This window comes from Elaeis guineensis, chromosome 2 (genome assembly GCF_000442705.2).
Source record: "Elaeis guineensis isolate ETL-2024a chromosome 2, EG11, whole genome shotgun sequence".
Classification (NCBI taxonomy): Eukaryota; Viridiplantae; Streptophyta; class Magnoliopsida; order Arecales; family Arecaceae; genus Elaeis; species Elaeis guineensis.
This window is the reverse complement of record NC_025994.2, coordinates 100,365,481-100,437,569: the sequence shown is the minus strand read 5'-3', so window position 1 is coordinate 100,437,569 and position 72,089 is coordinate 100,365,481. Positions and strand designations below refer to the sequence as shown.

At 42.9% G+C, this 72,089-nt stretch overlaps 2 protein-coding genes and 1 pseudogene across 2 annotated transcripts in view; 2 read left to right on the top strand and 1 right to left on the bottom strand.

Moving 5' to 3' along the window:
• Window positions 1-17,731: 17,731 nt before the first annotated feature.
• On the bottom strand, window positions 17,732-18,858 carry LOC114914512 (uncharacterized). Its single transcript, XM_073251229.1, has 2 exons — window positions 18,763-18,858; window positions 17,732-18,316 (listed from the first exon to the last, which is right to left on the bottom strand). Exons 1-2 carry the CDS (start codon window positions 18,856-18,858, stop codon window positions 17,732-17,734), a joined length of 681 nt encoding a protein of 226 aa, XP_073107330.1.
• A 776-nt stretch (window positions 18,859-19,634) lies between these two features.
• Window positions 19,635-40,331, top strand: LOC140855745 (G-type lectin S-receptor-like serine/threonine-protein kinase At2g19130; annotated as a pseudogene).
• A 29,299-nt stretch (window positions 40,332-69,630) lies between these two features.
• LOC105036490 (G-type lectin S-receptor-like serine/threonine-protein kinase At2g19130) overlaps window positions 69,631-72,089 on the top strand; it is a 2,594-nt gene continuing 135 nt past the window's right edge. Inside the window, exon 1 of the mRNA XM_010912254.3 lies at window positions 69,631-72,089. This exon is cut by the window's right edge and continues 135 nt beyond it. Coding sequence (XP_010910556.3) covers window positions 69,640-72,078 — 2,439 coding nt within the window. The 5' untranslated portion in view covers window positions 69,631-69,639 and the 3' untranslated portion in view covers window positions 72,079-72,089.

Here is a 72,089-nt window from a genome sequence, read left to right as displayed (position 1 = left end):
ATTCAAGATCAAAGGAAGCTTACAAAGTCAGGCCGAAGCCCAGTTACAAGTGTTCTGAGAAGAAAAAACAAAAAGGGTAAAAGACGATGAGGCCACGGTCATCCTTCCGAGTCAATCTCCTCGACCGATGGAAGGTCGGGGATGACCGACGTGTCCACCACGATCGGCACTGGGTCGACGGTCGAAGCAGGATCGTCGGTCGGCAAGGGACTGGCAGTCGGCAACGGGTCACGAGTCGTGACCATCTCTCCTTCGGCAGCTTGTTTCTGGACGGCCTCTCCCGCCACGGCGATGCCTCCCGACGACGGGTCGGCCATCTCTTCCGTGGCTTCGTCCTCGGCTCCCGACGGGATGATACTGCTGAGGTCCAGCTCCGGGTACAGGGCTTGGACCGCATCCCGACCGTCCTCGTACACCACCCGGTACGATGCGAAGCCGGACTCCAATAGCTCTTCCCGATACCGGTCGGTGGCACGGAAGTCGTCCACCGCCCGACTCGTCGACTCCTTCGCCGACCTTGCTTCCACTTCCACCCGATCAAGGGAGTCCTTCGCCGACTCCGCCTCTGCCTTGGCTATGTCGGCGTCGGCCTGGGCGATTGACAGATCCTCCTCAGCTTTGGCGAGCTTCTCCAGGCTGACCCGGAGCTGCTCGCGCTCGCCCTCGAGTTCGGCGGCAATGCCGTCATGCTCGCACCACAGACGGTGCACGGTCCGACCCTTGCGTTTGACTTCTTTCCGGGCCGACTTTAGCTTGGACCCGAGGCGAGAGACCTCGTCCACCAACTTCGCCTCCCGGTCGGTCGACTGCTTCAGATGGTCGACCAGCATTGCCCGGTCGGCTTCGACCGCCGCCGCTCTGTCTTTCCAAGCCGCCCGGACGTTCCCGAACCTCCGGTACCTGGCTTCAAGTTCGGACATGGTGTAGATCAGCTGCCGACGTGAGCGTTTCGTCAGGAAAGCAAAATAATGAAAACATTAAGGAAAAAGGTGGCGAAGCGGAACTTACCTCGACCATGGTCGGGTAGAACGAGGATAACATCTCGGTCACTTGCCGAGACCTCAGCGCCTCCACATCGGCTGGGAGGAGGATCCCCTGGCACAGCCTCCTGGCCAGGTTGTGGTCGGCCAGCGCCGACGCCCCTTCGGGGAACTGAGCGCTGGGCGGCACAGTGCGACTCCCCGACCTCGTGTCGTCCGCGGGGTCCATCGGGGCTTTCCCCCGATCGGCCACCCCGACCAGCGGATCCGGTAGGGAGGGGATGCTCGAGTTTGACGCGGCACCCCCCGTGGTGGCTGCAGATGCCGTCGGATGATGTTCGGGTTCCCGAACGTCGTCCGATGCCACGCCCGCCGATGAAGCCGCCGATGTCCCTTCCGCCGCTTCCTCTGCTGGTCTCTCCTCCGGTTGCACAGCCGATGCTGCGAGTGCTATCACCGGCTCCGACTGGTCGGTCGCCGACGCCTCGACGGTCGGCGCCGCTGCGGTGGGCTTCTTCGGCGGATGCGAAGGTCCTGCCCCCGATGCCGGCCTCTTCCTCGCCGCATACTGTCGGATTTCGGCGTCGGTCGGCCTCATCCTCGGAGGTGTCCCTGCGATACCGACAGAAATATTAATATAAGAACAAGAACGAAAGCCGAATAAAAAGACAACCGATGGATCGGGCGATACCTAGACGGGGGACCAAGCTCAGGCCAGCGTCATAGAGGGCTCGTTCGGTAACAAGCTCCCTCTGCTTCGGGACCGACATGTCCTTGAGTCGGTGGAAGTCCTCCCGATCGTCCGCCTCCACCCGGCTGTTCTCGTTTGTTTCGGTCCGGGGCACGCCCCAGTGAGAAGGAAAGCCTCAGGGAGAAGAAGATGAGACGAAGAAAAACTGGTTCTTCCACCCGTGGATGGACGATGGAAAACCAGTGATGAAGGAAAGACCCTTCCGGGGGTTGAAGAGCCACCACCCTCGGGCCTTAGGGTGGGGTCGGAGCACAAAAAATGCCCAGAAGAGAGAAATACGAGGGTTGGTCGGCAGAAGCTGACACAACAAGGCGAAGCTGATTATTAGTTGGACAGAGTTCGGCGCCAGTTGTGCCAGACAAAGTCTGTAATAATCCAGCAGATTCTGGACGAACTCCGGAATCGAAAGCCGAAGACCCGCGCGGAGATCTTCGACGTACAGCACCAACTGGCCCGACGAAGGGTTGTTAACCCGACCGCCGACCCCTGGGGCAGAAAGTTGAAACTGCTCCGGGATGCGATACTGATCCCGAAGCCGATCAACGTTCGGCCCCGAAAGCGAGGAAACCTCAACTTTCGGAGTCGATCGAGGGTCATCGGTCGGATTTCCCGACCGAGCCCCCCGAGATGGATTTTCGGCCATCGCACCAGAACCGAGGCAAAGGCGAGGCCAAAGAAGAAGAAGAAGAAGAAGAAAGAAGAGAAGATTTAAACGGAAACCACGGCTGAGGGAAAAGATCACGAACCCGAAACGGACCCTTTAAAAAGCGAAAGGGGAGACGACTGCTGGCGACGACGGAGGGAGTACTCGGACAGAGTCTCTGCAGCAAATTGTTCAGGGTGGGGCTTCGAGCGCAGGTGGTCCTATATATATAGGGCCGTTCAATGGCCAAGATGACCCCGCGCCGACCGAGATCCCCCAGATGGGCGACACGTGGCGGCGTCCGGGCCCTCCTTTTGGCCCGATGGTCCGGCGCGCCCATCCCGGGAAGGCCGCACCGCCCTCATTTAATATGGAGGATGCCGGCCCCAACCACCTCCGACACGTGGCAAGAGGGCCGCGGTTCTGAATTCAATCGCCCGCGGCGATTCGCATTCCCGATGGGACGCCTGACAGCGCCCCGCGCTCCCAGGACCGACGCTTGGCGGCGGTTTGCATTCTCCAAAAGGCACCGGACACCCGACCACCTGACACCAAATCGTCCGGCACCCAATTGCCTGACACCAAATCGTCCGGCACTCGATCACCGACGTAACACCTGACGCCGACGGGACGGGACGTCTGACACCGACGTAACACCTGATGCCAGCGAATCGCTTGGCATTTATGAGACACCTAACGTCATATCAACTCGCGGTACGATCAAAATTTGGCCTGCGGCGAATCCACTCCTTTTCGCTTGGCGTTGCTGTCCAAACGGAGGCATCGGCCAACGCACCATCCGACTCAGGAGTGGAGGGGGGCAACTGTTGGGGGATACCGACCGACCCCGCTCACGACGACTTATGATCGGACATACCCGACCGACCGACCGATCGACCGACAGACCGATCGACCGACCGATCGACCGACGGACCGACCGATCGGACGCCATCACCGGTCGATTAACGGCCCTTTACCGACTAAGGATATATCGGTCGGGCAGGCCTTTCCCACTCTCCTGACCGACTGAACCGGAAAGTCCGATGGTCGACTCTCGCAACATGCCCGGCTGATTATCAGAGGGGCCCGAATCTTCGCCCGACACCGCACAGATGGCCACCGACCTAGGGTCGGTCAACTCCTCCGATCGCCGTACGGCTGCCAGAGACTGTCAGCCCTGACAGCAACATGCGGCACTGCCACTTAAGGGCATTATCCCGCCTAGGGCATTGTCAACCCTAGTGATTTGACAGCCCCACGGTGATGTGACACTTTCACGGCGACTCTGACAGTCTACAGTGAGTTGACAAATCCTCAATTGTCCGCGCCATTAATGACGGCGCCATACCACGCTCCACTATATATATCGGGGAAGGTAACAGTGTAAGGGGCCCTTCGAAACAACAGGCTTGCACCCTCTCTCTCTCTTTCTCTCTCTCGATTGAGCTCTCTGTCTTCATTTCACTGTTGCCCAGTCACCTCTCTGACTTGACCGTCGGAGGGTCCCTGCCGGAGCCGCCTCCGGTCAGTGTGGACTTTTCTTTTTGCAGGCGCTCATTCCCGGCGACCAGGCGACGAGGGGATTGGCCGCAACAATGTTTAATAGAAGGATATCTGAACTAGCCAACACGTGTGAAGCGTGATATTGTGATATCAGTCGTGGATTGAGATATGTTGCCGGCTATGGGCAGAAACATGGTGGCTTACCACGAGCTGGAGCATGAGCGAGTCTAGTCTAGTACCGAAATAATAATATTGTTCAAATTAGAATGGTGTTAACCAAATTATGATAAGTAATTTCTCTAAAAGATCACTGAATAAAATTGCTGATTAGTAACATGTGATGTGTTGAACAGAATTTTCATGATATTATTCAACTATTATATTGATGATGTATGAATCTTATTATTTTTTTATTAGTTATGTATATTTGTTAAAAGATATTTCATATTCATTCTAGTATGAACATAGAGAATTCTTATTGGATTGTAAAGCTCACAACCTTTCCTTCTTTCCTTTTTCAGAATTATAGGACATATAGTTTCGGACAGGTCTGATGGAGTTTAAGCAATTGAGTGATTTTACATACCTTGCATATTCTTTAGGGCTTGCCCAGAGTGTATGCGGCTATCATGTATCCGAATCAGGTGTTAGGCTTGGGACGTGACACTACGTGCTTGTGCACGAAGCCAATTACAATTTCTCATTTCCATGGATCCTATTCATCAAGCATTCATCTCAATACAAGCAATATACAGTATAATTTCTCCCATCATTGGTACGAGCACATGATGAATAAGGCCTATAGCATTTTCATCATGAACAAAAAAAAAAAAAAAATCTTTTATTTATCTTTAGTTTAGCCTTAGGCCATTCTCATGTGATTACTATATGCGCATTTCTTAATATCTTGTCCAAATAGATCTGATTATAACTCATCTATATGAGCTGTCAAGAAAAATTTTAGCAAGCTGGCCAAGCTTAATGCACTGGCGTTAGTGAGACTAAATTTAATTATTGCTAGATTCAGCTGCAGATAGAGCAACAGAACCACATGATTTTTAATTTTTCTGACAAAAATCACTGGTTCTGCACTATCTTTTTCCAACATTATTTGGACCTCATTTGTTTGTTCTTGCATGTCATTTGAGTTTACTTTCCATGAGTGAATCTTCTCATGATTCCAAAAATTATAAATGATTTAAATCCTTCCACGTCTAAGCCATCCATCACGAGAGAGAAGGGCGCCTTGGTTGGATGGTAACATGATCATTGCATAAACTGATTCTTTGACCAAGTGTAATGGTATAACTAGTGAAAGCAGCTATTGATTTTTTCTTTCCATGGGAAGTTTCGACATGGACTTGAAGAGGATACTAGTCCTGCATAACAACTAGATGTTGGTAAGTCACCGTGCTGGACGGTTTTGCATTATCCTTTTCCAACATTAATTGGACTTCATTCGTTGGTTCTTGCATGTCATTTAGGTTAATTTTCCATCAGTGAATCCTCTCATGATTCCTGAAATTATAAATGACTTAAATCCTCCAAAATGTCTAGGCCATCCATCACGAGGGAGAAGGCTTGGTGGGAGGGTAAAATGATCATTGCATGAACTGATTCTTTGACCAAGTATAATGGTCTGACCAGTGAAAGCAGCAATTGATTTTTTTCATAGGAAGTTTCGACATGGACTTGAGGAGGGTATTAGTCCTTCATAACAACTATATGTTGATAATTCACCGTGCTTGATGGTGTTTCACTATCTTTTTCCAACATTAATTACTTGAACTTCATTTGTTTGTTCTTGCATGTCTTTTTTGAATGGAGTTTGTTCTTGCACGTCGTTTGGGTAGAAACATTCCATCAGTGGCGTAGAAAGGGGTTTTGACTCTTCCTGGACTCTGTTGGTTTATCACGTGTTCATCCCTGTTATGTCACCTGCCATGTTTTTTTGTCACCTGTTTTTCCTGTAGAACTCTGCAGATCTCTCTGAACTTCTTTATGTAAGTTTCCTCCTTTTCTAATTAAAGCCGGCTGGTCTCACCTCCCTTCGCCTCCCAAAACCCCCAAAAAAAATCCATTAGCCAATCTTCTCATGAACCCTAAAATTATAAATGACTTAAATCTTCTAATGTCTAGGCCATCCATCACGAGAGAGGGGTCTGGTTGGAGGGTAGAACGCATCGTTGCATAAACTGACTCTTTGACCAAGTGTAATGGTATAACTAGTAAACATTGAAAAGAGCAGCAGGGGGCAAAATAAAGGACATGCACCGACTGGAATCTCTCCAATACCTAAAACCTTTCATGAAAGGAATGGCACGCCACAAGCTGAAAAAGATATCCAAAGCTTTATCTCCTTCATAAGAGGCCATCAATTGATCGATCCACCGCTCAAATGTCAGAATTACACTTGGAGCAACTATCATGAATCACCGATAATGGCAAAATTGGACAAATTTTTGGTACTACCTAACCCATGCTCGGATCATGCCTCGGTCAAGCTTATCTTTTGGTGGGATGCCTTCATCCAGAGTTCCTTTCAAATTTGATGGATGTTGGTTTACTCATGAGGATCTCTCCACATTGTGGGTCGTGCCTGACTTTTGGTTGGCGCCTCGGAAAATGCGATTTTTAATATGGTTCGAAAAATCAAAAAAAGCCACTGGGAATGCTCTTAAAGTCTGGTCATCTTCTGTCAGAGCAGCCGCCAAAAAAGACAAAATCAGACTCCCTCCAATTCAAGAGCTGGACAAAAAAAGAAGAAAGAATTGGGCTCAACTTTGGAAAGAAATCGTAGAGACCGACGCGGTAGGATCTATCGAGATTTATTAGAAGCAAAGATCAAAGGTCAAGTGGCCCGCAGAAGGGGACCACGACACCGTTTTCTTCCACAAGACTGTCAACATGAGGAGGACATTCAACTGGATCACTATCACTAACATGGTATGGAATGGCTCCGAGGCGACATCCATTTCCCATATCTTGAATGTCTTCAAAGAATTTTTTAGAGATATATTTGATGAACCTTTCCTACCCCAATTGGACCTCAACTGGGCTGAAATTTATCCCTCCTCTGAGTTGAATCTTAGCTACCTTGAAGCCCCATTTACCATTGATGAAATCTGATTTACTACCTTTAGCTTCAAGGGTGACATAGAGCCCAGGTCCAGATACAATGTGCTTTTTCCAGCATTTTAGGAGCTTGATTTGCAATGATCTTGGAGCTTTCTCTGCAAAAATGCACGAATTCATTGTTGATCTTGCTCAGATAAACAATGCCACTCTAACCCTCATCCCTAAAAAGAAGCCGCTACTTCCCGTTTAGATTCTCCCCCGACAAGTCTGGTTCACAATTGTTTAAAGATCTTGGATAATTTTTTACATGCCAATAAGATCATTCATCACTCAAAATTGGCATCGGTCCTCTATAGATGCAGAGGACCAATGCTTTGGAACCAACTTGATCCAATTCGATAAAAAAAATTTTTTTTTTCAATCCGTTCAACTCGAATCTTATTAAAAAAAAAAATAGAAGAAGAAATTTTTTTTTAAAAGAGTTGGACTCAAATTTCTTTTTTTTTTCTTTATTTTTTTTATTGATTAAAATAAGATATATTTTTTCTATTTAAACCAGCAAGATCTATTCTTACATAATTTGGATCGGATTTCTCTTTCTAACTTCTAGATAAATGTTGGCCCTTGAATAATTTGGGTTGGATTAACTTTCTCAATCTAATGAAAATCTTTTGTCTAAAATAGACATGTCTAATAGACATAATCTACAAAAAACTAAAACTCTTCGAAAGATAAATCTCAACTTTTACATCAACTTTAATTTCTATTACTTCATTAGATTTTTTTTGAATTGAAAGTTATGATTGATCAATATCTTATTCGAAAGAAAATTTTTTCGATTGATCGATCCATGTTAGATCCTAGACGAAAGAATTTTGGTTTGATCACTTGGAGTGTCGCCTCTTTAATGGAAAATATCACATGTAGAGCTTGAATAATATCTATTTTTTTTAAAAAAAATCAAATCAAATATCATATGATCACGTTGTTATCTTAAATTTAAAAATTTGATTCACGAATTGACTTCCCAATACGACGGATCTCCAATGTGATGGATCTTTTGTCCAACCATATCCGTAGTTGCCATCGAGTCCAATGATCCTTCTAAATTATAAAGAGACCAAATGGTGTGAAAAGAGGGACCCACAAAATAATGGGTTCATAAAGAAAGAATACTTGGATGTAATACTTGTACTATCTAGGGTGTTGGATGAAATTAGATCTTTTATTTATCTTTAGGTTAGGTCCAACTGATGTGATCACACACACATACACACGTACATATATTCATATATTTGATGAAGTGCATCTAAATATCATGGCCGATAGACTTGACTATAACCCGTCTATACAAGCCGTCAAGATAAGCCAAACTTAATGCACTGGTGTTTTTTTCTTTTTTCTTTAATGAAAATAGGAGCTGGGCCCACCCAGCGTTTATCATCTTACAAAGGATGCGTTCATAGCAGCATGCGCTTTTGGGGCGATTGCATCACTTTCGTGCATTTACTGGGGCCTTTCATCGAGTAGTCTGTGGACAGAAATATGAGCGACTTTCAGGGGTAGTCCATGGACGGGTCATCCGAGGGGAGGCTAGCCGGGATCACCGGCGACGAGTGGGAAGGAGCGGTCATGGGCTAGGGTGGCCCAGGGCCCCCCTTGGAGGAGCACTTGGACTTCCCATAAGATCTCACCCGAGGAATTGGAAAGCATCCAAGGGTACTTCACCAAGGTTTTGGAGTTGCCAGAGGAGCGAATCAAGGCCTCTCGGCAGGCCTGGGAGACGACGGCAGTCATCAGTCATCACCAGAAGTCTCAGCCGCCGGGTTCCAACGGATTGGGTGGCTCGGGAACTAAAGGTGAGAGGGAAGCTTGGCCGTGATGTGGTTGTCTTCCTGTTGGCAGAGGAACACTGTATCTTCCAATTCAAGGAGGAAGACAAGGAGGCGGCCATGGATGGCGAGCCATGGCTAATCGCTGACCAACTACTGGCGATGGAAAGGTGGACGCCTGATTTCCCATTGGGAATGGACCCGAGCAACACCGCTGTGGCTTGGTTGAGGCTACCCAACCTCCCAATGGAGTATTGGGACAGAGTCGATCCTGAGTGTTGTGGCAGCGGCCGGTGGCCCTCGATGGGTTCACAGACCAACTGCAGAAGCTTGGGTTTGCTCGGATTAAGGTAGCTATCAACGCCTCGCTGCCCCTTAAACCATGAATCCGCATTAGGGGCCAGAAAAAGCTCCTTTGGCAACCATTCCTCTATGAAAACATCCTGACCATCTGCTATCGATACGGTCGGAACGGGCATAGGGATAAGGATTGCAGCCACCCTGTGCCAATGGTGGAGGAAGGGGACCGGCAGCTGCATGAGGAGAACTTTATTCGGCCGGAATCCAAGTAGGATACCCCTATCCCGATGGTGGTGGAGCGTCCCGCCAAGGCTCAGGCCTTGGATCGTCACGGAGAAGATCTGGCAGCCGAAGATGCCGAAGGGAAGACCGTGGCCAAGGAAGGAGACCGAGTCGATGCCCGAGTCCTCCGGCCTCGGGTGATCCCCCAGCCTTCCGAGTTCCCCATCGAACTGGCCAAGTCCACTGGCCTCCCCGCTCGACTCAGACGGGTGGTAGAAGCCATCAAAAGTGGCTTGGCGCCGGTCTCCTGAATAAGAGGGTCGGATCATCATCCATCGGGTCCGGATCCGGATCCGCATTCGAACCACTAACTGATATGGAAAGGATCTGCCAATGAGTGAAGTGGGTCAGAGTTCGAGCCTTCTCAGGCGGCCTCGGAGCGCTTCATCCTCGAGGGCTATGGTGGGCCAACCCAACAGTGATGGGCCCAGGATGGATACTGAATGGGCTGGATCTAAATCGGACTAGTGCCCTTCGAAGAGGCCTTCATCTCCCCCAGTCAAGCCGCCATCTGCATCTGAGGAGCGATGGAACCTCGATGGCGACCCAACAATGCCCCACGACCATCGGAATGCGGCGATGGCGAGCTAGCCAGAAGGAGAGGTGGTGTTGGCTCACAATCAGGTTTGCTCGACTGGAGGGGATAACTCGGCTTCCACCAACCATCATTCACCCGGTGCTGATAGTGGGTTGGATTGCAGCCGGTTGGCTGGGACGATGGTGATCTAGGATGAGAGGGCGGGGCGATGTCAAGAGGAGGGTAGGGACGGGGGAGGGTTGATCGCCTACCCTTGTGACCCGATCGAAGCACTTGGGCCACTCGGACCCAGTTGAGAGGCGAGAGGGGGGCCAGCCCACTGTGGGTGTTCTTTTGGGGTTTTCATTGAATCGGGATGAGCTGGGCCACGACACTATCATGAGACGTGTCAATAAAACCCTGTGTGGGGTGTGGTGATGTGGAGGCTGGAGGCTCTACTGAGGAGGTAGACTGGACGATGTTGGAGCACCCAGAGCCAAGTGGGGAGCCGATCAAACTTCCCTCGCAGCCCTCTCTCTCATGAAGATCCTTGTTTGGAACACCAAGGTGGTGAGAAAACCATCATTCTCATCTACCTATAAAAGAATCTTGATGCAGCTCTTCATAGCCATGATTTGCATGTGCTTCTGGGGACACAATTGAGCAGGAGTAGCCTTGATCATGCCCGATCTCATTTCTCAGCGTGTTGGGAATTCTATGCAATTGAGCCCCAAGGTCTCGCTGGAGGAATTATTGTTGTTTGGAAATTGGGTGGGGCTAGCATTATTGTGTTCCATCAATGTAACCAGCAGATTGCATTTGTAATTTCCGTACCTAATGGATCTTTTTGGATTTTATTTGATATTTATGCTAGCATAGAGTACATGCAGACACCTTGGTATGAAGTTTTCAAGTTGATCGAGCAGGCTATCCCAACCCATATAGTCGGTGACTTCAATTGCATTGATAGCCCTCAAAGAGAAAAGAGGAGGCAAACCCTTCACTGATAAAATTGAAGTAAGAGAGTTCCGAGATTTCATTGCAGCGAATGGTTTGGTTGACCTAGGCTTCTCCAAGCCCCGATTTAGCTGATGCAACAACCAACAAGGTAAAGCCAGAGTATGGGAGTGGATTGATAGAGCTATTATCTCGACTAGCAGGTCCAGTTGTTCCCGAGTTACCAAGTATTGTATCTCCCCCACATCTCGTTTGACCATTGCCCACCCTTAATCTCTAGACACTAGGGGGACCTACAGGAGCCCATTTCGGTTAAAGAAGTTTTGGCTCAGCTATCTGCAATCTTAGAACATTGTGAGGGAGGTATGGAGGCTATCAGTGCATGGGGATGCCATGTATCGGATGACTTATAGATTGGAGTTGGCTAAACATAGGCTCTATCGGTGGAACAGATTAAAGGTGGGTGACATCTTCAGATGCTTGGAAGATATTGAAGCGATGATCTTGGACCTCAAGTTATGGTAGGAGAGGGATGGTGGGCTCTCTAAGGCTGATCTTGTGGAGCTACAGAGGAGCCGATCCCCACACCATTCCTTGCACCAGTAGTAAGAGGTTTTGTGGAGATAAAAATCCAGCATATAGTGGATTAAAGAGAGAGATAGGAATACTAGTTTTTTTCATCAGTCCACTATCATCAAGAGGAATAGGAATCAGATCCGGACTCTACATGACTCTAGTGGGCAGTGGGCGGAGGACAAGGACACCATTAGCTAGAAAATGTTTCACTTCTTCAAGACTCAATGGACCGTCGACCAGCGGACTTCTGGGTCCTTCTCGAGCCCGCCACCCACCACTCGTGTCTCTGCTATGGACAATGATTAGTTGATCAAAGAGGTGTTTAGTGAGAAGGTGCGGAGGGGGGTGTTCTGGGCTAGGTAAGAGGATAAAGCACCTGGGCTGGACGGTTTTCCCCCACTCTTCTTTAGAAGATATTGGAGCATCATTCAACATAAAGTGGTAGAGGCAGTGCAGCAGTTCTTCACTACTGGGAGGATGCCAGTGGCCTAGAAGTAAACCTTTATCACCTTGATCCCGAAGTGATAGGATGCCTTCAAATTGAGGCACTACAAGCCCATTAGTTGGTCCACAACCCATACAGGGCTTGCGCCAGAGTCATAGTTAGTAGGATGAAGCACTTGCTTCTATATCTCATCAATCCTAAGCAGCATATTTTTGTAGGGGGTCATAGTATCACTAACAATGTCCTCATGCCCAGAAGTTCATGTATGACCTCCAACATGCCCCATCCCATCATAGCTTGATGGCTATAAAACTGGACATAGAGAGAGCTTCTGACCATATGTCTGTTGGGTTTTGAGGTGTCAGGCATGCAGATTTTTCAAAACTATTTTTGAAATTCGCAACGGAAGACTAGATTAAAACTACCTTTTAACCTATGCATGCAAAGATCTAATCTTACACCTATGGATCTAGTTCATACAATGAAAGTAAGATGAGTATATATATCTAATTTCAAAAATAAAATTTAATCTGATGATCAGATCACCTATCTATAGCGCTAAAATTCTTCTTCAAATTGGATTTTTGGATGTCCACAAGTTCTGATGAAGCCGCATACGTATTCGACCTCTACGGATATCTACATAGGGCTAATGCAGATCAAAAACTTTCGAAACTATCGAGGTGCTAGCTCTCTTGTATATCTCACTCTTTCTAGACTGGATCTGATCTCCTTCTTCGACTATCATAGAAGAAGATCTGAGGATGGATCTATGCACAAACTGCTTTCTTGCAGGATTGGAGGATGCTAAGAGATGATGGAAGAACACCTTCTCCCTTTCTTTTTCTCTCTCTTTCTGATCTCTCTCTTTGTTGGTGCACCGAGGGGTGGGCATCAGAAATGGGGTGCATAAAGAAAGAAAGGGGTGCCACAACCTGATTTCTTCGATGAAAAACTCACGTAAAAATCTTCTCTCATATGTGTGGTGCCCCAAAAATACCCCTATTTAAAACAAACACCCCAACCTCCTTATCCCTTTATCCTTGTCTATCTAGATGTTTAAATTTAAGTTTAAATCAAATTTAAATTTGAATTTAAATGGATAAGGATAAGGTGATAGAGAGATAAGACTAAGGAGGTGGGCATCCCTTCTTATTTTTTTACACACCAAAGAAGGGGGTGCGCATCCCCATGTGCATCCCTCCCTTCTTACGTGAAAGAGGAGAGAGTCCCCCAGTAAATTGGGACTTTGACATCTAGTTTGATTTAGTTCAGATCAGGGTTCAATTCGAATCCAATTCGAATCTAATTTGAGCCCAACTCAATCTAGACTCAACCCTACTCCAATTAGGATTCAATTCTGAAACTAAAAAGCCCAATTAAACTTAATTAGATCAAGTTTAATTAAATTAAATCTGATTTAATTCCATTAGAACTTGATCCATAATTTGATCTCATCAAATTGCATTGCAACAATTAAGTCCTCCTTGCTAACTATTAGCAGATCCTTTACTTATAACTTTTATAAATTGATCCAAATTATCAATTATATTGATAATTTGATCATGATCCAACCATGTAATCTAATCAAACCTCTTTTGTATGTGATTCCATAGGTTCTGCTCTGTCCTGTAGTGAGACATACCATGATCTCCATCATAGTATCATCGAAACATCTTTTAGTAAGTTGGAATATTTTTAAATCTCATCCATCAAGGATCATCGATCTAGAACGATCCTAGTAAGTTCTCACAATCTACTAGTGACGTTGAACAGCATGTAGTGGCAATCTAGTAGAATAAAATAAATAGAACCCCTAGGTATAGTTACAGTATGATTCATTTTCTCTATTGTGAGTCCCGATAAGATAAAAATTATGAAAACTCGTCAAACCTCGATATCTATCATATGAAAAATTTGATTAGCTCAAGTCCAAATCATGATACTTATGAAAATTTTTTTCCATCAATCAACTTATTGTGGCCACAGACTTAAGAATTCAGCTTTTCAAATTCTATAGGACTATTCCTTATCTACAAAGATCGATGGATCCTATATAGGTACACACCTTACTCCTACAATGAACCTACTGTAGCCAACATACACTATAAAAACTTAAGTGGTTAAAAGGCCATATTTTTATGCAATCAAACTACAGCAACCCCACTGTGAACAGCAGAAGCACCGTAGATCAGAGGACCACTCACACCACACAATATTGTTAAGATCACTGATGAGTGAGTAGACATCTATGTGATCTTTCGTTTGATCATGCTCAGTACTGATGTTCTCTAACAACCACCTATACTCTCGCTCAGTATCCTTACGTTATAGACTCGAGACTCATCTACCTTGAAAGAAATGATCCATGTGCTGATCTAATCAGATCAATCACCATCTCTATGATGATCCATTGATCGAGAGTAATTTAAGAATTAATCACATATGTCTCAAATTCTTAATTTCTGAGAATATGTATCTTTAAGTTATCAATTTCTTAGATGATTCTTGGACATATTACACAAGAATGGATAAAATAAATCCATTATATTGATAAATCAATAGTATAAATATAAATATATATTCTAAAATAATTACAATGTGTCTGCCATATTGGCTTCTAGGACATACATCTAACAATATCCTAGGACTTTCTTTGCTTTGCCTTAGAGAGTTTTGGCCCACAATTGATGGATCAACTGGATTCTGGGGTGTATGTTTTCTTTCTTTTGTCATTTTGATGAACAGCACCCCAACCACCTTCTTCTAGTCCACTATGGGGCTTTGTCAAGATTTTTCTCTCTCTTTATCTCTTTATTTTTTATGCTGATGCCCTTTCTCGTGCTCTCCATGTTGCATCATAGAGTTAGGATGTTGATGCATACACTCCAACTCTGGAGGTCTAGCTGATTTCTTATTTGTTTTTTGTCGATGATTGTCTCCTACTAGGTAGAGCATCAGTGCAGATTGCAGCAACTTTCACCAGGATCTTGACAGACTACTATTAGCTTTTGAGTAGAAGGTGAACCTTTCAAAGTCAGCCATCTGCTTCGGCCCTAAAGCTAGGCCTTGACTGAGATAGGCAATTAGAGATTATTTAGGGATTACAAAGCAAACTAGATAATGGCGTTATCTGGGGGTTCCAATTATCGATCAAAGACTGTGAAGATTAGACTACACTGAAATGGAGTAGAGGATTAGGGAGCCGCTAGAGGGATGGTGGGCCAGATCGCTATCTATGATAGGTAGAGTAATGCTGATCAGATCAGTTCTATGCTCGATGCCGATCTACCTTATGTCTAGTGTCATTCTGTCAAAGGGTGTCCTAGTACAGTTGGAGAGCTTGTTTCGAGGGTTCCTCTAGCGATCATCGACACATGGAGGGAGAGGGGTTCATCTTATTGTGTGGGATGTGCTATGCTAGCCGACTGGTGAGATGGTGAGGGAGGGTTGGGTATCTAGCCGTTAGTGGTCTGGCATGATATTTTGATTGCCAGACATGCGGAATGTTTCCTATTGGAGCTTTAAGGCCTTTGGACCTCGATGATGAGAGTTATGTATGGGTCTTGGACCACCATAGTAGACATCAGTGCCCTAAGGAGTTGCTCTTTTGCAGGGATATTTGTGCATGTCTTAGAGATTTTTTCCCACACCAAATAGTTGATTGGAGATGGACAGTCGGTGGATATTCTGCCTGATGCGTGGGTGTCTAATCTTCCTCTCACTTTGTGGCCTACCCAGCTCTGTATGGTGGACTGGTTGGACGGTCAAGTTTGGGAGCTGTTTCATGCTAGGGAGAGAAGGTGGGATACTGACCTGATTATTTGACTGTTTGGAGCCTAACTGATGAAGCAGATTCTTGGCTTGCCAATCCCAGTCTAGAGTGTCTAGGTGCGAGGTTTTGGAGGTCCACTTGTGGTTCTAGGGTTCCTTCTAAAGACCTTTATGAGCTCTATAAAGGGGAGCCATCGAGGAGTCCACCAGCGGCTTGGATCTGGAGATTGCGTGTGCATCCGAGAGTCAGCCTCTTTCTTTGGAAGATGGCATGGGGTTAACTGCCTATACAAGAGGAGTTATGAGGGAGCGGGGGATGGATCTCCCTTCGAAGTGTCCTTACTGTTGAGGAGACACTGAGATGCTGGTGCATCTCTTATTCTAGTGTCAGAGGGCTCGATAGGTTTGGAGCCTTGCCTGTGTGGCTCTAGAGGTTGCTTGGGGTATGAGCCAATTCAGTTCTTCCTTCAGTTTCTTCATGGGAGTATGCGAGGTGACTCTTCCCGTTCGGGGTGGGGGGGGCATCAGTGCAGCATATATGGTGTATTGGATCTAGCTGGCTAGGAACAGTCAGGCATTTTATGGGTACATGACAGAACGAGATTCATTATGTAGAGAGCTCTACTCCAAGCTACAGAGATTACTAGCTTTTCCTTCGAGAGAGTGACTTTGATATATCGGGACACTTGGGACTTCCCACTGCTCATGGACTGAGATGTTTGGTCTTCATCCCATGAGAGCTCCCATGCTCGACTTTCCTCAAGATCCACTTCGATGGTAGCTCGACTGGTGGTAGTGGCAGCATTGGGTTTGTGATTCCTGGCCTGTTCGTGGGCCTTGTGGTAGCTGGAGGTAGTAATCTCTTTGATGCATCAATTGTTGATGCAAAACTGAGGGCAACATAGGTAGGCATCATCTATACCAAGTGAGTCCTTCGAGCTAATTGGTTGCTTGTGGAGGGGGACTCAGCCATAATGAGAGCATGGATCCAGCACCGAGTGGAGCCTTACAGCCATCCACTCTTTCATGACATCCGATGGGTTTTGCTGGGGTGCACTTCACTAATAGTATGGCATATTTATCGTGAGGCGAATAGTGCAATGAATTAGATTGCCTTGTTTGTTGCGTAGCACTCGAGCAACGTCTTTGGGACCGATTTGATGGTGACTTTCAATGTATTTAGAGATATTTTATTTTTTGACTTTATTAGATATACTTGTACCCTTTTTTGAAAGAAAATGGAGACTAGCAATGCATACCATTAGTCACCAAGATGTACTTATACTCGATTTATATGAACTATCCGTCTTAATCAAAAAAAAAAAATATAGTTTTGCAGCTTTTGCCTGTTAGAATACCAACAGTATAGTCCTTGCCGGCAGGATATCATAGGCTATAGGTCCACAAATATAATGGACCACTGCATCGTTACAGTCCTGACAAAGCTTGATTCACCCGTTGGAAGGATTCCACTACGCTCATGCAACATGATTGTCAGGAGAAATTTTTGGAAAGACCTAGTCTAGCTACCAGAAATATTATAGACGAAGTCAATATATATATATATATAACTGGTCACTACAGGATTACAATCCTCACAAAGTTTGATTGACCCCCGTGAAGTAGGGCTATCAGTCTAGCTCGTTGTTTGGTTCATTCGAAATATTTGAATCATTTTTTAGTCGTATTCAGCTTGCTCGTTAAACTGTAAAACCAAACACAAACAAGATTTTTAAAGTCGATACCTTAAAGATCCAAACTAGAATAAGCCTTTGTTTGATCGTGTTCGGATTGATAAAAGCCCAATAAAATAAATAAATATATTATATATTATATATATATTTATATACATATTATACTAATATATTTATTTTTTTAATATATTTTTTTAGTATATATAATTTATACTGTACATTATAGCATTATATACAGAAGCCTTAATAATCACCGTCGGATCATTGATCCAGCGGCTGAAGAAGGCTTTGTTTATCACCATTGGATCAATGATCCGACGGTGGTTATCAATTGATCAATTAACCCTAGCCTATATATACTCTCTTACACTCAAACCCTAACTGTCAGACAGCCTCATTTCATTTCATCCCTCGACCTCTTCGCCTCTCTTCACGATAGGAGGCACGAAGGAGCTTCGGCTGCTCGATCCGGACCTTTGTAAGCATGATCCGACTGTCCTCCCGCACCACATGCATGAACCGGCTCCACCATCCATCCCACCCCACCAGCCACAGTAGTGGTAGCAGGAACTTCGCCTCCACCCTCCACCATCGTGGCCTCCTCCTCCCCCACGGCTGTGCCTCCAGTCTCCGATCATCCTCCTCTGGCATCCTTCCCCCGATCTCTTTGATCCTGATCCTACTATCGTTGCAGCTCTCGGAGCTGAGGTTTTTAGTGCAGAGGCGGAGGTTGCTGTGGTCGAGGTCATAGAGGTCACGGGTGCCGAGGTCAGTCCGGTGTGGTAGCTTCCCTGCGGGGCCAACAGCGGAGGACTTGACGATGTTCGGCAGCTTGGAGGTGTCTTCGATGAGGAGGCGCAGGCCATCGACGTCGGGGGATGGGATATTCCGACAGTCGTAGGGAGGATTCTGGCATTCGGTGGAGTGGTTAGAAAAGCCCAGCAAGGTATGGATGGTCGTCTTGCATAGAGTCAGCACGGTTTCCTTCTTTATTTTTTTTCATTGTTTCCTTTGAATATTTATTTTTTATGTTACTCTAGACGAGTCAAACTCAAGACTAATTCGAACATAACGAGCTTAACGAAATTGATCTCAAACAAAATTTTTTCGAATACATTAGAATCCAAACCAAACATGAACTAAACAGTAGTTTGAAACAGTCAATCCCGAACAGCATGTCCGATCGTGTCCGATTTATTAACAGCCCTACTGTGAAGGATTCTGGTACAGTCATGCAACGTGATCGTCACTGGGCGGGTGTTAAGCCATCCGAGTGGTGTACCTATCGGCAGAGCACGAAGGGAGAAGAAAAGGATAGAACATCGGCGTGGTTGGCACAGTTTTGGATTTTGTGGCTTTCGTTTACTGCGATGCTAGGACGAACTCTCCCTCTGTTCCGGCGCCGATGCGGGTGCAACCTGCAGACTTACTGGTGCTAAGTTATAGCAGGTTTCATAGCATCTTCTCCCACAGATACAGTTGCAGAGGTTTCTTACGGCCATTTTAAACTTCCCGTCGCAGCTCATTGTCTATAGCTGTAATAGGCTGAGAGGTTGTAGAAGTGCTTCATTGGGAGATATGGCTTCAAAGTTGAAAATTCTTTTGTTTTGCTCTTTCCACAGGCTCCAACAGTCCCGTGCCATCTAATTTTTCCTGACTTCTAATTCTTGCTTGGTTCAGCAGCAAAGCAACGGAACCACTAGATTTTTTTTTGGACAAAAGAACTATCAATTTGATTGAAATTGGCTTTTATCACTTGACTCTTGATTGCCGGAAACGTAAGGCAATCTATTAGATTTTCCAACAGGACTGATTACCCGATCTTGACGGCTGGCTATTTAGCCTTGAAGGGAGGACAAGGCAGCTGTCGATTTTTCCCATTTGTTTGTTCTTTCGTGTCATTTGGGTTAACTTTCCATCAGTGAATCTTCGAATGAACCCTAAAATTATAAATGACTTAAATCCTCTCATTTCTACATCATCCATCACGAGACAGAATGGTTTGGTTGGAGGGTAAAAGGATCATTGCATAAACTGATTCTTTGAGCAAGTTGATGGTATGACTGGTACACGTTAAAAAGAGAGGGGAAAACAAGACATGCAATAAGTGGCATCTCTACCATACAACATTCCATAGACAAAGAATCAACAGGCAAGTATAAGAAATTTAATCCTCCCTTTTAATATATAACTTGAAATTTGAATGACTTTAAAATAACCTATAAAGAGGCTGCAGCTACTTCCTCTTATTTATATATATTTTACATAAGCAGGCTGGTTTCTGTTGCATGTTTCTGCCCCCATGGATACTGAGATAAGGCCATGCTCCTCTGTTTCCATATTTCTTCTCTTCTTTCTCTTCTCCTCTCAACATCCAACACTATGTAGCAACCGATATCATCTCTTTGGGCCAGTCTATCTCTGGAAACCAGACCATAGTGTCCAAAGGAGGCAACTTTGAGCTTGGGTTCTTCAAACCAGGTAACTCGCATAACTATTACATAGGCATCTGGTACAAAACAATTCCAGGCCAAACTGTATTCTGGGTGGCGAACAGAGCAACACCCATCTCCAACACCTCCTCTGCCGAGTTCAAAATCTCAGAAGATGGCAACCTAGTCCTCCTCAACAGTTCCAAAATCCCAGTTTGGTCATCCAATTCAACTCCATCAACATCGGATTCCACAGTTGCAGCTCTTCTCGACACCGGAAAACTTGTTATAAGAAATGGGTCAAACACTACAATTTGGCAGAGTTTTGATCACCCAACTGACACATGGATGCCAGGAGGATGGCTTGGAGTTAACAAGGTCACAGGCGAGTATCAGAGCATCACTTCATGGAAGAATCCCGAGAACCCTGCCCCCGGGCTTTTCGCTGAAAGTATGGATCCCGATGGATCCAATCAGTTTGTATTGCTGTGGAATGGTTCTGAAGTTTATTGGAGCAGTGGGCTTTGGAATGGCCAGTACTTCACTGCAGTCCCTACGACCAGTGAAAGTACTCCCTTCAACTTCACCTTCACCGACAACAAGCAGCGGAAGTATGCCATGTGTTGGGGAATACCGACCGACCCCGCTCGTGCCGACTTATAATCGGACATACCCGACCGACTGACCGACCGACCGACCGACTGACCGGCCGACCGACCGATCGATCGGACGCCATTACCGGCCGATTAACGGCTCTCTACCTACTGAGGATATGTCGGTCGGGCAGACCTTTTCCACTCTCCCGACCGACTGAACCAAGAAGTCTGAGGGCCGACTCTCGCAACATGCTCGGCCGACCATCAAAGGGATTCGAATCTCCACCCGACGCCACACAGCTGGCCACCGACCTAGGTCGGTCGATTCCTCCGATCGCCGTACAGCTGCCAGAGACTGTCAGCCCTGATAGCAGCATGCGGCACTGCCGTCTAAGGGCATTATCCCACCTAGGGCATTGTCAACCCTAGTGATTTGACAGCCCACGGCGACGTGACACTTTCACGGTGACTCTGACAGTCTATAGTGAGCTGACAATTCCTCAATTGTCTGCGCCATTAATGACAGCGCCATACTACGCTCCACTATATATATCGGGGAAGGCTACAGTGCAAGGGGCCCTTCGAAACAACAGGCTTGCACCCTCTCCCTCTCTCTCGATTGAGCTCTCTGTCTCCATTTCACTGTTGCCCAGTCACCTCTCTGACTTGACCGTCGGAGGGTCCCCACCGGAGCCGCCTCCGGTCAGTGTGGACTTCTTTTTTTGCAGGCGCTCGTTTCCGGCGACCAGACGACGAGAGGATTGGCCGCAACAGATTGGCGCGCCAGGTAGGGGGGGACGCAAGCATTCTCAAGCAGTAGATACTAATGACAAAGACAAGAGCCCAACGATCGAGGGTCACCGGGTCGGCGAGGTGCTCTTCCCGTCGGAAAGAGGCCTCTCCGCCACCCTCCGTGGCGGAACCCAGCTCAACGCACCCCACGGTGGCCACGGAGGCGCAGATCGTAGCAATCGTACGGCAGATGACTGTGCTGACGGACGCGGTCAAGAGCCTTCAGCAACAACCGGCGGCACGTCCGATGCCCTCCAGGAGCAACCGCCGACGCCCGCATCGATCTCTTTCGTCTCCGTGCGAGCGCCTGCCACAGTGCTCCCACGGAGAGGAGGAGGGACGGCTGCGGCGCGATGTCCGTCAGTCCCAGCAGCTCTCTCCCTCCCAGCTGGAGCGAGCGAGGAAGGAGAAGCGACCGCGAACGCCGTCCGCCTCCCTCTCAGAATCTTTCGGAGACTCCACTCCTGGGGTCTCCCAGCACCGGCGGACAGACGACTACGAACGCAGGTTCGAGGAAATCGACCGTCGGCTTGCACAGTTGCAGGTGGACGGACAGAAGTCTTCGAACGACGCCGACTTCCAGACTGCCCAACCTCTTTCCCGACTCATTCTCGACGAACCGATCCTCAGTCGGTTCAAGATGCCACACGTGGAGCCCTACGACGGCTCCACTGACCCAATCGACCACCTGGAGAGCTATAAAGCTCTCATGACGATTCAGGGGGCAACCGACGCTCTCTTTTGCATCGGCTTCCCCGCCACACTTCGAAAAGCTGCCAGAGCCTGGTACTCCGATCTTCGATCAGGAAGTATCCACTCCTTCGGACAGCTCGGGCACTCCTTCGTGGCTCACTTCAGCACCAGCCGGAAGCCGCTGCGAACGTCGGACTGCCTTTTCTCCCTCAAGCAGGGAGAAAATGAGATGCTCCGACACTTCGTGGCACGATTCAATACGGCCACGCTTGAGGTCCGGGACCTCAACGAAGATATGGCTATCTCAGCCATGAAACGAGGGCTGAGGGCGTCCCGATTCACCTACTCCCTGGACAAGACCCTCCCCCATACATATGTCGAATTGCTGGAGCGCGCGTACAAGTATATGCGCGCGGACGAAGGAGCCTCCGACCGGCGCTCAACCGAGTTCAAGGGTCCGAAGGAAAAGCGAAGGAAGGGTCGGGACCCAGCCGAACCTAGCAGGCCCCCGACTGATGGTCGAGTCTCGCCCCCGCGACGAAACCAAAAGTCGCCCCGACGGCGGACTCCAAGGCCGACGCGCCCCAGGTGTGACTCTTACACTCCCCTCTCCGCTCCCCGTGCACAGATTTTGATGGAGATCGAGGGGGAAGAATACCTGCGATGGCCTCCGCCTCTGAAGGCAAAAGGCCTCGACCGATGGAAGTACTGCCGATTCCATCGGGGCCACAGCCACAATACCGAGCAATGCATCCAGCTTAAGGATGAGATCGAAGCTCTCATCCGCCGAGGGTATCTCGATAAATTTTGGAGGAACCCGCCGACTCGACCTGTGGCTGACCGACGACCCCAGCCGACTAAGGAAGCAACCACTAATCAGCCGATGGTCGGGGTCATCAATATGATTTCCAAACGACTCAGCCCGGGGACGTCTGCTGAAGGAGAGCCCATGAAGAAGCCGCGCCCGAACGACGTGATTACTTTTACAGAGGAGGACGTTCGGGGCATCCAAACTCCCCACGACGATGCTGTTGTTGTTTCGGCAACAATAGCAAACTATGATGTAAAAAAAAATTTTATAGGTAATGGAAGTTCGACAAATATTTTGTTTTACTCGACCTTCTCCCGGATGCGACTGTCTACCGACCGACTCAAGAGGGTCTCTACGCCCTTGATAGGATTTGCCGGGGATGCCGTCTCAACGGAAGGTGAAGTTACCCTGCCCGTGATGGCCGGCATCGAACCACGACAAAGCACGGTTCATTTGACTTTTGCGGTCGTCCAAGTGCCTTCGGCCTACAACGCCATACTCAGAAGACCCAGACTTAACGTCCTCAAGACGATCGTCTCAACGTACCACCTCCTAGTTCGGTTTTCGACTAGGAACGAAGTCGAAGAGATGCGCGGAGACCAACAACTCGCTCGTCGATGCTTCCAGATCTTCGCTCAGAATGACGAGTTGAGGGGCTCCCTGATGATCGACAAACTAGACCAATGGGAGGAGGAAGAATGGGGCTCGCCGGCTGAACAACTCGTGTCAATCCCGATTGCGGGAGACCCTGACCGAAAGGTATGGGTCGGGTCTCAACTACCCGACCCAGAACGGCGACGATTGACAGAGCTACTAACGGACAACGCCGACATATTTGCTTGGTCGGCAGCAGATATGTCGAGCATCCCCTCAAAGACAATAACCCACCGACTCAACATCGACCCGACGATGAGGCCGGTGAGGCAGAAGAAAAGGTCCTTTGCTCCCGAAAGACAGAGGGCCATCGACGAAGAAGTGGATAAGCTGCTCGAGACGGGCTTCATCAGAGAAGCCGTGTATCCTGATTGGCTTGCCAATGTTATCATGGTCAAGAAAGCCAACGAAAAGTGGAGGATTTGCATCGATTATACCGACCTGAATCAGGTCTGTCCAAAAGATAGCTTTCCACTTCCAAAGATCGACCAGCTGGTGGATGCGACGTCTGGATTTCGACTGCTCAGCTTCATGGACGCCTTTGTCGGGTACAACCAGATCCAGATGACGCCCGAAGACGAGGAGCACACTGCCTTCGTGACCCCCAAGGGCCTCTACTGTTATCGAGTGATGCCCTTCGGGCTGAAGAACGCCGGTGCCACCTACCAACAACTTGTCAATAAGATCTTTAAAGACCAGATCGGGTGCAACATGGAGGTATACGTGGACGACATGCTGGTGAAAAGTATGCAGATTTCAGATCATGTTCAGAATCTCGAAGAGACCTTCCGCACTCTACGACAACATCGAATGAAGCTGAATCCGACTAAGTGCACTTTTGGGGTGACCTCGGGGAAGTTTCTCGGATTCCTCATTTCTCAGTGAGGGATTGAGGCCAACCCTGAGAAGATAAAGGCGATCATCAACATGCATCATCCAAACACCAAGAAGGAGGTCCAACAGCTGAACGAAAAAATCATCGCTCTCAGTCGGTTCATTTCTCGATCAGCTAAAAGGTGCCTCCCATTTTTCAAAACTTTGCGGCAGGCGAAGGGTTTCTCTTGGTCGGATGAGTGCCAACGGGCCTTCGAAGATCTGAAGAAGTACTTGGCTTCCCCGCCGCTACTTGTGAAGCCGTAGGTCGGGGAGACCTTGTATCTCTATTTGGCCACCTCCTCTGAGGCGGTCAGTTTGGTGCTCGTCCGAGAAAATGAGAGCCGAACCCATCAGCCTATCTACTACACCAGCAAAGTGCTCCGCGGTGCTGAAGTTCGATATTCGAAGATGAAAAAGATGATTTTCGCCTTGACCGTCTCCGCACAACGACTCCGCCCATACTTCCAAGCTCATGCCATATTGGTTCTCACCAACCAGCCCCTGAGGGCGATATTGCACCGATCGGATACGTCGGGACGACTGGCGAAGTGGGCAATGAAGCTCAACGAGTTCGACATACAGTACCGACCACGGCCTGCCTTAAAGGCTCAGGTCCTGGCCGACTTCATCGCCGAGTGCCCGACCACCGACCAAGGGTCGGGAGCTGCGGACCCGGGATGAGATGCGATCTCCCAGCCAGACCCGGTCTCCACCTGGGTACTGCACATCGATGGAGCTTCAAACACTCAAGGGAGCGGGGCTGGGTTCCTGCTCACCAACTTAGATGGGGTAGTCACCGAGTACGCCCTCCGATTCGACTTCAAAGCCTCCAATAACCAAGCCGAGTACGAAGCACTCCTCGCCGGCTTGAGGATGGCGAGGGAGCTGAGTGTCGACAGCCTCCGGGCATTCTCTGATTCTCAGCTGATCGTGGGGCAGGTCAAAGGTGAATTCGAGGTGCGAGATCCGACCATGGCCAAATATCTCCAGAAAGTGAAGGACCTCGTAGCGCGCCTCAGGTATTTTGAAATTTCCCACATCCCTAGGTCAGAGAATGCCCGGGCCGACGCACTCTCCAGACTGGCGACTTCGGCTTTCGACTCTTTGGGCCGGACGTTCGTGGAGAACCTCGAGTAGCCGAGTATCGATCGGGTCGAAGAAGTACTACAACTAGCAGCTGAACCAAGCTGGATGGATCCGATTGTTCGGTTCCTGACTGACGGAATCAGTCCTGAAGATCCCACGGAGGCCAGGCGGCTCCGATGGTCGGCCTCCCAATATGTGATCATGGATGGCCGACTCTACAAAAGGTCGTTCTCCCTTCCCTTGCTCAGGTGCTTGGGACCGACCGACGCAGACTATGCTCTCCGAGAAGTGCACGAAGGAATCTGCGGGAATCACTTAGGGGACAAATCTCTAGCCTACAAAGTCCTGCGACAGGATTACTACTGGCCCACCATGAGGAAGGACGCGGCTGAGTTGGTTCGGAGGTGCGAGCCTTGCCAGAAGTACGCTAACGTGCAGCACCGACCGGCCAGCCAAATCGCTCCTATCGTCGCTCCATGGCCCTTCGCTCAGTGGGGGGTCGACATTCTCAGTCCTTTCCCTCCAGCATCGGGTCAAAGAAAGTTCATAGTTGTCGCCATCGACTACTTCACCAAGTGGGTGGAGGCCGAGCCCCTGGCGCAGATTACCGAGCGAAAGATGGAGGACTTTGTCCAAAAATCCATCATCTTCAGGTTCGGATTGCCGCATACCATTATCACCGACAATGGGCGGCAATTCGACAACCAAGATTTTAGAGATTTCTGCGCAAGGTTTCACATCACGCACCGACTGACTTCGGTCGGGCACCCACAGTCCAATGGCGAAGTCGAGGTGACCAACCAGACCATACTACACGGGCTCAAAACCCGACTAAACGAAGCCAAAGGCCTCTGGATTGACGAGCTGGGCTCCGTTCTGTGGGCTTACCGAACGACCCCCTGCGTTCCGACCGGAGAGTCGCCTTTCGGTTTGGCCTATGGGACGGAGGCGATGATCCCACTCGAGATTGGGCTGCCATCTACCAGGGTCGAGCGGTATCGAGAGCCAGACAACTCTGATTGTCGGAGGGCCGACCTAGACCTCCTCCCCGAATTACGAAACGAGGCCCAACTTCGCATGGCTTCATACCGACAGAAGGTAGTCCGGTATTACAAAGTCAAAATCAGACCAAAGCTTTTCAGGTCTGGTGACTTAGTCCTGAGAAAGGCAGAGGTCTCGAAGCCCCTGGACCAAGGGAAGCTGGCTCCGAACTGGGAAGGGCCCTACACGATAGCAGACACCTATGGTCCGAGGGCCTACCGACTGGAGACTCTGGAAGGAAAACCCATTCCCCGGACATAGAATGCCGACAACCTGAAGTTGTATCACCAATGAACTTTGTACTTGTTCATTCAGAATACAAATCCAGTTTGAAATTTCGGAGTTTTAACTCTTCGACTGACGATCGGCACTCATCGAGAAGATCGGGTCCCGACGTCCCGACTCGAATTTTGTATCCGTGTAGAACCGACGGCCCTACCGCCGATGACGTATCAGTCGCTCACAAGGGCCATCCACGGCGATGGGAGTTGACACTCCTTCTACAGTCGAATTTTCAGGCCAGACTATCGGCTAACTTACCGATTGAGCCCCGACCGAGGAAAGGTGAAATGCCTATGCGACCACCGTCGCAACTTGCCGACCGAGCTACGGCCAGTCGAAGGATATTCGGCTTGCCACCGTCTATCACACGATGTGACTACAGTCGCATTCATGACTCACCGACCGAGCTACGGCCGACCGAAAGATATTCGGCTTACCACCGTATATCATGAGGTGCAGTATAGATACCCGACACAAGGGTATCGGGATCCGACTTATCAGCGTTCCCCTGACTAAATGCACCGGACGACATTCGACTGAATGCGTCGAAAGAGACCTGACTACCGAACCTTTATCCGGCGGTTGGTCGGCTTCCGACTCAACGAACGCGCCCGACACGCGGCTGGGGAAAGGATGCCCGACTTACGACCTCGACCATTGAAGGCCGAGCCAAAGTCGGAACTTGTTCTACCTTCGTGGTGGCACGGGTTGCCGAACGTCCTAACCGACCTATATGAGTTAGCGACTTGCGGATGCATTCTACAACACATGAGAAAAACAGGCAGAGAAAAAAAAAGTTTAAGTCCAAGACTCTGATTTCATTAAAGATCAAAATAAGCTTTACAAAGATGGGCCGAAGCCCGGATACAAGCTGGAGCAAAAGCAAAAAGGAAAAACAAAACCGACTAATCGTCGAAGTCGGCCTCTTCCACTGGGTAGCGATGGGGGATCGTCGGTGGATCCGATCTGGCTTCGACAGTCGGGGCCGACTGATCTTCGGTAGCCGGCTCTGCATCTTCTTCGACTTCCACCCTGGTGGAAAGGCCTTCCGATACTGGTTCGGCCGTCTCCTCCGCAGCTGGGGCCTCCGGCTCTGGCAGAACTATACTGCTGAGATCAAGTTTCAGGTACAGGCCTCGAATGGCTTCCTGAGCATCCTCGTACCCGACCCGGTATGAAAGGAAGCCGCTCTCCAGAAGCTCTCCTCGGTACTCTTCTGAGTCCCGGAAGTCTTCGACGGCCCGACCCAAGGCCTCCTTCGCTGACTCTGCTTCGGCCTTCGCGATGTCTGCGTCGGCCTGGGCATGGATAAGCCTTCCTCGGCCTTGGCGAGATTTTCGAGACTTACTCAGAGCTGCTCGCGGTCGGCCTCCAGCTCCTTAGCAAAGCTGTCTCGCTCGTGCCGAAGCCGGCGGACGGTCTGGGACTTCTTCTTCGTGTCATCCCTGGCCGACTGCAACTCCGACTCCGACGACGCCAAGGCTCCCTTGAGTCGGGAGACCTCCTCCGTAAGTTGGGAGACCTCCCCCTTAAGTCGGCCCTCCCGATCGGTCGACTGCTGCAGCTGGTCGACCAGGATGACCTTGTCGGCTTCAAGGCCCGCGACCTTGTCCCTCCAGGCCGCGTGCATGTCGTCAAACTTCCTGTATCCGGCCTCTAGCTCGGATATATTGAAGACCAGCTGCACAAAACAAAGCCGACCGTTAAGGGACCAAACTTACGGGAGCTACATTAAAGGCAAAGAAAAAGAGAAACTTACCCGGATCATCATCGGATAAAATGAAGACAGCATGTCGGAGACACGCTGGTTCTTCATTGCATCGATGTCGGCAGGAAGGAGGAGCGCCTGGCACAGTCTTCTGGACAAGTCGTGGTTGGCCAGGCCCGACGCACCTTCGGAGAGCGGGAAGTCGGTCGATCCTCCGTCGGCCGACCGTCCTTCGTCGCCCGACGCCATGGGGGCCTTCCCTCGGTCGGACGCCCAGGCCCTAACGTCGGAGATCGATGGTAGGCTTGAGCCCGACCGAGTCTCCGCCGACTGCGCGGCGGCAGCAGGCGCCGACCTCTCGGGTCCGCGGGCCTCCTCCCGGTCTTCCTCCGCCTGCTGGGCGGTCGGTGCGCCGTCTACGGACTCAGCAGCCCGTCTTTCGGGCGAAGCGGTGCCCTCGCTCGATGATCCCTCGGACGGCACTTCAATGAGCACTGTCGGCGCCGACAGCGCGATGACCGGCTCCGCCCCCGACCCAGTCGGTTCGCTCGACGGAGCCGCATGGGGCCTCTTGGGAGGCTGCGATGGTCCGGCACCTTGCGCCGGCCTCTTCCTCACGGCGTACTGACGTACGTCGGCTGCCGTCAGTCATGTTCTCGGTGGCATGTCTGAAAAAGACGACAGATGGTCAGTACCGAAAAGGGAAAACAAAAAGAAAAAAAAGGGGCAAGAAAAATGAAAAACCGACCTAGGCGGGGGACCGGGCTAAGGCCGGCGTCGTACAGGGCCTGCTCGGTGACGAGCTCACTCTGCTTCGGCATCGAGATGTCCTTCAGCCGGTAGAAGTCCTCCCGATCTTCAGCCTCCACCCGACTGTTCTCGTTTGGCTCAGTTCGGGGGTTCCACCAACGGACAGGGAACCCCCAAGGAACAGAGGACGATGCAAAAAAGAACTGGTTCTTCCATCCGTGAATGGACGATGGAAGACCAGTAATGAAGGAGAGCCCTTTTCGAGGAACGAAGTACCACCACCCTCGGACTTTAGGGTGGGGTCGGAGGATGAAGAAAGCTCGAAAAAGGGAGATCCGAGGTTCGGTCTGCAAGAGCCGACACAGAAGTGCGAAGCTGACTATCAACCGAACTGAGTTCGGCGCAAGTTGTGCCGGGCACAGCCCGTAATAGTCGAGGATGTTTCGGACGAACTCCGGAATCGAAAAACGAAGGCCGGCCCGGAGGTCCTCCAAGTAGAAGGCCACCTGGCCCTCAGGTGGGCTGTTAACCCGACCGTCGGCACCAGGGGCGAACAGCCGAAATTGCTCCGAAATGCGGTACTGCTCCCGGAGCCGATCGACATTCGGCCCCGAAAGTGAAGAAACCTCCACCTCTGGGGTCGACCGAGTGTCGTCGGTCGGCTCTCCCGACTGACCACCTCGTGGGGACGTCCTAGCCATGGATTCAGACGAATGGCAGGGAAGAAGAAGAAGGAGATGGTGAAGACGACAATGGCCCTTAGGAGAAGAAGGAGGAACTACAAAGGAAAGGAGAAGCGGGAGAGTACCTGGAACGAGGACTCACGCGGGCAGAGTCTCGACAGTAAAATGAGGAGGGTAAAAAACTGAATGGGGGCGACTCTGTATATATAGTACCCCCCGATGGTCGAGATGGAGGCACGACCAACGAGGACTCCCCAGATCCTACTGTGTGGCATCATCCGGGCCGTCCGTCGGTCCGACGGTTCGACGCACCTGCCTCCAGATCAAGCCACGTCACCTCCATCTGCTCCAACGAACCCGTCCCAATGGCCGCACGCCACATGGCGTAAAGGCCGCGACGTTTCGTATCCCCGAAGGGACGGCAGGAACGGCGGTTCCCCTTCCCGATGGGATGAGACGTCTGACACCGACATGACACTTGACGCCGATGGGACGGGACATCTGACTCTGACTGGACACCTGACGCCAGCGAATCGCTCGGCATTCATGAGATACCTGACATCGTATCAACCCGCGGTACGGTCGAAACTTGGCACACGGTGAATCCACTCCTTTTCGCCCAACGTTGCTGCCCAAACGAAGGCATCGGTCAGCGCACCGTCCGACTCAGGAGTGGAGGGGGCAACTGTTGGGGAATACCGACCGACCCCGCTCGTGCCGACTTATAATCGGACATATCCGACCGACCGACCGACCGACCGACCGACCGATCGATCGGCCGACCGATCGATTGATCGGATGCCATTACCGATCGATTAACGGCTCTCTACCGACTGAGGATATGTCGGTCGGGCAGACCTTTTCCACTCTCCCGATCGACTGAACCAAGAAGTCTGAGGGCCGACTCTCGCAAAATGCCCGGCCGACCGTCAAAAGGACCTGAATCTCCACCCGACGACACACAGCTGGCCACCGACCTAGGATCGATCGATTCCTCCGATCGCCGTACAGCTGCCAAAGACTGTCAGCCCTGACAGCAGCATGCGGCACTGCCGTCTAAGGGCATTATCCCACCTAGGGCATTGTCAACCCTAGTGATTTGACAGCCCCATGACGACGTGACACTTTCACGGCGACTCTGACAGTCTACAGTGAGCTGACAATTCCTCAATTGTTTGCGCCATTAATGACAGCGCCATACTACGCTCCACTATATATATCGGGGAAGGCTACAGTGCAAGGGACCCTTCGAAACAACAGGTTTGCACCCTCTCCCTCTCTCTCCCTCTCTCTCGATTGAGCTCTCTGTCTCCATTTCACTGTTGCCCAGTCACCTCTCTGACTTGACCGTCGGAGGGTCCCCGTCGGAGCTGCCTCTGGTCAGTGTGGACTTCCTTTTTTGCAGGCACACGTTCCCGACGACCAGGCGACGAGGGGATTGGCCGCAACACCATGTATACCATCCTCGACAGTTCTTTCATCACTCGGTGTGTGATTGATTCATCTGGGCAATTAAAGCAATGGTATTGGCTGAACAGCTCCCAGGAGTGGCAGACAGTCTTTACTCAACCTGTGGCCCAATGTGATGTCTACTCTCTGTAATATCCCAGCCTATAATCAAGCCCAAAACCCAAAACCATATAAAAAAAGGAGAAAACAGAGGAATCGGGAGGAAGAAGACTCCCATTGAGAGTCTTCTTCCCACCGTGAAAAGGAGAGGGAAATCCGAGTAAAAAATAGATTCTTCCTCTATAAAACCCAAGCCCCTCACCTCCTCCTTCGAGAATCATCCTAAAATCTCTCTTTCTCCCGATTTTCCTTGTTCTCGGATTGAAGGTTTTGGCCGGCGATTTAGTGGCCCAAAAACACCACAAAGAGCAAGGTAATGAATCGAAGACTCCTTTCTTCAATTTCTTTTGATTATAAATCAGGATTTCTATCGATTTATTGCTTTTTTTTTTTGAGGAAAACTTCAAGATTTTGAAACCTCTATTTTGGCCGTCTGTGTATGTGTGTTTTCCGACGCCGTTCGCTACCGGCGAGCACCCGGATCGAGTGTCACGATTGCGCCGCCTCAGCTAGATCTCCCCTCCCGTCGTTTCGACAAGATCCCGTGGGGGATTTGGATGGAAAAGAAGGGGGGATCGCATCTCCTGTTTCAGCCAAGGGAGGCCGCGGGAAGAAAAGAAGAAGGAAGAAGAAGAAGAAAAGAAAAGAAAAGAAAAAGGAAAAAGAAAAAGAAAAGAAAAAGAAAAAAGAAAAAGAAAAGAAAAAGGAAAAAGAAAAAGAAAAAAAAAGGGAAAAAGAGAAAGAGAAAAATAAAAAATAAAATAAAATAAAAAGAAAAAGAATAGAAAAAAATTTTCTCTCTCCTCTCTCTACCTTCTCTCTCCAATTTCTCTCTCTAGATTTTCTCTCTATTTTCTCTCTCTAGATTTTTCTCTCTTTTTGTGGATTTTATCTCTCTAGAATCTTTCTACTCTCTCTCTGATTGCATCACAGACCCTAGGATATATTTGAATTAAAAATATGATGAATTGAGATTGCTCCGAAATTCGTGCAGTAGATCTGATCCCAGTTCGATTCTATTCAAAATTTGTAACACTTGATTCATATTGAGTCACCCTGATAGGACCTCGGATGGTCTCGACCATGATTGCCTCATCTGAAGGATACGAAAATTTCTCTCTCCACTTTTTCTCTCTACTTTCTCTCTCTAGAATTTTCTCTCTCTTCATGGAATTTCTCTCTCTAAAAGTATTATGGATCAGTGGAGGATCTAGATACTTAGATAAATTCTAATTTTGATTAATCCTAAGAAAGATCCTCGATCTGTGTTATTAGGATCGATTATCGGTAATTTTCTCCATATATGATCTTTATATTTGATCAGGGTTATGAAGAGATGATTATCTACAAATGATATCGAGTGGAATATTTTGTTAAAGAATTTATAAATCAAAGAAGAACATTGATTTTTGTGCTTGGATCAGTCACCGATAAAGGTAAGAATCCCTATACATGATCACTATTATATATTGCTATTTTATTGTTGGTTTTGCATTATTGGTTTTGCGTTGTCGGATTTGAGATCGATGAATTTATTATATCTGAGATACTGTTATTTGATTTTGAGCATGAGTATGTTATGTCAATATATATGTATCAGAGATTGATGGCATGATTATATAGATATGACATATCTGAGTTGATCATAATGCAAGACAGAATTGATTTGATGAAATCAACACAAAATGATTAAATGAAAAGAAAGAGATATATGGTATGGACTAGTCTTGTCATGTGGAACAGTCCGTCAGGAGCTTATGCCAGGGACAGCCCCCACTGGCTTACAGGTGGATCAGCCGGCCAGGAGCTCATGCCTGGGACAGCCCGCCAGGAGCTTATGCCTGGGACAGCCTCTCACGGGCTTTCGTACGTGGGACAGCCGGCCAGGAGCTCATCCTGGGACAGTCTTGAAAGATTTTTTAAATGGATTCGATCCGGATGATGACTGAGGTATAGAATTGGATAGTCCAGAACCAGAAAGAAAAGGTTAAAAATCATGTGATTATGAAAGAAGAAATGAAAGATAAAACATGAAATAATTGTTGAACAAAAGTGTTTTACCTGTTAACATATGATGATGCATCTATTTTGACAAGACAGAAAATTTATAAATATTTGCATTATTCTGGACATTGAACATGAGATTTTATATTTTATTGCTTATCCTTATTTTCAGACTATATTACTATATCAGTGTGATATGGAAATTCTTATTGGACTGTAAAGCTCACACCCCTTCATCTTTCTTTTTCTTCTCAGAGTTACAGGATGACTTAGATTGGCTATGGCTTGGATTTACGGGTGAGCAGAAGGATAAATAGAGTGTCATAGTATCTAATCAGAGAATTGATGAAATTTAAATTATAATTATGCAAGATTTTATGAATTATATTTGAAATTAATTGTTATGGATGTTAAGGTTGTAATATTTATTTTGGCCTTGCATATTCTTTAGGGCTTGCTCTAAGGAGTGTGTGGCCATCACGTATCCGACCCGGGTGTTGGGTTCGGAGCGTGACAGAATGGTATCAAAGCCTAGGTTGAGATCACCAGAGATTATAAAGAGATATTAAAACTTTATGTAAGATCAGTAGGATGTGACAGAGTGACATTTGAGCTTAGAGCTTAGGTTACGTTTATTCGGAGACAATGATACAAGTGATTAGGATATGACAGAACAGTACTAGAACCCAAGTTTAAGGTCACTAGGGATTGTCATATAAGTGATATCAAAACTTTGAGATTATAATCACTAGAGTATGATTGATAATATCGGAGTTTAAGATTTTGATCATTAAAGGTATGATAGAATGATATTAGAGTTTAGGTTATGATCATTAGAAAATATGATTTAAGTGGTATTTGAGTTTAAGGTTATAATTATTCAGAATTGTAATTCTAGTGATATCTGAACTTAGGTTATGATCATGAGGAACATGATAGACATAAAAGAGAAGATTCAATATTTAGATTTTGAATCAATAGATATTAAGATGAAATTTAGGTATAAGTGGCATATTATATCTATAATAGAATTGATGAGTTATATCTTAGATTTCAATTAGTAAGGTTGACCTTAGTATGAAAAGAGTTGATCCTTGGAATGAAGTGGGAGGTATTGATAAGTTATGTTAAGTATACTAGATGATTTTGGAATGTTAAACTTATATGATTGAAGATCATGATACTTTTCTAATTTCGATGATAATTGTCTGATGCGTTATGAATTTTGGATTTATCAAAAAAAAATTAATTAGGGTATGGTCTAAGAAGAAATTCCATCATATGAGAGAAAAATATTTTTGAATATTGAACCTACAAGAGGATCATAAATGAAACTTAATTTTAAATAAAAAATATACTTGAATTTTATTATGAGAATATGAGATACACATCTTGGTGAAATCTTTGGTTACTCAAAATATCATATTCTGAATATGATTCTTCGATCTTTCAAGTTGCATTGAATTTCAAGTCAAAAGCTTACTTTTCTAAGTGGATCAAAAGTATTTTGATATTGTTGTTAAAAAAAAAAAATTATTTTATCAGAGTATGATATATAGGTTATGATAAAATTCTTAATAATTTATATTTTCATCTTTGGATTAGATTCTTTAATTGTTGAAGATAGTGGAGTGTATTAATTATTCAAGTCAGAGTTTGGATTTCTGAATTGAAATAAGATATCTTGCTAGTATTAAATTTTGAATGACTTATACAAGGGATAAGATTTTTTTATGAATTTATCAATTAATATTAAGGGTTGTAATGAAGAGAGCTCTACAAGAAATAATCAAGTTAATTTTACTTACAAGGATGTTGGCTTGAGTTCTTCTAGTTTGTTCAAGTTGGAGTTAATTCTTTTACAAAGAAAGATTGGTTTGAAAAAAAAAAAAAATTAAATGATTGTAAGGTAAATCTAAGGTTAACTCCAATTGATTCTAGATATGTTGGATTCTTGAAGAGTGATGAAACTTATACAATAATTTCAAATATAGGAAGTAGATCAAGATTTAATTTTTATATGCTATGCCCAAAGGTAGTAAAGATGAAGAAACTTAAAATTTTATCCTAAGTCTTATATGAAATTTGAAGGTTGGATCTATCCTGGATCGATCTAACATATAAGGATATTTTTATCTTTGATATAATTATATAATTTGATAAATTAAGGTCAGAGTGCGCAGCAAAAGCATAGTGGGTTAAATTGATTAGAAATATTAATTCTTTGATTCCGAAGATATTATGGAATACATTAGTTGTAAACAAAGAATGATTTTAATCTGATCATAGTTGGATAATTTTTGTTAGTAGGTTGCTTCATTAATAGCTTGATAGTTCTGATATTAGTTCAAACTTAGAATGTCCTGATATAGATCTCATATTTTTTATCTAATATTGTTACTTGGACTGATATAGAAGATTGAGGTTTTCTTAAGATGAGAGTCTATATATAAAATTTGTTGGAAGGTCAAGAGAAGAAAGAAATCAATGATTGTGAAGAGTGACCGATGTTTGACCTTTATTTATTTTCTATCAAGGGTAGTCTGAGATAATTATGAATTTTGAGTGAAATGTATTAGACAAATAATGGTGGTATATTAATACAAGTCCAAAATGTTACGGTTCTTCAAAAAGTTGAGAAATCAATAAGAAGGGATGAGTTTGAGATTTCAAATAATTTTGCTATAACAAGATTATGAGAAATAAAAGACATTATTGTAAGCTTGAGAATGACACGAAGAATGTATACTTTGAAATATATCTCGAATAACATAACTTAATTTCGAGGACAAAATTATTTGAAGGGGGGAGAATGTAATATCCCGGCCTATAATCAAGCCCAAAACCCAAAACCATACAAAAAAAAAAGGAGAAAACAGAGGAATCGGGAGGAAGAAGACTCCCGTTGAGAGTCTTCTTCCCACCGTGAAAAGGAAAGGGGAATCCGAGTAAAAAATAGATTTTTCCTCTATAAAACTCAAGCCCCTCGCCTCCTCCTTCGTGAATCATCCTAAAATCTCTCTTTCTCCCGATTTTCTTTGTTCTCGGATTGAAGGTTTTGGTCGGCGATTTAGTGGCCCAAAAATACCACAAAGAGCAAGGTAATGAATCAAAGACTCCTTTCTTCAATTTCTTTTGATTATAAATCAGGATTTCTATCGATTTATTGCTGTTTTTTTTTTAAGAAAACTTCAAGATTTTGAAACCTCTGTTTTGGCCGTCTGTGTATGTGTGTTTTCCGACGCCGTTCGCTGTCGGTGAGCACCCGGACCGAGTGTCATGGTTGCGCCGCCTCAGCTAGATCTCCCCTCCCGTCGTTTCGACAAGATCCCGTGGGGGATTTGGATGGAAAAGAAGGGGGGATCGCATCCCCTGTTTCAGCCAAGGGAGGCCGCAGGAAGAAAAGAAGAAGGAAGAAGAAGAAGAAGAAAAGAAAAGAAAAGAAAAAGGAAAAAGAAAAAGAAAAGAAAAAGAAAAAAGAAAAAGAAAAGAAAAAGGAAAAAGAAAAAGAAAAAAAAAGGGAAAAAGAGAAAGAGAAAAATAAAAAATAAAATAAAATAAAAAGAAGAAGAAGAGAGAAAATTTTCTCTCTCCTCTTTCTACCTTCTCTCTCCAGTTTCTCTCTCTAGATTCTCTCTCTATTTTCTCTCTCTAGATTTTTTTCTCTTTTTGTGGATTTTATCTCTCTAGAATCTTTCTACTCTCTCTCTCTGATTGCATCACAGACCCTAGGATATATTTGTATTAAAAATATGATGAATTGAGATTGCTCCAAAATTCGTGCAGTAGATCTGATCCCAGTTCGATCTTATTCAAAATTTGTAACACTTGATTCATATTGAGTCACCCTGATAGGACCTCGGATGGTCTCGACCATGATTGCCTCATCTGAAGGATACGAAAATTTCTCTCTCCACTTTCTCTCTTTACTTTCTCTCTCTAGAATTTTCTCTCTCTTCATGGAATTTCTCTCTCTAAAAGTATTATGGATCAGTGGAGGATCTAGATGCTTAGATAAATCCTAATTTTGATTAATCCTAAGAAAGATCCTCGATCTGTGTTATTAGGATCGATTATCGGTAATTTTCTCCATATATGATCTTTATATTTGATCAGGGTTATGAAGAGATGATTGTCTGCAAATGATATCGAGTGAAATATTTTGTTAAAAAATTCATAAATCAAAGAAGAGCATTGATTTTTGTGCTTGGATCAGTCACCGATAAAGGTAAGAATCCCTATACATGATCACTATTATATATTGCTATTTTATTATTGGTTTTGCATTATTGGTTTTGTATTATCGGATTTGAGATCGATGAATTTATTATATCTGAGATACTGTTATTTGATTTTGAGCATGAGTATGTTATGTCAATATATATGTATCAGAGATTGATGGCATGATTATATAGATATGACATATCTGAGTTGATCATAATGCAAGACAGAATTGATTTGATGAAATCAACACAAAATGATTAAATGAAAAGAAAGAGATATATGGTATGGACTAGTCTTGTTATGTGGAACAGCCTGCCAGGAGCTTATGCTTGGGACAGCCCCCACTGGCTTACAGGTGGATCAGCCGGCCAGGAGCTCATGCCTGGGACAGCCCGCCAGGAGCTTATGCCTGGGACAGCCTCTCACGGGCTTTCGTACGTGGGACAGCCGGCCAGGAGCTCATCCTGGGACAGTCTTGAAAGACTTTTTAAATGGATTCGATCCGGATGATGACTGAGGTATAGAATTGGATAGTCCAGAACCAAAAAGAAAAGGTTAAAAATCATGTGATTATGAAAGAAGAAATGAAAGATAAGACATGAAATAATTGTTGAACAAAAGTGTTTTACCTGTTAACATATGATGATGCATCTATTTTGACAAGACAGAAAATTTATGAATGTTTGCATTATTCTGGATATTGAACATGAGATTTTATATTTTATTGCTTATCCTTATTTTCAGACTATATTACTATATCAGTGTGATATGGGAATTCTTACTGGGCTGTAAAACTCACACCCCTTCATCTTTCTTTTTCTTCTCAGAGTTACAGGATGACTTAGATTGGCTATGGCTTGGATTTACGGGTGAGCAGAAGGATAAATAGAGTGTCATAGTATCTGATCAGAGAATTGAAGAAATTTAAATTATAATTATGCAAGATTTTATGAATTATATTTGAAATTAATTGTTATGGATGTTAAGGTTGTAATATTTATTTTGGCCTTGCATATTCTTTAGGGCTTGTTCTAAGGAGTGTGCGGCCATCACGTATCCGACTTGGGTGTTGGGTTCGGGACGTGACACTCTCTATGTGGCACTTTTGGTATTTGCGACGAGAAAAGCTCGGATAATATTTGCAGCTGCTCCCCTGGTTTCGAACCAGCTTCAATGGAAGAATGGGAGCTCAACATTTGGAGCTCAGGGTGCGTGCGGAAAACCAGTTTGCGATGCAGTAATAAAAGCTCGGCTGGTGGAGAAGAGGATAGATTCCTTGAGATGACCAATATGAGATTGCCTGCCAGTCCACAGAACTTGACTGTTGGGAGTGCTGAAGACTGCGAACAAGCTTGCTTGAACAACTGCTCTTGTAACGCGTATGCTTATGTGAGTGGATGCTTAATTTGGACTGGAGACCTTCGGAACCTTCAACAACTCTATGTTGGTGATAGTGGAGCTGGTACTCTTCATCTCCGGCTCGCTGCCTCTGACTTCCCCGGTTCAAGTAGCTCGCATAAAATTGTAATTGATCTAACTCTTAGTGTCATCGGTGGAGTTCTTGGGATCTTGTGCGTTCTTGTAGGACTAATTTGGACATTTCAAAGGAGGAAACGAATTAGAATGTCAAAACAAGTTGAGGGTTCTTTGATTCTGTTTACTTATGGCGATCTGCAGCGTGCGACCAAGAACTTCTCTGAAAGGTTGGGCAGTGGTGGCTTTGGCTCTGTTTTTAAAGGGACATTAGTTGACTCAACTGATGTAGCTGTGAAGAAGCTTGAAGGCTTGAGACAAGGTGAGAAGCAATTCCGAACGGAAGTGAGCACATTGGCTGCTATTCAACATGTCAATCTGGTTCGTCTTCGCGGTTTCTGCACCGGGGGCAGCAAAAGGCTTCTAGTTTATGAGTACATGTCAGGAGGTTCCTTGGACTCCCTTCTCTTTCAAAACAATTCCACAGTTCTAGAGTGGAAGATGAGGTATCGAATTATTCTTGGGATTGCGAGAGGATTAACCTACCTCCATGAGAAGTGCAGGGAGTGCATCGTACACTGCGACATAAAGCCAGACAACATACTTCTAGACAAGGATTTCTGCGCAAAAGTTGCAGACTTTGGCATGGCAAAGCTCATCGGTCGTGACTTCAGCAGGGTATTGACAACCATGAGGGGAACCATTGGCTATCTCGCGCCTGAGTGGATCTCAGGCCTACCAATCACCTCCAAAGTGGATGTCTACAGCTTTGGGATGATGCTCTTTGAGTTGATATCAGGCAAGCGAAACACAGCGCACTCTGAGGATGGGAATGAAATCTTTTATCCTTCCTGGGCTGCAAAAAAGATCATTGAAGGCGACATATTTAGCTTATTGGACCACAGATTGAATGGTGCTGCAGACATTGAAGAGCTAACCAGAGTCTGTAGAGTTGCTTGCTGGTGCATTCAAGACTCTGAAGGTCACAGGCCAACAATGGGGCAGGTGGTGCAGATCCTAGAGGGAGTCCTGGAGGTGAGCATGCCACCACTTCCTAAGGCTCTTCAGCTTCTTACCGGAGATCAGAGCTAAATTAGTAATCAATTGCCATCCACTGAATACGAAGATCCACTTGATCAATCTCAGGATTTCTGTCGGTAAAGTCAATGATATGTAATGGGTTATAAAGTTGGGCTTGTCGGTGTCATTATCCTTAAGATGGATGTTTATATGAGCGGGTGACGTTCAATAGTGCTGTACCCTCTATTTAGTGGCATAAATGAGTTTCCAACTCATTAGTTATAAAGATATCTATTTATCGTCAAGGCATCTATTTCACAATTTCTCAGTGTTACTGAATCGCCTCAACAATCAAACCACATATTCACGTATATATGTTTATGAAGTTCGAGGACCCGCCACCAGAGTTGATCATACCATGGATGTTTTCTTCATTGCAGAAATTGTTAATTAGAGGTGGAGGAGGCCTTTTCCTCCCTCCCACTTCTTTGAAAGAAGAAACAAACGACATATGAACTTGAAATTGAGAACTAAGAAATCCATAATTTTTTTGTTTAATCACGTACAATCTAGTTCTATTTTGTGCTTGCCCACATAACAAATGAAGGAGTGTTAAATCTGTTCGAGCATGTAGATAAACTATTTGGAGACAGCGGGTGGCTGGCATTCCTTTGTAGGCTCTGTAGTACATGGTATGCATCTGATCCATATTCTTTTTTAAACTAACTATACTTGTGGTATTAACTCTTCACCGAATAAATAAAGGAATCAGAGGTCAACAAATGATTATGTCAGCTCCAAAGAAAATAACGCTTGTCAACTCAATTAGTAAAAAGAAAAGCAATCAGTGGCCATGTATATAGGCCAGAAAACTGACTATAAATGTTAAAAAATATGAACCATGCCTTACTTTTTGGAGAAATTCTTTGTGCACCGCACGCGTGCAGTGATTGGCTCATATGCGGGGCTGGGCAGCAGTACGGAATTTTTTTTTTTTTTTTTTTGCCCGGTTTCGTGCGTGAGCCAATAACACACGGTGAGCGCATTCATGCACCACACGTGGTGCACAAAGAATTTCTCACTGTCTTAACCTTGGTGAGATTGCTGAACTTCTTTCCATTAATAGCCCATTCACCCTGCCATGGCCCAGTCCATCGGACTGGCTCATCATCTAATAGGCCCATGTCCCACCCAAAGAAAAAGAAAAGCCTGGAAGACACTCCCGTTCGGAGTCTTCCTCCTCAAAGACTCTCGATGGCTATTCTCAACTCTTATTTAAAGACCCCTCTCGTCCCTAAATCCTCCACTCCTCGAAGCATTGATGATCACCGACCATCGCCGCCTCTCTCCTCCCCTTCTTCATCTTGGAAGCCCCCATTGGGTTCGCTGTGCTAGCCACAAAAACTCACTGAAGATAAGGCGAGAGGCCCCAATTCCTCTCTATTCTTCGTCGCTGACCTTTTCCCTTCTTTTTCAAACCATCATCGCTCAGATTCCGACAAAGAATCAATGGAAAAAATGCCACCCCTATTTCATGAATAACCGGCCTTGTTTCTTTTATTTTCCTTTTCTTCTAGCCATGTCCGCTGCTAATGCCCATAGCCGAAGCCCTCGATCTCTCCTCTGCATTGGCCACTCTCCGCTGCCCACCACCACCACCTGCTACCACCTTGCTAGATCACCATGACCACAACCATCGACTACCCTCTTTTTCTCCTATTTTGCCGAGAAGAAGAAGTAAGAGGAAAGAAAGAAACAAAAGAAAGCAGACCTATCCCTCTCTTTCTCTCTCTAGTGTTTCTTTCTCCTCTCTTTTTCCCTCCCAGAAGATTATTAGATCCCAGTATCGGATCCCATTTTCATATCCTATAGATCTAAGTAGACCCCCGTAAAGATGTCCTAAACCGCCCCAGTACCCAGACAGTCTATCAGTTCGATCATTTGATCAACAGCCTCATCTTCTTATTATTTCATTCCATTAATTAAATTTATCACATAGAAGTTGATTACGCTTTTAATGTTTTAAATAGGATTAGTAGATTTGCTTAATGAAATTTGAAGATCTAAGATGGACATAAAATAGATTTTACACTCTTTATTAATTTTTAAATTAGCATATCTTCTATATATATATATATATGATCTACTATCGATGATATTTTATTTTTTGTAGACTAAAAAATTAATATATATGATACGAAAAATTATGCTTTATTATAAAAAATGGTTCCATAAATATTTTTCAAAAAAATAGTATATTTATGAAGTATAAATCTTATCATGTCATTTAGTGCTTTCCATCTATTTATGTGTATATTTTTAGAAAAAATATAAATATTTTAAAAGTTCTCAGATAGCTACGTATGACTCCTAGAATTAGGAAAGATCAACATCCGGAGCAGCATCAATTTGAAAACAGGTCCTGCTAGCAGGTATAAAATTAGCATATGAAATACGAACTCTATCGATTAAGAATATGAACCCTATCACGAGTATAAAGTGACCATATCACAAATATCTATGAGTAATATTTTAAACTATAATAAGAATGCATGGTCAAGAATGACTTATATTTTTTTATCAATCAGGTTTATGAAATATTAATTATGATTTATGAATGCATTATTGGCTTCATGACTTGTCTTTTTATATTGTATTATGAAATGCTTAAGTTTGCAATATCTATTATTTCTTAAATGATGTACTATTCATAAGTGTTAGGATTTGACGCCTCGAGATTCAGCCCACATTGAGCCCACAGCGAGGTTCGCGGTGAAAAACGGAGTCCAACGAGACTAAGATCACCTGAAACGGAGCTCGGATGGAGGAGATACGAGCTTTTGAAGTCGGCACAAGAATCGAGGCGGCGGAGGACCGCCGGTGACCGGCAGCGGGCGGCAGCGGCGCGGCCGCAGGCGGCGGAGCGCGGGACGCGCGACCCAGGCCGGCGCGGGACGGGCGACCCAGGCCCGCGCAGTGGGGGCCCGCGGCCCAGCCAGGCGCGCGGCCTAGCCAGGCGCGCGGCCCAGGCCGGCGCGCGGCCCAGGCGCGCGCAGGCACGGCCCAGGCCCGCGCGCGCTGGCCGGCCCAGGCCAGCGGCCTGCTGGCCCCTTGCCCCGGTCCACCGTGGATCGGGCGGTCCACGGCGCACCCTGTGGACCGCGTGGGCGTTTCCCACGTGTTTCTCACGGTCCACGGAACTATTCCGTGGACCGGAGCGCGATCTAAGGGCCCAGAGGGCTCCCGGTATTGATCCGATGATCCAGGGGATTTTTTGGCTTTGTTTAGGACTCCTAATCCCTCTCTAATCAAGTTTAAACCTACGTTTAAGCCTTTAAAAAGGCCTGAGACGAACAGAGAAGGAGGGGTGCTCGGGTTTCTCGCCGTATGAAGGCCGTACGAACCAGAGGAGAGAGAGAGGCGTGAGGTTGCTGTGAGAGAAGGAGCAGGAGGCTCCTGGACAGCGGTCGCCAGGCTCTTCAGGGGTTCAGGGGGGTCTCCAAGAGAGAGAGAGCTTTTGTGAGGGGAACTTCAGGTGAGAGAAAATTGGGTGTACAAGGGTTGAGGGTGAGGTCTCTTCTTGTAAAATTTTCTTTTCATAGTGAAGTTTACATGCCCCGTGGAGGCGAGCCCTTTTGTGGCTGATCCACGTATTTTGATTATTTTTTCTTTTGTTTTGTTTCTTCTTTCTTCCTGCTGCATCGCGTAGTACTGAAAGGATCTTGGGAGGTGATGTCCTGACCAGACATCCACCTAACAATAAGAATAACTTATGCTTGATCGAATAATAAATTGTAAGTTTTACTTACTGAACTATATAGCTCATACCTTTTTATTCTTTTTTTCTTTCAGATGAATAAGATCACTTGAATTAAAGGATGATTCAGACTTAGAGTTCGTGCTAGCAAGCTTGGAGATTCTATAGAAAGTTTTAGTTTTTAAATTGATTAAGAATTTATTGTTAGCGACTTTTTAAAATCTAAGACCATGAGTTTTGATATTTAAATTTAGATTTAGTACACTCTGAACTAGTATTTATTTAATTATTTTAAAAATATTAGATTTGGATCCTTGTGTTATATTTTATTTGAAATAAATTTATATATAGATCATAAATGTTGGCTTTGTGTTATTGCGGGCGGTTTCTCTCGATAGCATGCTAGTATTAAGTCCCAGATTTTGGGCATGAAACACCCAAGCAATTTTAGCATCTATTGCCTCTTGTCTTAATCTTAGTGGCCGGTCTCCCAAACTAAATGCTTTTTGATTTTCCTGGGGGCATAGGAAAATTTTCAACCAATTAGGCTGGTACTATTAGCTCTTCAATAAATAAATAAATAAAGTAATCAGAGGTCAACAAATGATTATATCAAGAAACAAGATAAAGGCTGATTGACCTAGTTAGTAGAGATGGAAGCGGGGAAAGGATTTTCCCCAGATATTATATTAATTAAAAACATAGTTTATATGTACCACGGTGTCTTGGAGTGATTTAAATGAGATATGAGATGTGGTGAAGGAAGGATGTTACTCTGAAGAGTGAGCGGTAAGCTAGATTAGTAGAAATATAGAAGCGATTTGGAGCAAACTATCTTTGAGCTAGGGTATTCTCCATTGAATGTATCATACAGTTCCAGAATTTCAGAATATTTTCTCTCTTGGCCACAGATGTCCAATTAGCCAGGAGAAACAAAACTGTCTTTTTTGTTTCAGCCGTCGAGAGGGCTTCAAATCTGAAGACTCGACTATTCTGCTCGTTCCAAATGCTCCAACATGCCGTTGCAATCAGCAAACCAGCTGAGCGTCTTTCGTAATTTGTTGGAATGTTTTACCTCCATGAGCTCCAAAATTGGTGATAGTTGTCTAGGAATGGTGTGGCCCTCGACCAGCTGAGCTTTCCCAAGAGTGGAGTCCAGAAATCTTCAGTGTATCTACGTTGTGTTATTAGGTGTCCACATTCTCATTGCCTTCCCCCACATAAAGGACATGGTGCAGTAGCATTAGGATTTAGAAGCTATACAATACTTATTTATTTAATGGATGATAGATTGGTGGCCCTTTTTATTATATTATATTTGAGATGGATATGTATTCAGGATTATTATTATTGTTAGCACAAGATTATCATTGTTAGCTTCATATTATCGTAGATAGTACCTTATGATAGCATAGCCATATTATGTTCTGATGTGGCAGCTGCTGTACTGATATGAAAACCTTGTTGGCATCAGATGTACTGTATAAACTAATACTATAAGTTCATTAATTGTGGTGGTATCCGCTGCCAGTTTTATAACACAATTTGGAAGTCTGCGGTGTTTGAGAAGGTCCGAGTATTGTGGCTAGCCGTCAAAAATAAGTTACATGTAGCTGAAGTCCTAGCATGGAAAGGACGGAGGAGAGTGCTGTACGCCCCTTGTTTGGTTCCCGTTCCAAGACTGCGACTCATCTTTTATTTTAGATATCTGTTTGCTCAAGCACCAGAGACTTCTCTCTATTCGTGCTAGAGCCACGAAAATTTTATGATTTCATACATATAATTTTTTTTTAAAATAAATATATAATAAAATTTAAAATTTTCAGATTAAATATAATTTAATCTAAACATACCTAAGATCAAATTTTAAAACCATAAACAGGATCTACATATGTGAGATAGAATTTAGATATAGAAATCAAATAAAAAAAATAAATAGAGAAGATCTAATTTTCATACCTTAGCACGGATCGATCTACACCACGAACTGATGATCATGGATATTTTCCGAAGGTCCCTTGAAGCCGCACAAGTGTCCGATCTCTACGGATATCCACACGAGACTTCGATTTGATCAGAAGCTTCTTGATCTCACCGGGGTGCTAGCTTCTTTGCAGAGACCGCATCTTGATGGTTTAAAATCTTCTTTTCTCTCAAGACACTCTTAGAAAAAAAGAAATATGAGAATATTGATCTCTACGCTAGAGATCATGAGAAGAACTATTTCTTCTCTTTTTTTTCTAAAATTCATGCATCAAATCTCTACGCTAGAGATATAGAAATTTTTATCCAACTCTTGGACAAAAAGGAGAGAAAAAACTTATATCCAAACAAGGACAAAAGAGAGAGAAGAGTCCCCAACAACCAACCTTTGATTGTTTGTGAGAAAGAAGGGATAGAAGCCAATATACCTCACACCTTGGACCATCATCCTGCGCCCTCTCCCTTGGAAATTTTCCACACACACATCTTTGGTTTTTAGCATTAAAGCTTGATCCTCATCAGCCCCTCCGACGCCCCATATGATGCTGGGTTTAAATAGGAATTGGAGATAGAGTTTAGATAGGAGATAAGAGTCTAAACAACTTTAGACTCTTGAATTTTTTGTGCCGCCTAACACCAACCTTTTGTGCCTAGGTTATCTCATGCAAAGAAGGTTTTTTTCTTTGGATTCTTACATGCTAAAAAGAGAAGAAGGTGTGGCGTCAAATCTGGTTGGGCGTGGCCTTGTTATGTGGTGCATGGAGAGGAGAGTTTAATCCACTTAGGACTCTTCTTTAGATGACTGATTTAAACCAATTTAAACTCTAATCAATTCTAATCATATTAAAAATTGATTAGACCTAAATAGATAGAAATTCAAATTTGATTAGGAGCCCAAACTATTTAGATTAGATATTACCTAATGAGAGAAGGAATTCTAGTCCTTTAGGACTTTCTTGGTGCTTGAGTCAAACTCAATTTAATCCCAATCTAATTAAGATTTAGTGCACCCACGAAGAGGAAAATTCTTAGTCTAAATAGGAACTCAAATTCTCTTTATTAGATCCTAGTCTACTTAGGAATTAAGTCAAATCCAAATCTTAATTCAATAAGAAATTATTCTCCCATGCAATTTGGTTATCTCATACCAATTAGGTTTGATCAAATCAAATCCATGTTAAGTCAAATTAAATCTAATTTAATTAGATTTGATGTAAGCCCCATAACTCAATCAAATTGAGCCAATTAGCAATTCAATTGCTAATTAATCCTTCTATAACTCATTAACTTTTTAACGAGTTACTTAATTACAACTTTTATATTAGATTAATCATTAACCAAATTGATAATCAAATCCTATTATGATTTATAATCGTAATTCAACCATCTGATCAGTCAAAAGCCTCTTTGTGTGTAACCCCATAGGTTGTATTCTGTCTGATAGTGAGATATATTATGATCTCTATCACAATATCATCAAAACCCCCTTTCAATAGGTTGAAACCATTCCAACTCTGCCCATCAAAGATCATCGATCATCAAGATGATGTTCGTAGATCTCACAATCCATCAGTGACACCTAACACACTACAAAAAAAAATTTAGCGATGAATTTATTTACGATGAAAAATATTTTCATCATAAATAACCATATCAATGATGAAAATAATTTTTCACCATAAATAAAGAAATATTTATGATGATTACATAATTTTGTCGTAAAAAAAACTATTACCGATGAATAAAATAATTTCATCATAATTAATTGATTATTTTTTATGAATATTTTTATCATAAATAATTTTTTTTAAAATTATAAATATCCAATTATTAGCGATGATATGCATTTCGTCAGTAATAGTTAAGTTTTTTGCAATGAAAATAATGTTTCCATCGCCAAATAGCTTTAATTTATGACTAAAAATTTTTGTCACTAATATTTGAAGAAAAATAAAAAATTAAATATTTTTGATTATTTGTGACATAAATATCAGTCACAAATAATTTAATTATTTATGATGAAATATGACTTGTGTCACAAATAAAGGTTATTAACGATAAAAATTTTCATTGTTAATACTTTAAAAAGTTAGATAATTTCAAATTTTAAAATATAAAGATTATTTATGATGAAAAGTTAAACATCATAGATAATTAAAATATTTGTGATGAAAAATTATTTTTCATCGTTAATAAATGATATTAACGATGAAAATTTTCATCGCTAATACTTGAGAAATTTATAAAAAATTTAAAATTTTAAAAGTAAGATATTTGTGACTAAGAAAAAGTTTGCATCCTCAATAAGATATTTTTTACGACCAAATTATTTTGGTCACAAATAATTAAAAAAAGTAAAAGTTTAAAATTATAGAATATTTATGATGAAATCATTTTCAGCATGAATAATAGTTATTTGAGATAAAAAATATAATTTTTATCATAAATAAATATATTTTAAAAATTTAAAAATAAAAGATAATTTATGATGGATATATTTTATCATAAATAATCAACTATTTATGATGATAAAATGAATTATCGTTGTAAAATCGTTACTTATTTATGATGTATTTTGATCGTCATCAATATTTAAAAAATAAAAAAAAATTAAATTTTAAAAACTAAACTATTAGCGATGGTAGATGAATTTTCCATCGTTAACATGATTTTTAACGATGAAAAATTTCATCGCTAATGATTTAAAAATTTTAAAAATTTAAAAAAATTATTGAAATCATACTTAAAATGTCAGATGTAATTTAAAAAAAAGAATAATAAAAATTTTTATCATAAAAAAATTATAAATAACTTATAAAAAAATAGTAAATATTAAAATTAAAAATTTACAAAAATGATGGATAGAGTGGGCCAACATATTTTAGAATACATGAGTGTATTTTATCTAGTTTTATCCTTAGTTAGTTCATAATTATCATACATACTAAATTTTATGTTTATTATATTTATAATGATATATTTAAAGATAAATCTTGATTTTGTTGCTTGTGATCTTTGAAAACCTTATTTTATTTTTTTTAGTTATACACATAAGTAATGAATAAAAATTTAGAAAGGTTGATGAGCTGATATGGATGAAGAAAAAGTATATATGGGGTATGGGTCAAACCTACTTCAACCTGCATGTAAACCAAATACAATTTGACCCATTGACACCCCTAGTTTGAATCATGTTTTTGCCCGATTTTGGTTGGTCTTCCATCCATTTTACTTAATAAATAAAAGAAAATAAAATGATATAGCAGTAGATCAAGAAAAAATTTTGAACCCCATATCTGGGCTCTGGTGCTAAAGAGGTCTAGTTCTATTTTTTGACCTCTCAAATATCATTATTTTTTGTAGGAAGTCCTGAGTTAAAAAATTTACAATCAAATCCTTAAACTCACTTTCAGTGAATTAATGTGGTCCTACCATCTATCTTGTCAGTTGGATCTGAACAAATTTTATCATGCGAGCATCATATAATTACTTATTAAAAATTTATAAATGAGAAAATCTTTTTTAGTAATTATTAGCGATGGAAGAAAATTTTCATCGCTAATAACATAATTAGCGATGAAAATAATTATCATAAATAAAACTTTGAGATTATTAGCGACTAAATAAATATTTTCATCGTAAATAATATATTTGAAAAAAAAAATTTCAGTGAGAATTTTTTTTTGACGGAAAATATTAGCGACGAAAAGTTATTCATCGCTAGTTAGTTATTAGCGATGAAAACTTATTTTCATCATAATTTTTTTTTCATTTAAATTATTTATGATAAAAATAAATTATTAGTGATAAAAATTTTTGAAATTTTTTTTTTAGCAAAAAATTTTTTTTTTGGCAAAAAATGTGAGCGATGAAAAGTTATTTGTCGCTAGTTAGGTTATTAGTGACGAAAAGCTTGTTTTCGTCACAAAATAAAGCTTTTCATCATAAATTTTTTTTTGTTTAAATTATTTGTGATGAAAATAAATTATTAGCGATAAAAATTTTGTTGCTAATACCTCGCATCCCATCATATCCCATCTAAAACCTATTTTCTTCTCCCCCCCGCCCTCACTCGGCATTCTCTCTCTCGTGTTCCCTCCCCCCGACGTCCTGCGTCTCTCCCCATGTCCGGCCGCTGTCGTCATTCACTCTGCCATCACCATCACCGTCCGCAAAGCCGTCGCCAGTGCCGCCATCGAGGTGAGCTTATTCCTTTTTTTGGGGGGGGGGCTTTGGGCTGGGGTCGAGGATGGGGACGGTGATGGGGTCGGCTGGTCGGGGCCTGCATGTCGGGGTCAGGGATGGCGATTCAGGGCCGGTGCCTGCGGGCCAAGGCTGCAGGGCCTGCTGGCTAGGGCTGCGGGGCCTGCGGATCGGGTCCCGCGGGCTGGGGCTGGGGACGAGGACGGCGGTCCGGCGTCGGTGGATCAGAGATGGGGTTCTGCGAGGCCAGGCCATGGCCATGGCCGTGGCTGTGTCCGAGTCTGGGTCTGGGTCTGGGGTGGGGCGGGGCCGAGTCGGGTCTGTGACTGGGTCGAGCAGGGTCTGTGATGGGGTCGGGCCGGGCCGGGCCATTTTCGGGTCGTGCCGGGCCAGGCCGGGTTGGTGCGGGTCGGGCCGGGTTGGGTCGGGCTAGGGTGGGTCGCGTCCGTGACTGGGCCGAGTCAGGTTGGGTCCAGTCGGGTTAGGGTCAGGTTGGGGCAGGGCGGGACGGGCTGAGTCAGGTCGAGTTCGGGCCGGGTCAGGTACAGGCCGGGTCAGGTCAGGTCGGGCTGGGGCGGGTCGAGTCCGTGACTGGGTCGGGGCAGGTCGGGTCCAGTCCGGGTTGGGTTGGGGCCAGGGCGGGGTGGGGCGGGGCGGGGTGGGGCGGGCTGGGCTGGGCCAGGTCGGGTACTGGCTGGGTCGGGTACGGGCTGGGTCCGGGCCCAGCCAGGTTGGGTCGGGTCCAAGTCGGGTCCATGATGGGGTCAAGCTAGGCCTAGTCGTTTTCGGATCGGGTTGGGCCAGGCTGAGTTAGGGCAGGTCGAGTCGGGTCGGGTCTGAGCCGGGTCGGGCTGGGACGGGTCGGGTCGAGTTGGATCTGAGTCGGGGTGGGTCGGGTCGGGATAGGGCGGGTCGGGTCTAGTAGGGTTCGGGCCGGGTCGGTTCGGGTCGAGGCTGGGCCTTCGGGGATGTGTCCGGGGACAGGGCCCAGATCGGGTAGGTCAGGTTGGGGCTGGGCCGAGTCGGGTCCGTGACTGGGTCGGGCTAGGTCCGCGATGGGGTCGGGCCGGGCCTGGTCATTTTTGGGTCGTGCTGGGCTGGGCCGGGTTGGTGCGGGTCGGGCCTGGTCGGGTCTGGCTGGGGCGGGCTGGGTCCGTGACTGGGCCGGGTCGGGTCGGGTCCAGTCCGAGTCGGGTTGGGGTCGGGTCGGGTCGGGGCGGGCCGAGTCGGGTCGGGTCCGATTCGGGTCAGGGTCGGGTTCTGATCGGGTCGGTTCTGGGTCGGGTTGGGGCCTTCAGGGTTGGGTTCGGGGACGGGGATGGGGCAGTCCGACAGGTCAGGTGGGGCCGGGATTGGTTGGGTCAGGTCGGGGTGGGTCGGGGTCGGTTTCGGGTCAGGGCGGGTCGGGTCGGGGTCGGGTCGGATCGGACTGAAATTATTATAATTGTTGCATATTATTTTTTAGTGTTACTGCTGAAATTATTTAATTATTTGACTAATTATTTTTTCACCAACACAATGCACATTGCTGTTACTTGTTATAATTAAATTATTTTATGTGCTATTTTGTATGCTGCTGAAATTATAACTAAAAATATATTTTTATTTAAAAAAAAATTATTAAAGTTTTTAATGAAAAAATTTCAATACGAAGTTATTCTTTTTTGATAAATTAGAAATCCATCTTCGAATGCACGTTCAAAGATGGTACTTAAATTATATTGAGCCGTAGATTCTCGTTTAAGTTTCGATCTTCATCGAGATCGAAACTTGGATGTCCCGTATTCGGGCTTTTTGAAAAAATAATAATATTATTATTGTTAATAGTTGATATTTTATTTCATTATATGGTATTCAGTAGTTATCTATCAATTGTTCTCTTGGTATATAGTGGATAGGGTGCGTAGGCACCATATCTACATTGTATACTTGGAGAACCATGGAGAGATGCTGTCGAAATTTTTATGAAAACGAGATGAAATATCTACTAATAACAATATGAGATTATTATTTTTCTGAAAGGGATAGGGCCACACTTATTAGTAATGATTTGAAAAGGATAGGATTATGCATTTTGTATCAAGTGATAAAGATCTAGATCTGGATCAGGATTTTAGTTGGAATTCGAAATGCGATTCAGTCTAAAATTCAAATCGAGATCCAGAATACCACTAAACTTTATTTTGATTGTTAATGATTTTGTATTTGTTGTTAGATGAATATCAATAAAAGTTGGATGAATGCTAGAGGTATTTTTTTGGTTGAATATCGAAAAGGAGTTCGAGATTTTATTGACTTTGCATGGCATAACGCTGACAGCGCTAGTCGGATAAAGTGTCCATGCAAGAGATGTGTCAATTTGATATATCATCACATAATACTTATTGAGGAATATCTACTACAATATGGTATGGACAAGAAGTATACTTATTGGATATGGCATGGAGAGGGTGATCCGAACGAAGTGGTGCGTGATGATAACGATACTGAAGATGATAGTACTGATGGTGCCGGACCTGTCGAACATAGTAGTATTGAAGAATTGTTAGATGATTTACATCAAAGTGCTTGTTTAAATGTACGCATGAATACTGCTGTATCTGAAAGCAATTCTAATCATGAGCAAAAATCCAACTTGAGGTAGAAGGAACTTCTGAACAGTTTGCAAAGCTTGTAAGGGATTCACGAGAGTCATTCTATCCAAACTATACAAAGTTTTTCAAGTTAGAATTTTTGATAAAATTACTTCATATTAAAATCATGAACCGTTGGAGTCAGAAGTCATTTGATCAAATTTTAATATTGATTAAAGCAGCTCTGCCCGATGGAGAGAGACTTTCGAAATCATATTCTGAAGCAAAAATATACATGCAGAAAATGGGACTTGGCTATACTCCTATACATGCTTGCAAAAATAACTGTATATTATTTTAAAAAGATAACGAACAAGCAACTGAATGTTCGAAATGCGGTGAGCCTAGATACAAAATCGATAATAGGAAAGTAAAGAAGATATCTCAAAAGATTTTGAGATATTTTTTATTGATTTCAAGACTTCAAAGGTTGTATATGTCCACAAAGACAGCTGAAGAAATGAGATGGCATTATAAGCAGCGGGTTCCAGAAGAGAACATACTTAGCCATCTGACTGACTCTTTAGTGTGGAAAGACTTCGATGCAAAGCATCCGCACTTTGCGAGTGACCCGCGCAATATCCGGCTTGGTCTAGCGACAGATGGATTTAATCCCTTTGGCAATCTGAGTACCTCTTACAGCATATGGCCTGTGATGTTAGTTGTATATAATGTGTCATCTTGAAAGTGCGTGAAAAAATTATTTATTTTTATGTCATTGTTGATTCTGGATCCGAAAGCATCAGGTAATGAAATTGATGTATATCTACGACCTTTAATTGATGATCTGAAGGAGTTATGGAAAAATAAGATACAGACATATAATTTTGTGAGTTGAAGTAATTTTAAATTGCATGCTTTGATTCTATGGATCATAAATAATTTTTTGGTATATAAAAATTTATCTGGATGGAGCACCAAAGGATATCTTGCATGTCCAATATGCAATAGAGATGCATCCTCTTTACATTTAAAGCACGGATGGAAAATATGTTTCATGGGTCATCGACAGTTTCTTCCTGCTAATCATTCTTGGAGGATCCATTATAATCAATATTTTGATGGTAAGTCCGATCGATGTCCGCCACCTAAGGAGTTAAGTGGAGCAGAAATTTTAGAACAACTTGAAGTCATTGAAAACATCTAATTTGAAAAAATATTGGGTACTCACAAGCGAAAGTATACTGAAGCTGAGTTGAATTAGACGAAACGAAGCATTTTTTCAAACTACCATATTGGAAGCAGCTACTACTTCGTTATAATCTGTGTGTAATGTACATTGAAAAGAATATTTATGATAATATCATCGGTACTGTATTGAATATTTCAGAAAAAATAAAAGATGGTACAAAAGCTCATCTTGATTTACAAAAAATGGAAATCCGGTCGGAGTTGCATTTAGTTCGTCGAGGTGAGAGATTTTTTATGCCACCCGCATGTTATTCATCGTTTGGAGAGGAAAAGAAGAATTTCTGTGGATGGTTCAAAATCGTAAAGTTTTCTGATGCATATGCTTCAAATGTATCGCGGTGTGTTAGGAACAACAACGGCAATATCTCCGGTATGAAAAGTCATGATTCCCATGTGATGATGCAATGTTTGCTTTCTGTGGTCATGCATAGTTATTTAGGTAGTGATGGTCAAACTGCAATCATTGAGCTGGGAGTGTTCTTTCGAGAACTGTGTTGTCGAAAATTAAAGATTAACTTACTTGAGAGATCAGAGAAGGATATTGTACTCATTTTTTGAAAGTTAGAAAAAAAATTTTCACCATCATTTTTTGATGTTATAATGCATCTGGCTATTCATCTTCCAAAGAAAGCTCTTTTGGCCAGACCAGTACATTATCGATGGATGTATCCTATTGAAAGATAAAAATATTATACATACTTTATCATACAATTATAAGATGTAAATGTATTTCTAAAATTTAAATTTATTTTTGTTTGTAGATTCTTGTGCATCTTAAAAAAATATGTGTGCAATAAAGCAAGGCATGAAGGGTCTATAGCGGAAGAATATGTAGTTACTGAGTGTGTCATGTTCTGCTCGATGTACTTTGACGATATCAAAATAAGATTCAATCGTGCAGATCGTAATGCAGACCGTGAATGGAGTGACAATGAACCGACGTTGTCTATATTTAAATAAATAGTTCGACCTACTGGTGCAAGGAGATATGAATTTTTGGATGTGAACGAGATATCCAAAATATATTTTTATGTTCTAAATAATTATGAAGAAATTAAAAATTTTATTGAGTAAGTATCATCTTACCATACTATTTAATTTTTAAAAAAAAATTTATATCGATATAAAATTAAAAATCATAACTTCTTATTGTGAGCACAAGAGTATACTATGTAGAGAGAATAATACGGATGCCGATGATCGACATAGAAGAAAATTTACAAAATAGTTTAGTGATCTTGTAAGTTGCGTTAGTGATATATTATTTATTTACTTATAAATAATATTATTTAAACTAACATAATTTTTTATTTTATGATGTAGATGAAACATAAGTATTTCAATAAAAAAGTGAGTGCGATCAATGAGTTGCACGATCTAGCATGTGATCCCGATCGAAGGGTTAATCACTACACATCCTGTATCATTGGAGGAATGAGATTTCACACAAGGGAGCTTGAGATGCAACGACGGATCCAGAATAGTGAAATTGCTACAATAGAATATGAAGGAGAAGAAGAGATTGATTATTATGGTGTACTGGTAGATATCATAGAACTGAAGTATGGGTCCAGTAATTCTGTATTTTTATTTCAATGTGAATGGTGGGATATTAATAATAAAAAGATCAATATTCATATTGATTTATAATTTATCAGTATAAATCTTTCACGAATATGGTACCAAAATGAGCTGTATATATTAGCAACTCAAGCGAGACAAGTAATATATTTGAAGGATCTAAAGTATTGAGGTAATTGGTATATTGTACAAAAAATAACACCTAGAGGTATATATGACATACCAACTCGATTAGAGATTGATGAAAATTTGAATTTACATGAAGAAAAAGTTTTTCAGCAAGAAGAACAAACATTAGCCAAGCTTTTGGTTGATGAAGAACTTATAACGACATCTTTGAATAGGGCTGATCTTCCATCCAACGAAGTTGAAGCTGATTTTATATTTAAACTTGATGAGTCGGAGGGCGACGATCAGTTCATAAATGACAATAAGATAGAAGACGATACATATATCGATTACTGTGATTCGGATGAGGATCTACACATCGAGGAAGAAACGAATATTGATGAGTAGATCTATATTCTTCGTTCAATTTTGTCTTCCAATAATGATATGCCATATAATTGTATTCATTAGAATATTATTTGATTTTTACTATTATTATTCAATATTATATTTATTTATATCTCAATTCCTGCAGATATGGCATCAGGAGACAGACGACGACATTCGCGTTCACAGCTCTCTGCAGATACCTCAGAGGTTGAGGCACCTCCACCGATTTCTATTGCCGCACCAGCTTCACTATTAGAGGGTCCTGCACTGGCATGTCCCAGTGAGGTGGGTCCCAGTGGTATTAACTATTACACTTTATATATAATAAAATTTGATTCTTTTATTTGTATCATACTAATGATTTATTTATTATTATTTCAGGTGAGTCCTCATCGATGGTGAGGCAAGGGTGAGGTCCATCGAAGAACCTCGCTCTAGAGCATTGGAGATGCGAGCACCCAGGACAGCATCTCCGGATCGAGATACCGACCGGCTACACCAGACCCATTAAGGGATGGTGTGACCCATGGCAGACTGAGCTGGGCATCATATGCCGCAGTTATGCCTCCGTGACTCTCTTCGATTGGCGTCATGTTCTACCGGCTCAAAGAGAGATTTTCTACACCCACTTACAAGTAAAATAAATTATATTATAAATAATTAATTTGCATAGTATTCTTCTAATATTTATTATTGACAAGGTGTATTTGATATTGCTGATTTTGAGGAGGATCGTGTGAGGCGAGCCATCAACATTTAGTTATCGTTGCATTTCAAGAACTATCGCCATCATATGCATCAGCATTGGTATCGGATGGTGCAGGATCATGAGGAGGAGACAGTGTGGCAGCAGCCAGATGACAGCATCACTATAGATGATTGGACTACTATATGCTGGAAGTACGAAGATCCGACATATCAGGTTACACATCTAATTTTTTTTTATAGTTTAATGACTTAATTATTTATTGTTAAATTAAATTTTTTATCTTCTAATTTTACTAATAATTTTACAGAGACGATGTGCCCAAAATACGGTGAATCGGGCGAGATAGACTGTGCCGCATTGTGGGGGTTCGAGATCGTTTGCTCGTCATATGAAGCACATGGTAGGTAATTTTTAATTTCTAATTAGCATATAATTCTATAGTTATTTAATTTTTTTAATTAATTTTTAAATTACAGAGAGATACTGAGAGTGGTGAGCTTCCTGGTAGAATCGATATCTACCAGTCAACCCCCCAGCGACAGTCGGGGGAGTGGATGACGGAGAGCCAGGAGCTCTTTATAAGTTTTTTCAATTATTTTTTATTCACAATCTAATTTTTATTATAAAATTAAAATAACTATAATTTTAATTTTCAAGATCGTATGACAGAGATTAGATCCTAGCCTACCCCTGAGGGCTTGACCGCACCCACAGATGATGAGATCTGTGATCGGGTGCTCGGTATGAGACCCTATTATGTTAGGGGTTTAGGGTATACGATCACTGCTCCCTCATCCATACACACATTTAGGATGGACATCCATTCTACGTGCGAGGCTCGACTGATGGAGGTACAGAGGCAGGCTGTCGAGGATCGACAGCGAGCTCAGGAGTTGGCTGCACGCATCGATGACTATCAGCGCTTTCAGATCCAGATGATGGAGCGGAAGGTGCAGATGGAGCTGATGATATAGCTGATGAGGTAGCAGCAGGCCGATTCGATTTCCATCGTCGGTTCGAGCTTCGTTGAGTGCTCCTCGTCCCCAGCTCATTCTCCAGATGTCGATATTTGACGGTTTACTGATATATTTTTTTTTAAATTTCAAATATCTTATAATTTTAATTTAATATAATAAAATAATAAAATTTATTTATCAATTTATTATGTAAATTTTTTTAATTTATAAAAAATATTATACATATAAATTTAAAATATATATTCATAATTTTTTTTAAAAAATATGACTAAATTATTAGCGATGAAATTATTTTCGATAAAATATTCATCGCTAAAAATATTTTACTAACATAATTTAATTTATCAATAAATATATAATTAACAGTGATGAAAAAATATTCATCATAAATAATTAAGTTATTTATGATGAATTTTTTCGTTGCTAATATTATTAAAAAATTTTTCTAAATAATTTTTTTATTAAATTAATAGCAATGAATTATTTTTGTTGCAAAAATAATTTTTTGCGACGGAAATTTTCATCGCTAAAACTTTAGCAAATAATAGTGATGAAAATTTTTCATCGTAAATATCTTTTTTTAGATTAAATTTTTTCATCCATTTTTTTAATGATAAAAAATATTCATCGTAAATATCTTTTATTAGCAATGAATTTTTTTTCATCGTAAAATATTATCAACGATGAAATTATTTGCGATGAAATATTAGCGACCAAAATTTCGTCGCTAATATTATTAGCGACCAAAATTTTATCGCTAATATTGTTAGCCACGACAATCAGTTATTAGCGATGAAAATTTTTCATCGCTAATAATCTGTTTTGTTGTAGTGACAGTATGTAGTGGCAATCCAGCAAAATAAAATGTGATAAACTTTTAGGTGTAGTTAATGCATGATATAGTTCCTCTATTGTGAGTTCCGACCAGATGACAGATTATGGATGAATCATCAAACCTCATCATCGATCATATGATAGATTCAATCAGCTCGAGTCCATATGTGATTCTCATGGAAACTCTTTTTCATTAATTACACTGCTATGGCTATAGACTTAAACACTCAGCTTCTTAAATTTTATAAGATTACTCCCTTCTGCTAGGATCGATAAATTTTATCTAGGTGTATATCCTATTCCTACAGTGGACTAACTATCGCCAACATTCACTACAAGGACTTATTGAGTCAATGTTTATGTGTAGTCAAACTCCAGCAGTCACACTGCGAGCAGCTGCAGCACCGCAGGTCAAAGGACCAGTCACACAACTACAGCATCGATAAAGTCACTAACAAGTGAGCAGACATCCATGTAACTTCTCGTGTTGGTCACGCTCAGTGTTAGTTGTTCTGTAACAATCATCTGCACTCTCGTTCTAGTGCCACTACACTGCAAACTCGAGACTCATCTGTTCGAAGGAAGCGATCCATGCACTGGTCTATCTGGATCAATCACCGTCCTCATGATGATCCTATGATCAGGAGTAATTTAAGAATTAATCATCAATAACACATGTCTCAAATTTTTAACTTTTTGAGAATATGTGTCATCATCTTGTTAATCTCTTGGATGATTCATGGATATATAAAACATGAATGATAATATAAATGCCCATTAAGTACAAAATCATATTCTAATAATATGATATATGTCAGTCAAAATTAGCTTCTAGAACATATATACAACAAGAGTTTTAGAGGTGTGCCCCCAAACTAAACCTCACTTCCATCTACATGGAGGAGAAAGAACGTGCAAGATGGGGATTAGTTACTCATGCCACTCATTTGACACGAGATGAGCTAAAGGATCGTCTTGAAAAAGGAAAACCTCGGTCTCCTCTGTTCTTCATAAAACTTTGTACTCCTTTTCCATGTGGGGCAATATTGGTAACACCAAAACCTCCGAAAGCAACAAATGTATCCTGAGCAAGCTGTCCACCCTATGCTTGCAATCTCTATTCCCTCTCACGTCCTTCCCTGCAAAAATATTGCATTTTTTTAAAAATTTAATATAGCATGGGGAAAGTCTCTCGCTTCCTCCATTTTCCCTCGAGAAAAAGACTGTGTGTAGAACTGAGGTAAGAAGGCGTGATGTAGGTGCTCTTCCCGTACAAGCTTGGTGGGATCCGATCATCCATGGTCTGTTTCTACTTTCCAACGGTTATTGATTAACTGTAGTCCCTATATAAATTAAAATTTAGGTTCCTCTCTCTTTCAGATGTCCTTGTTTTCCATGAAGGGAAGCAAAAACAAAACATAGCCCTCAAATGACAAATCCGGCAAGATATTAGCTAAAAAACAACAGCTATGAGCCAAAAAAAAAAAGACGAAAGTCTTAGAGCTTCTGAAAACCGCCAGATAGCTCTCGAGAATCGCCCCCGTCCCCTCCCCTCCCTCCCCCCTCTCCCCCACCCCGCCCCCCCCCCCCCCCCCCCCCACAACCATCTCCCTCTCTCTCTCTCTCGCGCTCGCGTGTGCGGCACCTCCTTCCGGCGTTCGATCCGAAGATCTCAGCGGTCCAATGTTGATGTCTGCTGAGCATGTCAATAATATGTAATGGGTCAACGTAGAGCTTATAGTTGTTATGACTTGTGATCCTTAAGATGGATGTTTATATGAGAGCGTAATGTTCTATAGTGGCTCTTGTTATAAAGATATGTTAGATATAAAGTTTCCAACTCATCACTTTCCAAGCATTTGTTATAAAGATATGTTAGACACATGATTAAGCTGGCAACTACCGGATGTCTCTCTTGCTAAAGACAGTGTTCAAGTTCTTCTTCTTATCTATTTATTTTCAAGGAATATATTTCACAATTTCTCAGTTTTACTGAATCACATCAACAATCAAACCACGTATGCACATGTGTTTGTGAAGTTCATGGCCCAGCCATCTGAGGTGATCATACACCATTGATGTTTTCTTGATTACAGATGATGTCAATTAGAGGTGGAGGCGGCTTTCCTCCCTCCCTCTCCTTTTTCCACCCTCCCTCTCACTTCTTTGAAAGAAGAGAAAAATGGCATACGACTAAGAAATATATAATTTCCTTCTTTAATCACGCACAATCTAATTCTATTTTGCGCTTACCCACATAACAAATGAAGGAGTGTTAAATCAGTTCAAGCTTCTAGATAAACCATTTGAAGACGAGTGGCAATCTTTTCTAGGCTCTGCAGTAGATGGCACGCATCTGATCTGTACTCCGTTTTGAGCTAATTGGGCTTGTAGTATTAGCTCTTCACCGAATAAATAAAGGAATTGGAGGTTGATAAATGATTGTGTCAGTTTTAAAGAAAATAAGGCTAATTGACCTAGTTAGTACAGTCAAACATTTGGATTTAGACGCTCTATGCCGGTACTTATTTATTTATTTAATAAATAATATATTTGCACCCTTTTTGTTATATTCTATTTGAGATGGATTTGTTTACAGTATTGCTATTGTTGGCTGCATGCTATTATAGGCTGCACCTGATGGTAAGATGGCCATGTTATGTCCCAGGCCTGGGGCATGACAATTGATGTGCCAATGTGGAGACCTTGTTGCGGTGAGATGTATGGTGCAGATTCATAAGTTCATCGATAGTGGTGGGATCAGTAGGCAGTTATATAGGATAATTTGGAAGGCTATAGTGGCTAAGAAGGTTAAAGTATTCATGTGGCTTTCCCTCATAAACAAGTTAGATACAAGAGAAACCCTAGCAATGAAAAGATGGATGGTAAGTGCCGGATGCCCTTTGTGTGGTTCCCGCTCTAAGACTCTACTATCTTTTTATTGGATGTCCATCTTTTTTGAGTGAATTACCTGATGTCCATTTGCCCAAGCACTATGGACTCCCCCCCCCCCCCTCTCCGTGCGCAAGTGTGAGAGCTTGTTTTATGTAGGCTTGGTCTGACCAAAGTTGGCTTGGACTGGCCACTTGGGCCACTCATCGCGTGCCGGCATGTGAGAAAGGGGAGAAGGACTATCGATGCGCGTTATCCTCCTCCTCGAATTCATCAAACAAAGGGATCATAGGGCTTGTTTGACACTAGAAAACCCTAGGATTTGATCATAAAAAGCCCTCCTCTCTTCCCTCTAACCATCATGCCCCCAAATCATGATCAACCGCCGGCAAATCCAATTGAGTCTCCGTTGTTTTCCACTGAAAGTCTCAATGAGCCGCCATCAACACCTCGTTGGAGTCGAGGTAAAGGTGTCTACACTTTTTCCTCCTCCCTTCTCCAGTCTTAAAGCCACTGTTTCTAGTTGGACCAGCGCTGGATAGTCGCTGGAATCCATGAATTCGAGCCGCCCCTGTTTTGTTCTTTTCCATTATTCAGGGTCAAGGCTTATTGCAGAGCTCCAGCCGAGCTCTAGTGCCATAACCGAGTCTCGGCCACGAGTTGGTGAGCTGGAATACTCCAACATTCCTTGTTTGAGCAGATCTAGCATCGTTTTTCTTTTCCTTTTCTCCACCACTGGCCACCATTGTCGTTGCTGTTGTTGGGACGTTTGCCACAGGTCAGACATCGGGAGGCGCCATCGTCGCCAATGCCACCATTGGCGACAACTGTCGCCGGCCCCATGAGGCTCTTTCCCCTTCCCATGTCTTTCCAAGAATAAGAAGGGAAAAAAGAGAAAAGAAAAGATATATATATATATATATATATATATATATATATATATGACTTTCTCTTGCTCTCTACAATCTCTCTTTGAGTTGGGTAGGCTCCAACAAAGGAAGTGATTTTTGACAATATTGTAGGGAGAGTCCTGATCCCTAGTTGCTGAGCAGTGTGTCAGACTCTATCTTAGCCATTGTCAAACACAAGTAGCTTTGGCTGCCTTTGGTCTGTTTTGAGTCAGCTGTATCCTAGTCTGATGTTGTTCAGATGAAGTTACTATGATAGGATTGACTTGGGCTATTGGGCATTACTACCTATCAGCTCTGCTCCACACATTGTCTCTCTCACTCTTCTCTACTATTTCTCTCATTCTCTCTCTACTCTCTCTCTTCCTCTCTCTTTCTACATGATTAGCGGAACCATGGAGGTCCATAAGTCTAGGTAAGCTCAGAATGATTGTTGACCCTTTGAGGGATCCAAATTGGCATTATACAGCCCTAGGAGGGGATTTCGAACCAATTTTATAGTGATTATCTGCCATATACATAGTTGGTTGTGATTATTCTGATGATGAGATCTGGCTCTATAAATATGGGTAAGAAGGTGTTGAGTAAAATACTTTGTCTCTGAGTTTTTTGATTAAGGAGTTCGTCAATGTTTATTGTACTTGAGTCTGAGATTGATTAAGATGAAAATCCATTTACATGATCACCTGTATGCATGTATATATTTTTGTATGACTTTTGGTTTTACACCGAATGATTATTCTTGTCACATGATTGCTGATATGAATATATAAATATAGAATTCTTTATTGTACACATTATCATATGTTGATGGCTTGAAATATGATGTCAGCTATTTTGAAATTGGCCAAAAAATATAGTATGAAATTATATTTTATTTGATAAGAATAAAATTGAATAATTTGATGATTGGATAGAAAGATTTGGACTAGCCATAATATGGATTGCTAATCAAAGGCCGAATTATGATTCTTTGAATTGCTAATCATGGGCCAAATCATGACACTTTGATATATCCCCATGGGCCGTGTTGTGGGGGGTTTAGTTCCACATCGGTTATGAGTCAGATGTACTCTGCCTTATATGAGATAGAAGATCTTCTCTCTTAAAAATAGATGCTTTTTAGGTCAAAGCCTAAAAGACAAAGTTGTAAGACACGGCAGCCACAAACGTATTAGTTACAGCCCAAAGGCCGTAAGTGTATAGGCTACGGCAACCGCAAGTATACCAGCTACGGTCTAAGGATCGTAAGCCTATAAGGTATGGTATGCATGCGGTCAAAACAGACAATACCTCTTGTTGGGATGAGCCCTTCATCCATATAAGCCTCAGAGTCCTTTGACCACAACATATAATACTGGTCCTCCAATAAGATAGAGTCCCTCTGACTGGGGGCACTACTGTTGTGGGGGGTTTAGTCCCACATCGATTGTGAGTCAAGTATACTTTGCCTTATATGAGATAGGAGATCCTCTCTCCCAAAAAGAGGTCCTTTTTGAGCCAAAGTCTAGGGATAAAATCGTGAGGCCCGGCAGCCATAGGCACACCAGCTATGATCCAAAGACCGCCAGCATATAAGTTACGATGACCGCAAGCATATAAGTTATGACAACCGCAAGCATACCAGCTACGGTCCAAGGACTGCAAGCCTATAAGCTACGGTATGCATACGGCTAAAGTGGACAATACCTCTTGCTGGAATGAGCTCTCCATCCGTGTGAACCCTGGAGTCCCTTGATCGGACGGGCCGAAGTGTGGATATTATAATTGGCCAATGTGAGTTGAAGCACAGATATTATGGTTTGCCACCACGGGCCAAAGTATGGATATTGTGGTTCGCAATCATGGGCCAAAGTGTAAATTATGGTTTGTCAATCATGAACCGAAGCATGACTGTAGATAATTCAAATTGAAAAAAAATTTATTGATTAAAAATCTGAATAATAATAAAAAATAAAATATATGAAACTACTGTTGAATAGAATTTTTAGATTGATGATATATCTGGTATATTTTCCTAAATGAGATCTATTTGTGATGACTCATATTTATGTGTACATAATTTTGTGGATTCATTTGAGCTATGCTGAATAACCAATATGAGGGTTTATGATTTTTTTCTTGCATTTTGATATAACTTAAAGCTAATCTTTATTTTGATTTGATTTATGATTTAAAGCCATTTTTGTGGATTCATTTGAGCTATGCTGAATAACCAATATGAGGGTTTATGATTTTTTTTCTTGCATTTTGATATAACTTAAAGCTAATCTTTATTTTGATTTGATTTATGATTTAAAGCCATGCTAAATAATTAGTATGAAGCTTTATGATTTTTTGCAATTTGATATGATTTAAAGCTAATCTTTATTTTTAAGTTTACTTAATTTATTTTGACGTGTTGTGGGGGTGGGGGGTGTTCTTACTGAGCTTTATAGCTCGTATTATCTTTTTCTTTTAGAGTTACAGGATGCATGGTCTCGAATGCGTGGGCATAGAGTTCGAGCATTGGAGTTATTCGTTAAATATTAGATTTTCTAATACCCGATCAACATTTAAATCTTTGTAATTGAGTAGACTCTTCTAATGATGGATCAATTTAGTTAGATAATTATGGTTAAATTTTATGATTAAGTTAGTTATTGTGGTGCTATTGGAAACTTTGTTCATCTTAAAAGATCTTGCATGATCTGTAGAATATTGCTTTAAGGTTCATGCTAGCTGACCAGGGTGGTGGGTTTGGGACGTGACAGCTTGAGCCTTAGAGGCACACCCCCAAACTTTGCATCACCTTGCTCTGCATGGAGGAGAAGTGCAACTCAATCTAAGAAAAGGTTGGGATTAGTTGCTCATGGCACTTAATGCAGAACACGAGAGGAACTCGCCCTTCTTGATAAGGAGAACCTTAGTTTCCTCGGTTCTTCATAAAACCTTGTACTCCTTTTATCGTGTGGGGAAATCTTTGTAAAACCCATACCTCTGATAGACGTGAAGTGGACTTGGACGTAGGTGCTCTTCAGTATTTTTTTTTTTTTTGAGGAAAAAGTGCTCTTCCAGTATGAGTTTGGTGGGATCCATCATCCATGGAGTTGTTAGTTGTCTGTTTCTACTTGGCAACAGTTATTGATGGCCTATACTCCATATCTTAGGGCTGGAACTGGATCGGATACGGATCGAATACCATCATATCCATATTAATATTTGTTTTGTTTGAAGAATACAAATATATAAATATGGATATTGTTCGGATGCAAAATTTTATATTCATATTTATTTTAAACAGATATGGATATAATTATAGATATTACTTAGATAGCTTTATGACTACAGAATCCCAGATATTGCTATATATAGATGTTAAATCAAGTTAATAACATGTTTATATAGTTATATATTTTTTTTAAAAGTGCATAAGTACTATATAAAATTATATAGAATTATATATAGATTCGAATATTTGAAAATGAATCGGACAGTTGTCTATCTATATCCATATTCATTTTTCTTTAATAGTTATGAATACGGATACGGATATTAGTCGGATCCTAAAATTTTTATTTATATTCGGATTGATTCAAATATGAAAATGGATCTGAACGGATAATATGTAATAACCCAGATAAAAAAAAAAATGGGATGGAAGGAGACTCCCTTCGGGAGTCTCCTTCTCCAATGAATCCCGATCGGAGAAGGACTCTAGGCCTCTTAGAACTCTAGGATTCTCTATAAATAAGACTCTCCTCTCCCTCACGAGCTTCCACCGGCGACCGTCGAGCCCGATTCCTCTCCTTTTCTCCGTAGAAGCCGCGACAGCCTCTTCTCGTGTTCGTCGAAAATTGAAGGTCGAAGAGGCCACCGGAGTTCAGGTAAGGGTTCAATCTTTCTTTCTCTTCCTCTTCTCTTTCTTTTCATGGTTTTAGACTCCTCGCCGGCCGTCAGGATCGTCGAAAAATCCATGAACAAGAAGATCCCCTGTTTTTCGAAAAAAAAAGAGCTGCCGGCCGTCCGCTGCTGGCCACCGCCGGCCGAACCCCATCGCCGGCCGTTGTCGGATCTCCGACCAAGCCGTCGGAACCCGAGCCACCGAGGGGGGGACCTCACGGTCCTCCCTTGTTTCAGCCAAGGGAGGCCGCAGGAAGAAAAGAAGAAGGAAGAAGAAGGAGAAGAGAAGAGAAGAGAAGAGAAGAAAAGAAAAGAAAAAGGAAAAAGAAAAAGAAAAGAAAAAGGAAAAAGAAAAAGAAAAAGAAAAAAAAAGGAAAAAGAGAAAGAGAAAGAGAAAAATAAAAATAAAAATAAAATAAAATAAAATAAAAAAAGAAGAAGAGAGAAAAATTTTCTCTCTCTCCTCTCTCTACCTTCTCTCTCTATATTTTCTCTCTCTAGATTCTCTCTCTAGACTTTTCTCTCTCTTTATGGATTTTGTCTCTCTAGGATCTTTTCTTCCTTTCTGATTGCATCATGAACCCTAGGATAAAATTGAGATGAAAATAAGATGATCTGAGATTGCTCCAAAATTCGTGCGGTAGATCTGATCCCAGTCCGATTCTATTCAAAATTGTAACACTTGATTCATATTGAGTCACCCTGATAGGACCTCTGATGATCTCGATCATGAGTGTCTCATCGGAAGGATACGAAGGTTTCTCTCTCCACTTTCTTTCTCTACTTTTTCTCTCTAAAATTTTCTCTCTCTTCATGAATCTTCTCTCTCTAGAAGTCTTATGGATCAGTGGAGGATCCAGATACATAGACAAGTCCTAATTTTGGTTAATCCTAAGAGAGGTCCTCGATCTGTGTTATTAAGATCGATTATCGATAATTTTCTCTATATATGATTTTTATATTTGATCAGGGTTATGAAGAGATGATTGTCTGCATATGATATCGAGTGAAATATTTTGTTAAAGAAATTCATAAATAAAAGAAGAACATTGATTTCTGTGCTTGGATCAGTCACCGATAAAAGTAAGAATCCATGTACATGATCACTATTATATATATGCTACTTTACTATTGGTCTTGCATCATTATTTTTGTATCGTCAGATTTGAGATCGATGAATTTATTATACCTGAGATACTATTATTTGATTTTGAGCATGAGTATATTATGTCAATATATATGTATCAGAGATTGATAGCATGATTATATGGGTATGACATATCTGAATTGATCATAATGCAAGACAGAATTGATTTGATGAAATCAACACAAAATGATTAAATGAAAAGAAAGAGATATATGGTATGGACTAGCCTTGTCATATGGAACAGCCCGCCAGGAGCTTATGCCTGGGACAGCCCCCATTGGCTTTCAGGTGGATCAGTCGGCCAGAAGCTCATGCCTGGGACAGTCCGCCAGGAGCTTATGCCTGGGACAGCCTCTCACGGGTTTTGATACGTGGGACAGCCGGCCAGGAGCTCATCCTGGGACAGTCTTGAAAGATTTTTTAAGTGGATTCGATCCGGATGATGACTGAGGTATAGAATTGGATAGTCCAGAACCAGAAAGAAAATGTTAAAAATCATGTGATTATGAAAGGAAAAATGAAAGATAAGACATGAAATAATTGTTGAATAAAAGAAATTTCACCTGTTAACATATGATGATGCATCTATTTTAACAAGACAGAAAATTTATGAATATTTGTATTATTCTGGACATTGAACATGAGATTTTATATTTTATTGCTATTTCTTATTTTCAGATTATATTACTATATCAGTGTGATATGGGAATTCTTACTGGGCTGTAAAGCTCACACCCCTTCATCTTTCTTTTTCTTCTCAGAGTTACAGGATGACTTAGATTGGCTATGACTTGGATTTACGGGTGAGCAGAAGGATAAATAGAGTATCATAGTATCTGATCAGAGAATTGAAGAAATTTAAATTGTAATTATGCAAGGTTTTATGAATTATATTTGAAATTAATTATTATGGATGTTAAGGTTGTAATATTTATTTTGGCCTTGCATATTCTTTAGGGCTTGCTCTAAGGAGTGTGCGGCCATCACGTATCCGACTCGGGTGTTGGGTCGGGGCGTGACATAATATCTATACCACTTTCACCCCAACTATATCTAAATTAAAATTTAGGTGCCTCTCTATTTTAGATATCAAAGATCACAACTAAATGTGAACCCAAGTACCGGCATTGTTTTACCTAAGGGAAAGGAAAAACAAAACATAGCCCTCAAATGACAAATTTGGCAAGATATTAGCTGAAAAATAACCGCTATAAGAAAAAAATGAACCAAAAAAAGTCTTTTATTTATCTTTAGTTTAGCTTTAGGTCATTCTCATGTGATTACTATATGTGCATTTGTTGGTATCTTGTCCAAATAGATCTGAGTATAACTCATCTATATGAGCTGTCAAGAAAAATTTTAACAAGCTGGCCAAACTTAATGCACTGGCGCTGGTGAGACTAAATTTAATTGTTGCTAGATTCAGCAGCAGAGCAACTGAACCACATGATTTATTTTTTTTTTTTTTGACAAAAATCACTGGTTTTGCACTATCCTTTTCCAACATTAACTGGACTTCATTCCTTTGTTCTTGCATGTCATTTGGGTTAATTTTCCATCAGTGAATCCTCTCATCATGATTCCTAAAATTATAAATGACTTAAATCCTCCCATGTCTAGGCCGTCCATCACGAGAGAGAAGGCTTGGTTGGTGGGTAAATTAATGATCATCGCAGAAACTGATTCTTTTGACCAAGTATAATGGTATGCCTAGTGAAAGCGCGCAGCGATTGAGTTTTTCCATAGGAAGTTTCGACGTGGACTTGAAGAGGGTATTAATCCTTCATAACAACTAGATGTTGATAATTCACCGCACTTGACGGTGTTTCACCATATTTTTCCAACGTTAATTACTTGGACTTCATTTGTTTGTTCTTGCATGTCTTTTTTGCATGGAGTTTTGTTCTTGCATGTCGTTTGGGTCGAAACTTTCCCTTTCCATCAGTGGCGTAGAAAGGGCGTTTGACTCGGTTTATCACGCGTTCATCCCTGTTATGTAACTTTTCTCCTTTTCTAATAAAAGCCGGCTGGTCTCACCTCCCTTCGCCTCCCAAAACTCCAAAAAAACATAAAATCCATCAGTCAATCTTCTTGTGAACCCTAAAATTATAAACAGAACGATGGTTTTATAAACTGATTCTTTGACCAAGTGTAATGGTACAACCAGTAAACATTGAAAAGAGCGGGAGGGGGCCAAAAAAAAAAGGACATGCACCGACTGGCATCTCCCCAATACTTACGTAGAACATTTCAAAGTAGACAAAGAATCAACGTACCAGGAAAAGAAATTTAATCCACCCGTTTAATAAATTGAAATTTGACTGACACTAAAATAACCTATAAAGAGCCGCAGCCACTTCCTCTTATTCATATACATTTACATAGGCAGACTGGCTTTCGCTGCATGCTTCTGCCCTTATGTATACTAAGATGAGGCCATGTTCCTCTCTTTCTATCTCTCTTCTTCTCTTCTTTCTCCTCTCTTCTCTCAGCATCCAACACTGTGCAGCAACTGATAACATCTCTTCAGGCCAGTCCCTCTCTGGAAACCAGACCATAGTGTCCAAAGAAGGAAACTTTGAGCTGGGGTTCTTCACACCAGGTAATTCTCGTAACTACTACGTAGGCATCTGGTACAAAAAAATTTCAGTCCAAACTGTAATCTGGGTGGCGAACAGAGCAACACCCGTCTCCAACACCTCCTCTGCCGAGTTCAAAATCTCAGAAGATGGCAACCTAGTCCTCCTCAACAGTTCCAAAATCTCAGTTTGGTCATCCAATTCAACTCCATCAACATCGGATTCGACAGTTGCAGTGCTTCATGACACGGGAAATCTTGTTATAAGAAATGGGTCAAACACTACAATTTGGCAGAGTTTCGATCACCCGACTGACATACTCATGCCAAAAGGATGGTTTGGAGTTAACAAGATCACAGGGGAGTTTCAGAGTGCCACTGCTTGGGAGAATCCTGAGAACCCTGCCCCCGGGCCTTTCACTCTGAGTCTGGACCCTGATAGATCCAAGCAATTTGTATTACTGTGGAATAATTCTGAAATTTACTGGCGCAGTGGTATTTGGAATGGCCGGTACTTCCCCGCACTACCTGCTACTAACGAAAACACTCCCTTCAACCTCACCTTCATCGACAACGAGCAGCGGATGTATGTCACGTATACCATCTTCGACAGTTCATTCATCACTCATACTATGATTGGTCCAACTGGGCTATTAACACAACGGTATTGGCTGGACAGCACCCAGGAGTGGCAGTCAATCTCTTCTCAACCCGTGCCTCAATGTGATGTCTACTCGTTTTGTGGCACTTTTGGTATCTGCGACCAGACAAGCTCGGATAATATTTGCAACTGCACCCCTGGTTTCGAACCAGCTTCAATGAAAGAATGGGAGCTCAACGTTTGGAGCTCAGGGTGTGTGCGGAAAACCAGTTTGCGATGCAGTAGTAAAAGCTCAGCCGGTGGAGAAGGGGATAGATTCCTTGAGATGCCCAATATGAGATTGCCTGCCAATCCACAGAACTTGACTGTTAGGAGTGCTAAAAACTGTGAACAAGCTTGCTCGAACGATTGCTCTTGTAACGCGTATGCTTATGTGAGTGGATGCTCAATTTGGACTGCGGACCTTCGGAACCTTGTTCAACCCTATGATGATGATAGTGAATCTGGTACTCTTTATCTTCGGCTCGCTGCTTCTGATTTCCCAGGTTCAGGTAGCTCGCATAAGTTGGTAATTGATCTAACTCTTGGTGTCATCGGTGGAATTCTTGGCATCTTGTGTGTTCTTGTTGGACTATTTTGGGCATTTCAAAGGAGTAAACGAATTCGGATGGCAAAACAAGTTGAGGGTTCTTTGATTCTGTTTCCTTACGGCGATTTGCAGCGTGCGACCAAGAACTTCTCTGAGATGTTGGGCAGTGGTGGCTTTGGCTCTGTTTTTAAAGGGACATTAGTTGACTCAACCGATGTAGCTGTGAAGAAGCTTGAAGGCTTGAGACAAGGTGAGAAGCAATTCCGAACCGAAGTGAGCACACTGGCTGCTATTCAACATGTCAATCTGGTTCGCCTTCGCGGTTTCTGCTCCGAGGGCAGCAAAAGGCTTCTAGTTTATGAGTTCATGTCAGGAGGTTCCCTAGCCTATCACCTCTTTCAAAACAATTCCGCAGTTCTCTGCTGGAAGATGAGGTGTCAAATTATTCTTGGGATTGCCAGAGGATTAACCTACCTTCATGAGAAGTGCCGGGAGTGCATCATACACTGCGACATAAAGCCAGATAACATACTTCTAGACAAGGACTTCTGCGCCAAAGTTGCAGATTTTGGTATGGCGAAGCTCGTCGGTCGTGACTTCAGCAGGGTATTAACAACCATGAGGGGAACTGTTGGCTATCTCGCACCCGAGTGGCTCTCAGGCCTGCCAATCACCTCCAAGGTTGATGTCTACAGCTTTGGGATGATGCTCTTTGAACTTGTATCAGGCAAGCGAAACACAACGCACTCCGTGGATGGTAGCAACATCTTTTATCCTTCGTGGGCTGCAAGAAAGATTACTGAAGGCGGTATATTTAGCTTATTGGACCATAGATTGAATGGTGCTGCTGACACTGAAGAGCTAACCAGAGTCTGTAGAGTTGCTTGCTGGTGCATTCAAGACTCTGAATGTCACAGGCCAACAATGGGACAGGTGGTGCAGATCCTAGAGGGAGTCCTGGAGGTGAGCATGCCGCCACTTCCTAGGGCTCTTCAGCTTCTCACGGAAGATCAGAGCCAAATTCGTTATCATTTGTCATCCACTGAGTACGAAGATGCACTTGATCAATCTCTGGATTTCTATCAGTAAGTGTCCAGCTA

Excerpts from the sequence above, each read along its gene's own strand:
- LOC114914512 (XM_073251229.1), bottom strand. The coding sequence starts at position 18,858 with ATGAGCTGCGACGGGAAGTTTAAAATGGCCGTAAGAAACCTCTGCAAC. Across the intron at positions 18,317-18,762 it reads CCTGCTATAACTTAGCACCA|GAAACCGTGCTGACTCTATG; the intron begins GTAAGTCTGCAG and ends AAAATAAAGAAG.